At 40.7% G+C, this 72,089-nt stretch overlaps 2 long non-coding RNA genes across 2 annotated transcripts; both read right to left on the bottom strand.

Annotated features, from left to right (window-relative positions):
• Positions 1-31,715: 31,715 nt before the first annotated feature.
• Positions 31,716-32,290, bottom strand: LOC143784559 (uncharacterized). Its single transcript, XR_013217829.1, has 3 exons — positions 32,225-32,290; positions 31,902-32,094; positions 31,716-31,819 (listed from the first exon to the last, which is right to left on the bottom strand). It is a non-coding gene; the product is annotated as an uncharacterized LOC143784559 (long non-coding RNA).
• A 332-nt stretch (positions 32,291-32,622) lies between these two features.
• On the bottom strand, positions 32,623-46,047 carry LOC143784528 (uncharacterized). The gene is made up of 5 exons (XR_013217809.1): positions 45,913-46,047; positions 44,777-44,872; positions 37,234-37,280; positions 33,009-33,216; positions 32,623-32,748 (listed from the first exon to the last, which is right to left on the bottom strand). It is a non-coding gene; the product is annotated as an uncharacterized LOC143784528 (long non-coding RNA).
• Positions 46,048-72,089: the final 26,042 nt, after the last annotated feature.

Below are 72,089 nucleotides of genomic sequence, written 5' to 3'. Positions count from 1 at the left end.
GGCCTCACATTCACATCTTTATATGTCTGTAAAATACAGAAAGACTATAATATATACACATAAAATACCGAAAATCAGGCAAGTGACTATGTGATATCTGTGTGTGGGCAGAGGTATAAACCATCTCCTGCACTGACCTCGGACTCTCCTACTGAAGGTCCTGGTTTGGTCCAGTTGGTGATGAGAAGGAGGGTTCTCCTTATTCTTTTAAATTCCATTTATAAAGATCCATATTAGTATTATATTTGTATTGCAGGGTATCGAGCTCCAGCCTGCCTTGGATAAACATTTCTCTCTAAAAGCAAAGATCCATAGATTATTATATATATGACATTCAGCTCTCTATAATAATTACATTTATAAATATCTCCTACAGAGACTTCATTTTTTTTGCTCCATTTTGACCATACAGCAGAGAAACCCTAAACTCATACTAATAATTCCTTTACAAGAAGGACAGGAACCATTTTCTTTACGCTCTCGTCCTAATTAGGTGAGCATAAGGATATTGGAAATGTAAAAAATGTGTAAATCACAAGATGGATAAATAGATACCTCAAGATTTATGGTGAACAGCGATCAATGGATTCAGAATTGGCCTCCAGATCAGATCTGGTATCTCAGGCCCCCTAAAACTAAAACTAAGAGAACTGGGACAAAAGAAAGAAATATTAATAGTAGGAAGAAAAAAGCAGAACAATTGGAAAGATACTCACACCACCGATGATAACACAAGATAAAATGAGGAAAATGATGTAGCTGCCTGAAAAGATAATAGAGGAGAAATTAATTTAGATCTTTCTATATACAGTGCCTTGCGAAAGTATTCGGCTCCCTGGAACTTTTCAACCTTTTCCCACATATCATGCTTCAAACATGAGGATACCAAATGTAAATTTTTGGTGGAACACAATTGTGAAGTTGAACGAAATTTATTGGTTATTTAAAATTTTTGTGGAAATTCAAAAACTGAATAGTGGGGCGTGCAATATTATTATTCGGTCCCTTTAACTTAATACTTTGTTGCGCCACCTTTTGCTGTGATTACAGCTGCAAGTCGCTTGGGGTATGTCTATATCAGTTTTCTACATCGAGAGACTGAAATTCTTGCCCATTCTTCCTTGGCAAACAGCTCGAGCTCAGTGAGGTTTGATGGAGATCGTTTGTGAACAGCAGTTTTCAGCTCTTTCCACAGATTCTCGATTGGATTGAGGTCTGGACTTTGACTGGGCCATTCTAACACCTGGATACGTTTATTTGTGAACCATTCCATTGTAGATTTTGCTTTATGTTTGGGATCATTGTCTTGTTGGAAGACAAATCTCCGTCCCAGTCTCAGGTCTTTTGCAGGCTCCAATAGGTTTTCTTCAAGAATGGTCCTGTATTTGGCTCCATCCATGTATTTGGGGCCGAATATTTTCGCAAGGCACTATATTACAAAGAAGAAAGTGCTGTGTACACGGCGTCAATATTGCTTAAATTAAAGAGGACCTATCCGCTCTTCTAATAGGTCTGGTTTAGTAATAAATGCGTTCCCTATAACATAACAATGCTGGAGCCTCTTTTCTATATAATAATGCCCCAGCGTCCTCTATCTACACTGATGAGCAAAAGAGTAACAATGTTGTGAACTTTTGACTTTCAGGACCCATATTTCACCATCCACTACTGCTTCGTAAATGAGACCACCATCATTTTATAGACAATCATCTTGGCTATCCCACACATAAATCTGTTTTGCACATATTTAGCATATGATTAGTTATGCAAATTTTTTTCATGTCACTGCATTGTTACTGTTTTGCTCCTAAAAATCTAAATTTGAATTTTTATTTTTTTATTAGTATTGGGTAAATCTAACTTTGTCTTTTAACACTGCCTGAATCCTTCTGGGCATGATCTCAACCAGGTTCAAGCATGTCTCAACCGAAATCTGATCCCAGGTCTCTTCTGCACATTCCCAAAATTGGTGCATACTAGTCGACCCTCTTGGGGATGTATACAGCTTTTCTTCAACTCTAACCACAAGTGTTTAATTGGTTTGACGTCTGGGGACAGTGGAGCCAATCCAGCACCTCTACTTCATTGTCATTGAACCATTTCTTCGCCAATCTCAACGTATGCTTCTGGCTTCTGGACTTTGTACTGCTGGAACACTATGTTGTCCTTTTCATACCCATAGTACTCGAGTGTGAGAAGTGACTCCTCCTGTAGGATTCTCAGATATAGCTCTGCATTGAGATCACCATCAATCCTGGTCAAATATCCAATGCCTTTGGCTGCAAAGTCAAAATCATCAGGCTTCCTCCACAGAACATGATAGTTTCTTCAGTTTCTTGATAAATTAGCCCCTTTTTTCTTTGTTTCTTCCAGATCCATTTGTAGCAATCACAACCTTGTCTATTGACTTTCGTCTCATTGCTCCAAATCACACATTTCCAATATTCTACTGTCCACTTTTTGTACTGTTTTGCAAACTTGAGCCCACATTTTATAGGATGATTATGAAGTAGAAACTTGTTCACCTTTTATGGGCCAATATTCCAGACTTGTGTAAAGTACATTGCACAGTGCTTGCATGGATGTCTGTGATCTCACTATTATAAAGCGTACGATCCACCTCCATTGCCATGTTTGTCGTGCCAGAACAGATAGACTTTGTGATAAACCAAATTGTTGATGCTGATATTTTGCCTGAACGTGCACCTCTTGGCTTTTGAATGGATGGATGAACATAATTTCATGTTCCTTCGACTGTCATGGCACTCAAATGATAGAGTTTGGCAATGTTCTTGGCCCGAGAGACCGCTATCGATGAGCTGAGTGATGCTGTTACTTTATTCTTGTGAAATCTTCTTATTCTTGGCTGCTCCTTGATTTGAACCAGTGATCTTTCATTTTGAAATCAACCAAATAACACACATGGTGTAAAATAATAAACCAGACATAGTCACCTGCTCTGATCCCCATCACTCCAGTGCAGACAGCTCCAGTGCTTTCCATTGGGACCAGAAGTTATGATGTCCTGTTTTTCGATTACTTGAACTTTCAGGCTTGTGATTGGCTGTAGCAGTCATGTGAGTGCAGTGGTGCATCAGCCGTTCACATGTGGTTGTCATCTACTCTTATGAAAAATTCATTCTGGGATTAAGAAAAGTAACAAAATAGTATAAACCTCAATCATCAGAAACATTTTTTTGTTGAAAAGAGACCAGTCCTCAACATTGTATAGAGAACGACTGGCGGGTCCTGTATATAGTAACCGATGATGACATACCTGTATATAAGTGACGTATCGCTTCAGAGAGTCCCCCTGGCAGCAGGCAGCCGATCGTAAGGTTTTCTGGAAGAAATGGATATTAGTATTATATAATAAGCCTCCTTGTACGTCACATCAGTTTCTATAGGAGCATTCAGGATAGGAGATGGGAGAATTATAAAGATTGGTATTTATTATAATACTTACATATATAATGAGGAGTGTCCCGCATGTCAGCTGTCACTGAGGCCTCACATTCACATCTTTATATGTCTGTAAAATACAGAAAGACTATAATATATACACATAAAATACCGAAAATCAGGCAAGTGACTATGTGATATCTGTGTGTGGGCAGAGGTATAAACCATCTCCTGCACTGACCTCGGACTCTCCTACTGAAGGTCCTGGTTTGGTCCAGTTGGTGATGAGAAGGAGGGTTCTCCTTATTCTTTTAAATTCCATTTATAAAGATCCATATTAGTATTATATTTGTATTGCAGGGTATCGAGCTCCAGCCTGCCTTGGATAAACATTTCTCTCTAAAAGCAAAGATCCATAGATTATTATATATATGACATTCAGCTCTCTATAATAATTACATTTATAAATATCTCCTACAGAGACTTCATTTTTTTTTGCTCCATTTTGACCATACAGCAGAGAAACCCTAAACTCATACTAATAATTCCTTTACAAGAAGGACAGGAACCATTTTCTTTACGCTCTCGTCCTAATTAGGTGAGCATAAGGATATTGGAAATGTAAAAAATGTGTAAATCACAAGATGGATAAATAGATACCTCAAGATTTATGGTGAACAGCGATCAATGGATTCAGAATTGGCCTCCAGATCAGATCTGGTATCTCAGGCCCCTAAAACTAAAACTAAGAGAACTGGGACAAAAGAAAGAAATATTAATACTAGGAAGAAAAAAGCAGAACAATTGGAAAGATACTCACACCACCGATGATAACACAAGATAAAATGAGGAAAATGTTGTAGCTGCCTGAAAAGATAATAGAGGAGAAATTAATTCAGATCTTTCTATATACAGTGCCTTGCGAAAGTATTCGGCTCCCTGGAACTTTTCAACCTTTTCCCACATATCATGCTTCAAACATGAGGATACCAAATGTAAATTTTTGGTGGAACACAATTGTGAAGTTGAACGAAATTTATTGGTTATTTAAAATGTTTGTGGAAATTCAAAAACTGAATAGTGGGGCGTGCAATATTATTATTCGGTCCCTTTAACTTAATACTTTGTTGCGCCACCTTTTGCTGTGATTACAGCTGCAAGTCGCTTGGGGTATGTCTATATCAGTTTTCTACATCGAGAGACTGAAATTCTTGCCCATTCTTCCTTGGCAAACAGCTCGAGCTCAGTGAGGTTTGATGGAGATCGTTTGTGAACAGCAGTTTTCAGCTCTTTCCACAGATTCTCGATTGGATTGAGGTCTGGACTTTGACTGGGCCATTCTAACACCTGGATACGTTTATTTGTGAACCATTCCATTGTAGATTTTGCTTTATGTTTGGGATCATTGTCTTGTTGGAAGACAAATCTCCGTCCCAGTCTCAGGTCTTTTGCAGGCTCCAATAGGTTTTCTTCAAGAATGGTCCTGTATTTGGCTCCATCCATGTATTTGGGGCCGAATATTTTCGCAAGGCACTATATTACAAAGAAGAAAGTGCTGTGTACACGGCGTCAATATTGCTTAAATTAAAGAGGACCTATCCGCTCTTCTAATAGGTCTGGTTTAGTAATAAATGCGTTCCCTATAACATAACAATGCTGGAGCCTCTTTTCTATATAATAATGCCCCAGCGTCCTCTATCTACACTGATGAGCAAAAGAGTAACAATGTTGTGAACTTTTGACTTTCAGGACCCATATTTCACCATCCACTACTGCTTCGTAAATGAGACCACCATCATTTTATAGACAATCATCTTGGCTATCCCACACATAAATCTGTTTTGCAAATATTTAGCATATGATTAGTTATGCAAATTTTTTTCATGTCACTGCATTGTTACTGTTTTGCTCCTAAAAATCTAAATTTGAATTTTTATTTTTTTATTAGTATTGGGTAAATCTAACTTTGTCTTTTAACACTGCCTGAATCCTTCTGGGCATGATCTCAACCAGGTTCAAGCATGTCTCAACCGAAATCTGATCCCAGGTCTCTTCTGCACATTCCCAAAATTGGTGCATACTAGTCGACCCTCTTGGGGATGTATACAGCTGTTCTTCAACTCTACCCACAAGTGTTTAATTGGTTTGAGGTCTGGGGACAGTGGAGCCAATCCAGCACCTCTACTTCATTGTCATTGAACCATTTCTTCGCCAATCTCAACGTATGCTTCTGGCTTCTGGACTTTGTACTGCTGGAACACTATGTTGTCCTTTTCATACCCATAGTACTCGAGTGTGAGAAGTGACTCCTCCTGTAGGATTCTCAGATATAGCTCTGCATTGAGATCACCATCAATCCTGGTCAAATATCCAATGCCTTTGGCTGCAAAGTCAAAATCATCAGGCTTCCTCCACAGAACATGATAGTTTCTTCAGTTTCCTGATAAATTAGCCCCTTTTTTCTTTGTTTCTTCCAGATCCATTTGTAGCAATCACAACCTTGTCTATTGACTTTCGTCTCATTGCTCCAAATCACACATTTCCAATATTCTACTGTCCACTTTTTGTACTGTTTTGCAAACTTGAGCCCACATTTTATAGGATGATTATGAAGTAGAAACTTGTTCACCTTTTATGGGCCAATATTCCAGACTTGTGTAAAGTACATTGCACAGTGCTTGCATGGATGTCTGTGATCTCACTATTATAAAGCGTACGATCCACCTCCATTGCCATGTTTGTCGTGCCAGAACAGATAGACTTTGTGATAAACCAAATTGTTGATGCTGATATTTTGCCTGAACGTGCACCTCTTGGCTTTTGAATGGATGGATGAACATAATTTCATGTTCCTTCGACTGTCATGGCACTCAAATGATAGAGTTTGGCAATGTTCTTGGCCCGAGAGACCGCTATCGATGAGCTGAGTGATGCTGTTACTTTATTCTTGTGAAATCTTCTTCTTCTTGGCTGCTCCTTGATTTGAACCAGTGATCTTTCATTTTGAAATCAACCAAATAACACACATGGTGTAAAATAAAAAACCAGACATAGTCACCTGCTCTGATCCCCATCACTCCAGTGCAGACAGCTCCAGTGCTTTCCATTGGGACCAGAAGTTATGATGTCCTGTTTTTCGATTACTTGAACTTTCAGGCTTGTGATTGGCTGTAGCAGTCATGTGAGTGCAGTGGTGCATCAGCCGTTCACATGTGGTTGTCATCTACTCTTATGAAAAATTCATTCTGGGATTAAGAAAAGTAACAAAATAGTATAAACCTCAATCATCAGAAACATTTTTATGTTGAAAAGAGACCAGTCCTCAACATTGTATAGAGAACGACTGGCGGGTCCTGTATATAGTAACCGATGATGACATACCTGTATATAAGTGACGTATCGCTTCAGAGAGTCCCCCTGGCAGCAGGCAGCCGATCGTAAGGTTTTCTGGAAGAAATGGATATTAGTATTATATAATAAGCCTCCTTGTACGTCACATCAGTTTCTATAGGAGCATTCAGGATAGGAGATGGGAGAATTATAAAGATTGGTATTTATTATAATACTTACATATATAATGAGGAGTGTCCCGCATGTCAGCTGTCACTGAGGCCTCACATTCACATCTTTATATGTCTGTAAAATACAGAAAGACTATAATATATACACATAAAATACCGAAAATCAGGCAAGTGACTATGTGATATCTGTGTGTGGGCAGAGGTATAAACCATCTCCTGCACTGACCTCGGACTCTCCTACTGAAGGTCCTGGTTTGGTCCAGTTGGTGATGAGAAGGAGGGTTCTCCTTATTCTTTTAAATTCCATTTATAAAGATCCATATTAGTATTATATTTGTATTGCAGGGTATCGAGCTCCAGCCTGCCTTGCATAAACATTTCTCTCTAAAAGCAAAGATCCATAGATTATTATATATATGACATTCAGCTCTCTATAATAATTACATTTATAAATATCTCCTACAGAGACTTCATTTTTTTTGCTCCATTTTGACCATACAGCAGAGAAACCCTAAACTCATACTAATAATTCCTTTACAAGAAGGACAGGAACCATTTTCTTTACGCTCTCATCCTAATTAGGTGAGCATAAGGATATTGGAAATGTAAAAAATGTGTAAATCACATGATGGATAAATAGATACCTCAAGATTTATGGTGAACAGCGATCAATGGATTCAGAATTGGCCTCCAGATCAGATCTGGTATCTCAGGCCCCTAAAACTAAAACTAAGAGAACTGGGACAAAAGAAAGAAATATTAATAGTAGGAAGAAAAAAGCAGAACAATTGGAAAGATACTCACACCACCGATGATAACACAAGATAAAATGAGGAAAATGATGTAGCTGCCTGAAAAGATAATAGAGGAGAAATTAATTCAGATCTTTCTATATACAGTGCCTTGCGAAAGTATTCGGCTCCCTGGAACTTTTCAACCTTTTCCCACATATCATGCTTCAAACATGAGGATACCAAATGTAAATTTTTGGTGGAACACAATTGTGAAGTTGAACGAAATTTATTGGTTATTTAAAATTTTTGTGGAAATTCAAAAACTGAATAGTGGGGCGTGCAATATTATTATTCGGTCCCTTTAACTTAATACTTTGTTGCGCCACCTTTTGCTGTGATTACAGCTGCAAGTCGCTTGGGGTATGTCTATATCAGTTTTCTACATCGAGAGACTGAAATTCTTGCCCATTCTTCCTTGGCAAACAGCTCGAGCTCAGTGAGGTTTGATGGAGATCGTTTGTGAACAGCAGTTTTCAGCTCTTTCCACAGATTCTCGATTGGATTGAGGTCTGGACTTTGACTGGGCCATTCTAACACCTGGATACGTTTATTTGTGAACCATTCCATTGTAGATTTTGCTTTATGTTTGGGATCATTGTCTTGTTGGAAGACAAATCTCCGTCCCAGTCTCAGGTCTTTTGCAGGCTCCAATAGGTTTTCTTCAAGAATGGTCCTGTATTTGGCTCCATCCATGTATTTGGGGCCGAATATTTTCGCAAGGCACTATATTACAAAGAAGAAAGTGCTGTGTACACGGCGTCAATATTGCTTAAATTAAAGAGGACCTATCCGCTCTTCTAATAGGTCTGGTTTAGTAATAAATGCGTTCCCTATAACATAACAATGCTGGAGCCTCTTTTCTATATAATAATGCCCCAGCGTCCTCTATCTACACTGATGAGCAAAAGAGTAACAATGTTGTGAACTTTTGACTTTCAGGACCCATATTTCACCATCCACTACTGCTTCGTAAATGAGACCACCATCATTTTATAGACAATCATCTTGGCTATCCCACACATAAATCTGTTTTGCAAATATTTAGCATATGATTAGTTATGCAAATTTTTTTCATGTCACTGCATTGTTACTGTTTTGCTCCTAAAAATCTAAATTTGAATTTTTATTTTTTTATTAGTATTGGGTAAATCTAACTTTGTCTTTTAACACTGCCTGAATCCTTCTGGGCATGATCTCAACCAGGTTCAAGCATGTCTCAACCGAAATCTGATCCCAGGTCTCTTCTGCACATTCCCAAAATTGGTGCATACTAGTCGACCCTCTTGGGGATGTATACAGCTTTTCTTCAACTCTAACCACAAGTGTTTAATTGGTTTGACGTCTGGGGACAGTGGAGCCAATCCAGCACCTCTACTTCATTGTCATTGAACCATTTCTTCGCCAATCTCAACGTATGCTTCTGGCTTCTGGACTTTGTACTGCTGGAACACTATGTTGTCCTTTTCATACCCATAGTACTCGAGTGTGAGAAGTGACTCCTCCTGTAGGATTCTCAGATATAGCTCTGCATTGAGATCACCATCAATCCTGGTCAAATATCCAATGCCTTTTGCTGCAAAGTCAAAATCATCAGGCTTCCTCCACAGAACATGATAGTTTCTTCAGTTTCCTGATAAATTAGCCCCTTTTTTCTTTGTTTCTTCCAGATCCATTTGTAGCAATCACAACCTTGTCTATTGACTTTCGTCTCATTGCTCCAAATCACACATTTCCAATATTCTACTGTCCACTTTTTGTACTGTTTTGCAAACTTGAGCCCACATTTTATAGGATGATTATGAAGTAGAAACGTGTTCACCTTTTATGGGCCAATATTCCAGACTTGTGTAAAGTACATTGCACAGTGCTTGCATGGATGTCTGTGATCTCACTATTATAAAGCGTACGATCCACCTCCATTGCCATGTTTGTCGTGCCAGAACAGATAGACTTTGTGATAAACCAAATTGTTGATGCTGATATTTTGCCTGAACGTGCACCTCTTGGCTTTTGAATGGATGGATGAACATAATTTCATGTTCCTTCGACTGTCATGGCACTCAAATGATAGAGTTTGGCAATGTTCTTGGCCCGAGAGACCGCTATCGATGAGCTGAGTGATGCTGTTACTTTATTCTTGTGAAATCTTCTTATTCTTGGCTGCTCCTTGATTTGAACCAGTGATCTTTCATTTTGAAATCAACCAAATAACACACATGGTGTAAAATAATAAACCAGACATAGTCACCTGCTCTGATCCCCATCACTCCAGTGCAGACAGCTCCAGTGCTTTCCATTGGGACCAGAAGTTATGATGTCCTGTTTTTCGATTACTTGAACTTTCAGGCTTGTGATTGGCTGTAGCAGTCATGTGAGTGCAGTGGTGCATCAGCCGTTCACATGTGGTTGTCATCTACTCTTATGAAAAATTCATTCTGGGATTAAGAAAAGTAACAAAATAGTATAAACCTCAATCATCAGAAACATTTTTATGTTGAAAAGAGACCAGTCCTCAACATTGTATAGAGAACGACTGGCGGGTCCTGTATATAGTAACCGATGATGACATACCTGTATATAAGTGACGTATCGCTTCAGAGAGTCCCCCTGGCAGCAGGCAGCCGATCGTAAGGTTTTCTGGAAGAAATGGATATTAGTATTATATAATAAGCCTCCTTGTACGTCACATCAGTTTCTATAGGAGCATTCAGGATAGGAGATGGGAGAATTATAAAGATTGGTATTTATTATAATACTTACATATATAATGAGGAGTGTCCCGCATGTCAGCTGTCACTGAGGCCTCACATTCACATCTTTATATGTCTGTAAAATACAGAAAGACTATAATATATACACATAAAATACCGAAAATCAGGCAAGTGACTATGTGATATCTGTGTGTGGGCAGAGGTATAAACCATCTCCTGCACTGACCTCGGACTCTCCTACTGAAGGTCCTGGTTTGGTCCAGTTGGTGATGAGAAGGAGGGTTCTCCTTATTCTTTTAAATTCCATTTATAAAGATCCATATTAGTATTATATTTGTATTGCAGGGTATCGAGCTCCAGCCTGCCTTGGATAAACATTTCTCTCTAAAAGCAAAGATCCATAGATTATTATATATATGACATTCAGCTCTCTATAATAATTACATTTATAAATATCTCCTACAGAGACTTCATTTTTTTTGCTCCATTTTGACCATACAGCAGAGAAACCCTAAACTCATACTAATAATTCCTTTACAAGAAGGACAGGAACCATTTTCTTTACGCTCTCATCCTAATTAGGTGAGCATAAGGATATTGGAAATGTAAAAAATGTGTAAATCACAAGATGGATAAATAGATACCTCAAGATTTATGGTGAACAGCGATCAATGGATTCAGAATTGGCCTCCAGATCAGATCTGGTATCTCAGGCCCCCTAAAACTAAAACTAAGAGAACTGGGACAAAAGAAAGAAATATTAATAGTAGGAAGAAAAAAGCAGAACAATTGGAAAGATACTCACACCACCGATGATAACACAAGATAAAATGAGGAAAATGATGTAGCTGCCTGAAAAGATAATACAGGAGAAATTAATTTAGATCTTTCTATATACAGTGCCTTGCGAAAGTATTCGGCTCCCTGGAACTTTTCAACCTTTTCCCACATATCATGCTTCAAACATGAGGATACCAAATGTAAATTTTTGGTGGAACACAATTGTGAAGTTGAACGAAATTTATTGGTTATTTAAAATTTTTGTGGAAATTCAAAAACTGAATAGTGGGGCGTGCAATATTATAATTCGGTCCCTTTTACTTAATACTTTGTTGCGCCACCTTTTGCTGTGATTACAGCTGCAAGTCGCTTGGGGTATGTCTATATCAGTTTTCTACATCGAGAGACTGAAATTCTTGCCCATTCTTCCTTGGCAAACAGCTCGAGCTCAGTGAGGTTTGATGGAGATCGTTTGTGAACAGCAGTTTTCAGCTCTTTCCACAGATTCTCGATTGGATTGAGGTCTGGACTTTGACTGGGCCATTCTAACACCTGGATACGTTTATTTGTGAACCATTCCATTGTAGATTTTGCTTTATGTTTGGGATCATTGTCTTGTTGGAAGACAAATCTCCGTCCCAGTCTCAGGTCTTTTGCAGGCTCCAATAGGTTTTCTTCAAGAATGGTCCTGTATTTGGCTCCATCCATGTATTTGGGGCCGAATATTTTCGCAAGGCACTATATTACAAAGAAGAAAGTGCTGTGTACACGGCGTCAATATTGCTTAAATTAAAGAGGACCTATTCGCTCCTCTAATAGGTCTGGTTTAGTAATAAATGCGTTCCCTATAACATAACAATGCTGGAGCCTCTTTTCTATATAATAATGCCCCAGCGTCCTCTATCTACACTGATGAGCAAAAGAGTAACAATGTTGTGAACTTTTGACTTTCAGGACCCATATTTCACCATCCACTACTGCTTCGTAAATGAGACCACCATCATTTTATAGACAATCATCTTGGCTATCCCACACATAAATCTGTTTTGCAAATATTTAGCATATGATTAGTTATGCAAATTTTTTTCATGTCACTGCATTGTTACTGTTTTGCTCCTAAAAATCTAAATTTGAATTTTTATTTTTTTATTAGTATTGGGTAAATCTAACTTTGTGTTTTAACACTGCCTGAATCCTTCTGGGCATGATCTCAACCAGGTTCAAGCATGTCTCAACCGAAATCTGATCCCAGGTCTCTTCTGCACATTCCCAAAATTGGTGCATACTAGTCGACCCTCTTGGGGATGTATACAGCTTTTCTTCAACTCTAACCACAAGTGTTTAATTGGTTTGACGTCTGGGGACAGTGGAGCCAATCCAGCACCTCTACTTCATTGTCATTGAACCATTTCTTCGCCAATCTCAACGTATGCTTCTGGCTTCTGGACTTTGTACTGCTGGAACACTATGTTGTCCTTTTCATACCCATAGTACTCGAGTGTGAGAAGTGACTCCTCCTGTAGGATTCTCAGATATAGCTCTGCATTGAGATCACCATCAATCCTGGTCAAATATCCAATGCCTTTTGCTGCAAAGTCAAAATCATCAGGCTTCCTCCACAGAGCATGATAGTTTCTTCAGTTTCCTGATAAATTAGCCCCTTTTTTCTTTGTTTCTTCCAGATCCATTTGTAGCAATCACAACCTTGTCTATTGACTTTCGTCTCATTGCTCCAAATCACACATTTCCAATATTCTACTGTCCACTTTTTGTACTGTTTTGCAAACTTGAGCCCACATTTTATAGGATGATTATGAAGTAGAAACGTGTTCACCTTTTATGGGCCAATATTCCAGACTTGTGTAAAGTACATTGCACAGTGCTTGCATGGATGTCTGTGATCTCACTATTATAAAGCGTACGATCCACCTCCATTGCCATGTTTGTCGTGCCAGAACAGATAGACTTTGTGATAAACCAAATTGTTGATGCTGATATTTTGCCTGAACGTGCACCTCTTGGCTTTTGAATGGATGGATGAACATAATTTCATGTTCCTTCGACTGTCATGGCACTCAAATGATAGAGTTTGGCAATGTTCTTGGCCCGAGAGACCGCTATCGATGAGCTGAGTGATGCTGTTACTTTATTCTTGTGAAATCTTCTTATTCTTGGCTGCTCCTTGATTTGAACCAGTGATCTTTCATTTTGAAATCAACCAAATAACACACATGGTGTAAAATAATAAACCAGACATAGTCACCTGCTCTGATCCCCATCACTCCAGTGCAGACAGCTCCAGTGCTTTCCATTGGGACCAGAAGTTATGATGTCCTGTTTTTCGATTACTTGAACTTTCAGGCTTGTGATTGGCTGTAGCAGTCATGTGAGTGCAGTGGTGCATCAGCCGTTCACATGTGGTTGTCATCTACTCTTATGAAAAATTCATTCTGGGATTAAGAAAAGTAACAAAATAGTATAAACCTCAATCATCAGAAACATTTTTATGTTGAAAAGAGACCAGTCCTCAACATTGTATAGAGAACGACTGGCGGGTCCTGTATATAGTAACCGATGATGACATACCTGTATATAAGTGACGTATCGCTTCAGAGAGTCCCCCTGGCAGCAGGCAGCCGATCGTAAGGTTTTCTGGAAGAAATGGATATTAGTATTATATAATAAGCCTCCTTGTACGTCACATCAGTTTCTATAGGAGCATTCAGGATAGGAGATGGGAGAATTATAAAGATTGGTATTTATTATAATACTTACATATATAATGAGGAGTGTCCCGCATGTCAGCTGTCACTGAGGCCTCACATTCACATCTTTATATGTCTGTAAAATACAGAAAGACTATAATATATACACATAAAATACCGAAAATCAGGCAAGTGACTATGTGATATCTGTGTGTGGGCAGAGGTATAAACCATCTCCTGCACTGACCTCGGACTCTCCTACTGAAGGTCCTGGTTTGGTCCAGTTGGTGATGAGAAGGAGGGTTCTCCTTATTCTTTTAAATTCCATTTATAAAGATCCATATTAGTATTATATTTGTATTGCAGGGTATCGAGCTCCAGCCTGCCTTGGATAAACATTTCTCTCTAAAAGCAAAGATCCATAGATTATTATATATATGACATTCAGCTCTCTATAATAATTACATTTATAAATATCTCCTACAGAGACTTCATTTTTTTTGCTCCATTTTGACCATACAGCAGAGAAACCCTAAACTCATACTAATAATTCCTTTACAAGAAGGACAGGAACCATTTTCTTTACGCTCTCATCCTAATTAGGTGAGCATAAGGATATTGGAAATGTAAAAAATGTGTAAATCACAAGATGGATAAATAGATACCTCAAGATTTATGGTGAACAGCGATCAATGGATTCAGAATTGGCCTCCAGATCAGATCTGGTATCTCAGGCCCCCTAAAACTAAAACTAAGAGAACTGGGACAAAAGAAAGAAATATTAATAGTAGGAAGAAAAAAGCAGAACAATTGGAAAGATACTCACACCACCGATGATAACACAAGATAAAATGAGGAAAATGATGTAGCTGCCTGAAAAGATAATACAGGAGAAATTAATTTAGATCTTTCTATATACAGTGCCTTGCGAAAGTATTCGGCTCCCTGGAACTTTTCAACCTTTTCCCACATATCATGCTTCAAACATGAGGATACCAAATGTAAATTTTTGGTGGAACACAATTGTGAAGTTGAACGAAATTTATTGGTTATTTAAAATTTTTGTGGAAATTCAAAAACTGAATAGTGGGGCGTGCAATATTATAATTCGGTCCCTTTTACTTAATACTTTGTTGCGCCACCTTTTGCTGTGATTACAGCTGCAAGTCGCTTGGGGTATGTCTATATCAGTTTTCTACATCGAGAGACTGAAATTCTTGCCCATTCTTCCTTGGCAAACAGCTCGAGCTCAGTGAGGTTTGATGGAGATCGTTTGTGAACAGCAGTTTTCAGCTCTTTCCACAGATTCTCGATTGGATTGAGGTCTGGACTTTGACTGGGCCATTCTAACACCTGGATACGTTTATTTGTGAACCATTCCATTGTAGATTTTGCTTTATGTTTGGGATCATTGTCTTGTTGGAAGACAAATCTCCGTCCCAGTCTCAGGTCTTTTGCAGGCTCCAATAGGTTTTCTTCAAGAATGGTCCTGTATTTGGCTCCATCCATGTATTTGGGGCCGAATATTTTCGCAAGGCACTATATTACAAAGAAGAAAGTGCTGTGTACACGGCGTCAATATTGCTTAAATTAAAGAGGACCTATTCGCTCCTCTAATAGGTCTGGTTTAGTAATAAATGCGTTCCCTATAACATAACAATGCTGGAGCCTCTTTTCTATATAATAATGCCCCAGCGTCCTCTATCTACACTGATGAGCAAAAGAGTAACAATGTTGTGAACTTTTGACTTTCAGGACCCATATTTCACCATCCACTACTGCTTCGTAAATGAGACCACCATCATTTTATAGACAATCATCTTGGCTATCCCACACATAAATCTGTTTTGCAAATACTTAGCATATGATTAGTTATGCAAATTTTTTTCATGTCACTGCATTGTTACTGTTTTGCTCCTAAAAATCTAAATTTGAATTTTTATTTTTTTATTAGTATTGGGTAAATCTAACTTTGTCTTTTAACACTGCCTGAATCCTTCTGGGCATGATCTCAACCAGGTTCAAGCATGTCTCAACCGAAATCTGATCCCAGGTCTCTTCTGCACATTCCCAAAATTGGTGCATACTAGTCGACCCTCTTGGGGATGTATACAGCTGTTCTTCAACTCTACCCACAAGTGTTTAATTGGTTTGAGGTCTGGGGACAGTGGAGCCAATCCAGCACCTCTACTTCATTGTCATTGAACCATTTCTTCGCCAATCTCAACGTATGCTTCTGGCTTCTGGACTTTGTACTGCTGGAACACTATGTTGTCCTTTTCATACCCATAGTACTCGAGTGTGAGAAGTGACTCCTCCTGTAGGATTCTCAGATATAGCTCTGCATTGAGATCACCATCAATCCTGGTCAAATATCCAATGCCTTTTGCTGCAAAGTCAAAATCATCAGGCTTCCTCCACAGAACATGATAGTTTCTTCAGTTTCCTGATAAATTAGCCCCTTTTTTCTTTGTTTCTTCCAGATCCATTTGTAGCAATCACAACCTTGTCTATTGACTTTCGTCTCATTGCTCCAAATCACACATTTCCAATATTCTACTGTCCACTTTTTGTACTGTTTTGCAAACTTGAGCCCACATTTTATAGGATGATTATGAAGTAGAAACGTGTTCACCTTTTATGGGCCAATATTCCAGACTTGTGTAAAGTACATTGCACAGTGCTTGCATGGATGTCTGTGATCTCACTATTATAAAGCGTACGATCCACCTCCATTGCCATGTTTGTCGTGCCAGAACAGATAGACTTTGTGATAAACCAAATTGTTGATGCTGATATTTTGCCTGAACGTGCACCTCTTGGCTTTTGAATGGATGGATGAACATAATTTCATGTTCCTTCGACTGTCATGGCACTCAAATGATAGAGTTTGGCAATGTTCTTGGCCCGAGAGACCGCTATCGATGAGCTGAGTGATGCTGTTACTTTATTCTTGTGAAATCTTCTTATTCTTGGCTGCTCCTTGATTTGAACCAGTGATCTTTCATTTTGAAATCAACCAAATAACACACATGGTGTAAAATAATAAACCAGACATAGTCACCTGCTCTGATCCCCATCACTCCAGTGCAGACAGCTCCAGTGCTTTCCATTGGGACCAGAAGTTATGATGTCCTGTTTTTCGATTACTTGAACTTTCAGGCTTGTGATTGGCTGTAGCAGTCATGTGAGTGCAGTGGTGCATCAGCCGTTCACATGTGGTTGTCATCTACTCTTATGAAAAATTCATTCTGGGATTAAGAAAAGTAACAAAATAGTATAAACCTCAATCATCAGAAACATTTTTATGTTGAAAAGAGACCAGTCCTCAACATTGTATAGAGAACGACTGGCGGGTCCTGTATATAGTAACCGATGATGACATACCTGTATATAAGTGACGTATCGCTTCAGAGAGTCCCCCTGGCAGCAGGCAGCCGATCGTAAGGTTTTCTGGAAGAAATGGATATTAGTATTATATAATAAGCCTCCTTGTACGTCACATCAGTTTCTATAGGAGCATTCAGGATAGGAGATGGGAGAATTATAAAGATTGGTATTTATTATAATACTTACATATATAATGAAGAGTGTCCCGCATGTCAGCTGTCACTGAGGCCTCACATTCACATCTTTATATGTCTGTAAAATACAGAAAGACTATAATATATACACATAAAATACCGAAAATCAGGCAAGTGACTATGTGATATCTGTGTGTGGGCAGAGGTATAAACCATCTCCTGCACTGACCTCGGACTCTCCTACTGAAGGTCCTGGTTTGGTCCAGTTGGTGATGAGAAGGAGGGTTCTCCTTATTCTTTTAAATTCCATTTATAAAGATCCATATTAGTATTATATTTGTATTGCAGGGTATCGAGCTCCAGCCTGCCTTGGATAAACATTTCTCTCTAAAAGCAAAGATCCATAGATTATTATATATATGACATTCAGCTCTCTATAATAATTACATTTATAAATATCTCCTACAGAGACTTCATTTTTTTTGCTCCATTTTGACCATACAGCAGAGAAACCCTAAACTCATACTAATAATTCCTTTACAAGAAGGACAGGAACCATTTTCTTTACGCTCTCGTCCTAATTAGGTGAGCATAAGGATATTGGAAATGTAAAAAATGTGTAAATCACAAGATGGATAAATAGATACCTCAAGATTTATGGTGAACAGCGATCAATGGATTCAGAATTGGCCTCCAGATCAGATCTGGTATCTCAGGCCCCCTAAAACTAAAACTAAGAGAACTGGGACAAAAGAAAGAAATATTAATAGTAGGAAGAAAAAAGCAGAACAATTGGAAAGATACTCACACCACCGATGATAACACAAGATAAAATGAGGAAAATGATGTAGCTGCCTGAAAAGATAATACAGGAGAAATTAATTTAGATCTTTCTATATACAGTGCCTTGCGAAAGTATTCGGCTCCCTGGAACTTTTCAACCTTTTCCCACATATCATGCTTCAAACATGAGGATACCAAATGTAAATTTTTGGTGGAACACAATTGTGAAGTTGAACGAAATCTATTGGTTATTTAAAATTTTTGTGGAAATTCAAAAACTGAATAGTGGGGCGTGCAATATTATAATTCGGTCCCTTTTACTTAATACTTTGTTGCGCCACCTTTTGCTGTGATTACAGCTGCAAGTCGCTTGGGGTATGTCTATATCAGTTTTCTACATCGAGAGACTGAAATTCTTGCCCATTCTTCCTTGGCAAACAGCTCGAGCTCAGTGAGGTTTGATGGAGATCGTTTGTGAACAGCAGTTTTCAGCTCTTTCCACAGATTCTCGATTGGATTGAGGTCTGGACTTTGACTGGGCCATTCTAACACCTGGATACGTTTATTTGTGAACCATTCCATTGTAGATTTTGCTTTATGTTTGGGATCATTGTCTTGTTGGAAGACAAATCTCCGTCCCAGTCTCAGGTCTTTTGCAGGCTCCAATAGGTTTTCTTCAAGAATGGTCCTGTATTTGGCTCCATCCATGTATTTGGGGCCGAATATTTTCGCAAGGCACTATATTACAAAGAAGAAAGTGCTGTGTACACGGCGTCAATATTGCTTAAATTAAAGAGGACCTATTCGCTCCTCTAATAGGTCTGGTTTAGTAATAAATGCGTTCCCTATAACATAACAATGCTGGAGCCTCTTTTCTATATAATAATGCCCCAGCGTCCTCTATCTACACTGATGAGCAAAAGAGTAACAATGTTGTGAACTTTTGACTTTCAGGACCCATATTTCACCATCCACTACTGCTTCGTAAATGAGACCACCATCATTTTATAGACAATCATCTTGGCTATCCCACACATAAATCTGTTTTGCAAATACTTAGCATATGATTAGTTATGCAAATTTTTTTCATGTCACTGCATTGTTACTGTTTTGCTCCTAAAAATCTAAATTTGAATTTTTATTTTTTTATTAGTATTGGGTAAATCTAACTTTGTCTTTTAACACTGCCTGAATCCTTCTGGGCATGATCTCAACCAGGTTCAAGCATGTCTCAACCGAAATCTGATCCCAGGTCTCTTCTGCACATTCCCAAAATTGGTGCATACTAGTCGACCCTCTTGGGGATGTATACAGCTGTTCTTCAACTCTACCCACAAGTGTTTAATTGGTTTGAGGTCTGGGGACAGTGGAGCCAATCCAGCACCTCTACTTCATTGTCATTGAACCATTTCTTCGCCAATCTCAACGTATGCTTCTGGCTTCTGGACTTTGTACTGCTGGAACACTATGTTGTCCTTTTCATACCCATAGTACTCGAGTGTGAGAAGTGACTCCTCCTGTAGGATTCTCAGATATAGCTCTGCATTGAGATCACCATCAATCCTGGTCAAATATCCAATGCCTTTGGCTGCAAAGTCAAAATCATCAGGCTTCCTCCACAGAACATGATAGTTTCTTCAGTTTCTTGATAAATTAGCCCCTTTTTTCTTTGTTTCTTCCAGATCCATTTGTAGCAATCACAACCTTGTCTATTGACTTTCGTCTCATTGCTCCAAATCACACATTTCCAATATTCTACTGTCCACTTTTTGTACTGTTTTGCAAACTTGAGCCCACATTTTATAGGATGATTATGAAGTAGAAACGTGTTCACCTTTTATGGGCCAATATTCCAGACTTGTGTAAAGTACATTGCACAGTGCTTGAAAGGATGTCTGTGATCTCACTATTATAAAGCGTACGATCCACCTCCATTGCCATGTTTGTCGTGCCAGAACAGATAGACTTTGTGATAAACCAAATTGTTGATGCTGATATTTTGCCTGAACGTGCACCTCTTGGCTTTTGAATGGATGGATGAACATAATTTCATGTTCCTTCGACTGTCATGGCACTCAAATGATAGAGTTTGGCAATGTTCTTGGCCCGAGAGACCGCTATCGATGAGCTGAGTGATGCTGTTACTTTATTCTTGTGAAATCTTCTTATTCTTGGCTGCTCCTTGATTTGAACCAGTGATCTTTCATTTTGAAATCAACCAAATAACACACATGGTGTAAAATAATAAACCAGACATAGTCACCTGCTCTGATCCCCATCACTCCAGTGCAGACAGCTCCAGTGCTTTCCATTGGGACCAGAAGTTATGATGTCCTGTTTTTCGATTACTTGAACTTTCAGGCTTGTGATTGGCTGTAGCAGTCATGTGAGTGCAGTGGTGCATCAGCCGTTCACATGTGGTTGTCATCTACTCTTATGAAAAATTCATTCTGGGATTAAGAAAAGTAACAAAATAGTATAAACCTCAATCATCAGAAACATTTTTATGTTGAAAAGAGACCAGTCCTCAACATTGTATAGAGAACGACTGGCGGGTCCTGTATATAGTAACCGATGATGACATACCTGTATATAAGTGACGTATCGCTTCAGAGAGTCCCCCTGGCAGCAGGCAGCCGATCGTAAGGTTTTCTGGATGGAAAGGATATTAGTATTATATAATAAGCCTCCTTGTACGTCACATCAGTTTCTATAGGAGCATTCAGGATAGGAGATGGGAGAATTATAAAGATTGGTATTTATTATAATACTTACATATATAATGAGGAGTGTCCCGCATGTCAGCTGTCACTGAGGCCTCACATTCACATCTTTATATGTCTGTAAAATACAGAAAGACTATAATATATACACATAAAATACCGAAAATCAGGCAAGTGACTATGTGATATCTGTGTGTGGGCAGAGGTATAAACCATCTCCTGCACTGACCTCGGACTCTCCTACTGAAGGTCCTGGTTTGGTCCAGTTGGTGATGAGAAGGAGGGTTCTCCTTATTCTTTTAAATTCCATTTATAAAGATCCATATTAGTATTATATTTGTATTGCAGGGTATCGAGCTCCAGCCTGCCTTGTATAAACATTTCTCTCTAAAAGCAAAGATCCATAGATTATTATATATATGACATTCAGCTCTCTATAATAATTACATTTATAAATATCTCCTACAGAGACTTCATTTTTTTTGCTCCATTTTGACCATACAGCAGAGAAACCCTAAACTCATACTAATAATTCCTTTACAAGAAGGACAGGAACCATTTTCTTTACGCTCTCGTCCTAATTAGGTGAGCATAAGGATATTGGAAATGTAAAAAATGTGTAAATCACAAGATGGATAAATAGATACCTCAAGATTTATGGTGAACAGCGATCAATGGATTCAGAATTGGCCTCCAGATCAGATCTGGTATCTCAGGCCCCTAAAACTAAAACTAAGAGAACTGGGACAAAAGAAAGAAATATTAATAGTAGGAAGAAAAAAGCAGAACAATTGGAAAGATACTCACACCACCGATGATAACACAAGATACAATGAGGAAAATGATGTAGCTGCCTGAAAAGATAATAGAGGAGAAATTAATTTAGTTCTTTCTATATACAGTGCCTTGCGAAAGTATTCGGCTCCCTGGAACTTTTCAACCTTTTCCCACATATCATGCTTCAAACATGAGGATACCAAATGTAAATTTTTGGTGGAACACAATTGTGAAGTTGAACGAAATTTATTGGTTATTTAAAATTTTTGTGGAAATTCAAAAACTGAATAGTGGGGCGTGCAATATTATTATTCGGTCCCTTTAACTTAATACTTTGTTGCGTCACCTTTTGCTGTGATTACAGCTGCAAGTCGCTTGGGGTATGTCTATATCAGTTTTCTACATCGAGAGACTGAAATTCTTGCCCATTCTTCCTTGGCAAACAGCTCGAGCTCAGTGAGGTTTGATGGAGATCGTTTGTGAACAGCAGTTTTCAGCTCTTTCCACAGATTCTCGATTGGATTGAGGTCTGGACTTTGACTGGGCCATTCTAACACCTGGATACGTTTATTTGTGAACCATTCCATTGTAGATTTTGCTTTATGTTTGGGATCATTGTCTTGTTGGAAGACAAATCTCCGTCCCAGTCTCAGGTCTTTTGCAGGCTCCAATAGGTTTTCTTCAAGAATGGTCCTGTATTTGGCTCCATCCATGTATTTGGGGCCGAATATTTTCGCAAGGCACTATATTACAAAGAAGAAAGTGCTGTGTACACGGCGTCAATATTGCTTAAATTAAAGAGGACCTATTCGCTCCTCTAATAGGTCTGGTTTAGTAATAAATGCGTTCTCTATAACATAACAATGCTGGAGCCTCTTTTCTATATAATAATGCCCCAGCGTCCTCTATCTACACTGATGAGCAAAAGAGTAACAATGTTGTGAACTTTTGACTTTCAGGACCCATATTTCACCATCCACTACTGCTTCGTAAATGAGACCACCATCATTTTATAGACAATCATCTTGGCTATCCCACACATAAATCTGTTTTGCAAATATTTAGCATATGATTAGTTATGCAAATTTTTTTCATGTCACTGCATTGTTACTGTTTTGCTCCTAAAAATCTAAATTTGAATTTTTATTTTTTTATTAGTATTGGGTAAATCTAACTTTGTCTTTTAACACTGCCTGAATCCTTCTGGGCATGATCTCAACCAGGTTCAAGCATGTCTCAACCGAAATCTGATCCCAGGTCTCTTCTGCACATTCCCAAAATTGGTGCATACTAGTCGACCCTCTTGGGGATGTATACAGCTTTTCTTCAACTCTAACCACAAGTGTTTAATTGGTTTGACGTCTGGGGACAGTGGAGCCAATCCAGCACCTCTACTTCATTGTCATTGAACCATTTCTTCGCCAATCTCAACATATGCTTCTGGCTTCTGGACTTTGTACTGCTGGAACACTATGTTGTCCTTTTCATACCCATAGTACTCGAGTGTGAGAAGTGACTCCTCCTGTAGGATTCTCAGATATAGCTCTGCATTGAGATCACCATCAATCCTGGTCAAATATCCAATGCCTTTGGCTGCAAAGTCAAAATCATCAGGCTTCCTCCACAGAACATGATAGTTTCTTCAGTTTCTTGATAAATTAGCCCCTTTTTTCTTTGTTTCTTCCAGATCCATTTGTAGCAATCACAACCTTGTCTATTGACTTTCGTCTCATTGCTCCAAATCACACATTTCCAATATTCTACTGTCCACTTTTTGTACTGTTTTGCAAACTTGAGCCCACATTTTATAGGATGATTATGAAGTAGAAACTTGTTCACCTTTTATGGGCCAATATTCCAGACTTGTGTAAAGTACATTGCACAGTGCTTGCATGGATGTCTGTGATCTCACTATTATAAAGCGTACGATCCACCTCCATTGCCATGTTTGTCGTGCCAGAACAGATAGACTTTGTGATAAACCAAATTGTTGACACTGATATTTTGCCTGAACGTGCAACTCTTGGCTTTTGAGTGGATGGATGAACATAATTTCATGTTCCTTCGACTGTCATGGCACTCAAATGATAGAGTTTGGCAATGTTCTTGGCCCGAGAGACCGCTATCGATGAGCTGAGTGATGCTGTTACTTTATTCTTGTGAAATCTTCTTATTCTTGGCTGCTCCTTGATTTGAACCAGTGATCTTTCATTTTGAAATCAACCAAATAACACACATGGTGTAAAATAATAAACCAGACATAGTCACCTGCTCTGATCCCCATCACTCCAGTGCAGACAGCTCCAGTGCTTTCCATTGGGACCAGAAGTTATGATGTCCTGTTTTTCGATTACTTGAACTTTCAGGCTTGTGATTGGCTGTAGCAGTCATGTGAGTGCAGTGGTGCATCAGCCGTTCACATGTGGTTGTTATCTACTCTTATGAAAAATTCATTCTGGGATTAAGAAAAGTAACAAAATAGTATAAACCTCAATCATCAGAAACATTTTTATGTTGAAAAGAGACCAGTCCTCAACATTGTATAGAGAACGACTGGCGGGTCCTGTATATAGTAACCGATGATGACATACCTGTATATAAGTGACGTATCGCTTCAGAGAGTCCCCCTGGCAGCAGGCAGCCGATCGTAAGGTTTTCTGGAAGAAATGGATATTAGTATTATATAATAAGCCTCCTTGTACGTCACATCAGTTTCTATAGGAGCATTCAGGATAGGAGATGGGAGAATTATAAAGATTGGTATTTATTATAATACTTACATATATAATGAGGAGTGTCCCGCATGTCAGCTGTCACTGAGGCCTCACATTCACATCTTTATATGTCTGTAAAATACAGAAAGACTATAATATATACACATAAAATACCGAAAATCAGGCAAGTGACTATGTGATATCTGTGTGTGGGCAGAGGTATAAACCATCTCCTGCACTGACCTCGGACTCTCCTACTGAAGGTCCTGGTTTGGTCCAGTTGGTGATGAGAAGGAGGGTTCTCCTTATTCTTTTAAATTCCATTTATAAAGATCCATATTAGTATTATATTTGTATTGCAGGGTATCGAGCTCCAGCCTGCCTTGGATAAACATTTCTCTCTAAAAGCAAAGATCCATAGATTATTATATACACTCACTGGCCACTTTATTAGGTACACCTGTCCAACTTCTTGTTAACACTTAATTTCTAATCAGCCAATCACATGGCGGCAACTCAGTGCATTTAGGCATGTAGACATGGTCAAGACAATCTCCTGCAGTTCAAACCGAGCATCAGTATGGGGAAGAAAGGTGATTTGATTGCCTTTGAACATGGCATGGTTGTTGGTGCCAGAAGGGCTGGTCTGAGTATTTCAGAAACTGCTGATCTACTGGGATTTTCACGCACAACCATCTCTAGGGTTTACAGAGAATGGCCCGAAAAAGAAAAAAAATCCAGTGAGCGGCAGTTCTGTGGGCGGAAATGCCTTGTTGATGCCAGAGGTCAGAGGAGAATGGGCAGACTGGTTCGAGCTGATAGAAAGGCAACAGTGACTCAAATCGCCACCCGTTACAACCAAGGTAGGCCTAAGAGCATCTCTGAACGCACAGTGCGTCGAACTTTGAGGCAGATGGGCTACAGCAGCAGAAGACCACACCGGGTACCACTCCTTTCAGCTAAGAACAGGAAACTGAGGCTACAATTTGCACAAGCTCATCGAAATTGGACAGTAGAAGATTGGAAAAACGTTGCTTGGTCTGATGAGTCTCGATTTCTGCTGCGACATTCAGATGGTAGGGTCAGAATTTGGCGTAAACAACATGAAAGCATGGATCCATCCTGCCTTGTATGGAGCATCTTTGGGATGTGCAGCCGACAAATCTGCGGCAACTGTGTGATGCCATCATGTCAATATGGACCAAAATCTCTGAGGAATGCTTCCAGCACCTTGTTGAATCTATGCCACGAAGAAATGAGGCAGTTCTGAAGGCAAAAGGGGGTCCAACCCGTTACTAGCATGGTGTACCTAATAAAGTGGCCGGTGAGTGTATATGACATTCAGCTCTCTATAATAATTACATTTATAAATATCTCCTACAGAGACTTCATTTTTTTTGCTCCATTTTGACCATACAGCAGAGAAACCCTAAACTCATACTAATAATTCCTTTACAAGAAGGACAGGAACCATTTTCTTTACGCTCTCTTCCTAATTAGGTGAGCATAAGGATATTGGAAATGTAAAAAATGTGTAAATCACAAGATGGATAAATAGATACCTCAAGATTTATGGTGAACAGCGATCAATGGATTCAGAATTGGCCTCCAGATCAGATCTGGTATCTCAGGCCCCCTAAAACTAAAACTAAGAGAACTGGGACAAAAGAAAGAAATATTAATAGTAGGAAGAAAAAAGCAGAACAATTGGAAAGATACTCACACCACCGATGATAACACAAGATAAAATGAGGAAAATGATGTAGCTGCCTGAAAAGATAATAGAGGAGAAATTAATTTAGATCTTTCTATATACAGTGCCTTGCGAAAGTATTCGGCTCCCTGGAACTTTTCAACCTTTTCCCACATATCATGCTTCAAACATGAGGATACCAAATGTAAATTTTTGGTGGAACACAATTGTGAAGTTGAATGAAATTTATTGGTTATTTAAAATTTTTGTGGAAATTCAAAAACTGAATAGTGGGGCGTGCAATATTATTATTCGGTCCCTTTAACTTAATACTTTGTTGCGCCACCTTTTGCTGTGATTACAGCTGCAAGTCGCTTGGGGTATGTCTATATCAGTTTTCTACATCGAGAGACTGAAATTCTTGCCCATTCTTCCTTGGCAAACAGCTCGAGCTCAGTGAGGTTTGATGGAGATTGTTTGTGAACAGCAGTTTTCAGCTCTTTCCACAGATTCTCGATTGGATTGAGGTCTGGACTTTGACTGGGCCATTCTAACACCTGGATACGTTTATTTGTGAACCATTCCATTGTAGATTTTGCTTTATGTTTGGGATCATTGTCTTGTTGGAAGACAAATCTCCGTCCCAGTCTCAGGTCTTTTGCAGGCTCCAATAGGTTTTCTTCAAGAATGGTCCTGTATTTGGCTCCATCCATGTATTTGGGGCCGAATATTTTCACAAGGCACTATATTACAAAGAAGAAAGTGCTGTGTACACGGCGTCAATATTGCTTAAATTAAAGAGGACCTATTTGCTCCTCTAATAGGTCTGGTTTAGTAATAAATGCGTTCCCTATAACATAACAATGCTGGAGCCTCTTTTCTATATAATAATGCCCCAGCGTCCTCTATCTACACTGATGAGCAAAAGAGTAACAATGTTGTGAACTTTTGACTTTCAGGACCCATATTTCACCATCCACTACTGCTTCGTAAATGAGACCACCATCATTTTATAGACAATCATCTTGGCTATCCCACACATAAATCTGTTTTGCAAATATTTAGCATATGATTAGTTATGCAAATTTTTTTCATGTCACTGCATTGTTACTGTTTTGCTCCTAAAAATCTAAATTTGAATTTTAATTTTTTTATTAGTATTGGGTAAATCTAACTTTGTCTTTTAACACTGCCTGAATCCTTCTGGGCATGATCTCAACCAGGTTCAAGCATGTCTCAACCGAAATCTGATCCCAGGTCTCTTCTGCACATTCCCAAAATTGGTGCATACTAGTCGACCCTCTTGGGGATGTATACAGCTGTTCTTCAACTCTACCCACAAGTGTTTAATTGGTTTGAGGTCTGGGGACAGTGGAGCCAATCTAGCACCTCTACTTCATTGTCATTGAACCATTTCTTCGCCAATCTCAACGTATGCTTCTGGCTTCTGGACTTTGTACTGCTGGAACACTATGTTGTCCTTTTCATACCCATAGTACTCGAGTGTGAGAAGTGACTCCTCCTGTAGGATTCTCAGATATAGCTCTGCATTGAGATCACCATCAATCCTGGTCAAATATCCAATGCCTTTTGCTGCAAAGTCAAAATCATCAGGCTTCCTCCACAGAACATGATAGTTTCTTCAGTTTCTTGATAAATTAGCCCCTTTTTTCTTTGTTTCTTCCAGATCCATTTGTAGCAATCACAACCTTGTCTATTGACTTTCGTCTCATTGCTCCAAATCACACATTTCCAATATTCTACTGTCCACTTTTTGTACTGTTTTGCAAACTTGAGCCCACATTTTATAGGATGATTATGAAGTAGAAACTTGTTCACCTTTTATGGGCCAATATTCCAGACTTGTGTAAAGTACATTGCACAGTGCTTGCATGGATGTCTGTGATCTCACTATTATAAAGCGTACGATCCACCTCCATTGCCATGTTTGTCGTGCCAGAACAGATAGACTTTGTGATAAACCAAATTGTTGACACTGATATTTTGCCTGAACGTGCACCTCTTGGCTTTTGAATGGATGGATGAACATAATTTCATGTTCCTTCGACTGTCATGGCACTCAAATGATAGAGTTTGGCAATGTTCTTGGCCCGAGAGACCACTATCGATGAGCTGAGTGATGCTGTTACTTTATTCTTGTGAAATCTTCTTATTCTTGGCTGCTCCTTGATTTGAACCAGTGATCTTTCATTTTGAAATCAACCAAATAACACACATGGTGTAAAATAATAAACCAGACATAGTCACCTGCTCTGATCCCCATCACTCCAGTGCAGACAGCTCCAGTGCTTTCCATTGGGACCAAAAGTTATGATGTCCTGTTTTTCGATTACTTGAACTTTCAGGCTTGTGATTGGCTGTAGCAGTTATGTGAGTGCAGTGGTGCATCAGCCGTTCACATGTGGTTGTCATCTACTCCTATGAAAAATTCATTCTGGGATTAAGAAAAGTAACAAAATAGTATAAACCTCAATCATCAGAAACATTTTTATGTTGAAAAGAGACCAGTCCTCAACATTGTATAGAGAACGACTGGCGGGTCCTGTATATAGTAACCGATGATGACATACCTGTATATAAGTGACGTATCGCTTCAGAGAGTCCCCCTGGCAGCAGGCAGCCGATCGTAAGGTTTTCTGGAAGAAATGGATATTAGTATTATATAATAAGCCTCCTTGTACGTCACATCAGTTTCTATAGGAGCATTCAGGATAGGAGATGGGAGAATTATAAAGATTGGTATTTATTATAATACTTACATATATAATGAGGAGTGTCCCGCATGTCAGCTGTCACTGAGGCCTCACATTCACATCTTTATATGTCTGTAAAATACAGAAAGACTATAATATATACACATAAAATACCGAAAATCAGGCAAGTGACTATGTGATATCTGTGTGTGGGCAGAGGTATAAACCATCTCCTGCACTGACCTCGGACTCTCCTACTGAAGGTCCTGGTTTGGTCCAGTTGGTGATGAGAAGGAGGGTTCTCCTTATTCTTTTAAATTCCATTTATAAAGATCCATATTAGTATTATATTTGTATTGCAGGGTATCGAGCTCCAGCCTGCCTTGGATAAACATTTCTCTCTAAAAGCAAAGATCCATAGATTATTATATATATGACATTCAGCTCTCTATAATAATTACATTTATAAATATCTCCTACAGAGACTTCATTTTTTTTGCTCCATTTTGACCATACAGCAGAGAAACCCTAAACTCATACTAATAATTCCTTTACAAGAAGGACAGGAACCATTTTCTTTACGCTCTTGTCCTAATTAGGTGAGCATAAGGATATTGGAAATGTAAAAAATGTGTAAATCACAAGATGGATAAATAGATACCTCAAGATTTATGGTGAACAGCGATCAATGGATTCAGAATTGGCCTCCAGATCAGATCTGGTATCTCAGGCCCCCTAAAACTAAAACTAAGAGAAATGGGACAAAAGAAAGAAATATTAATAGTAGGAAGAAAAAAGCAGAACAATTGGAAAGATACTCACACCACCGATGATAACACAAGATAAAATGAGGAAAATGATGTAGCTGCCTGAAAAGATAATAGAGGAGAAATTAATTTAGATCTTTCTATATACAGTGCCTTGCGAAAGTATTCGGCTCCCTGGACCTTTTCAACATTTTCCCACATATCATGCTTCAAACATGAGGATACCAAATGTAAATTTTTGGTGGAACACAATTGTGAAGTTGAACGAAATTTATTGGTTATTTAAAATTTTTGTGGAAATTCAAAAACTGAATAGTGGGGCGTGCAATATTATTATTCGGTCCCTTTAACTTAATACTTTGTTGCGCCACCTTTTGCTGTGATTACAGCTGCAAGTCGCTTGGGGTATGTCTATATCAGTTTTCTACATCGAGAGACTGAAATTCTTGCCCATTCTTCCTTGGCAAACAGCTCGAGCTCAGTGAGGTTTGATGGAGATCGTTTGTGAACAGCAGTTTTCAGCTCTTTCCACAGATTCTCGATTGGATTGAGGTCTGGACTTTGACTGGGCCATTCTAACACCTGGATACGTTTATTTGTGAACCATTCCATTGTAGATTTTGCTTTATGTTTGGGATCATTGTCTTGTTGGAAGACAAATCTCCGTCCCAGTCTCAGGTCTTTTGCAGGCTCCAATAGGTTTTCTTCAAGAATGGTCCTGTATTTGGCTCCATCCATGTATTTGGGGCCGAATATTTTCGCAAGGCACTATATTACAAAGAAGAAAGTGCTGTGTACACGGCGTCAATATTGCTTAAATTAAAGAGGACCTATTTGCTCCTCTAATAGGTCTGGTTTAGTAATAAATGCGTTCCCTATAACATAACAATGCTGGAGCCTCTTTTCTATATAATAATGCCCCAGCGTCCTCTATCTACACTGATGAGCAAAAGAGTAACAATGTTGTGAACTTTTGACTTTCAGGACCCATATTTCACCATCCACTACTGCTTCGTAAATGAGACCACCATCATTTTATAGACAATCATCTTGGCTATCCCACACATAAATCTGTTTTGCAAATATTTAGCATATGATTAGTTATGCAAATTTTTTTCATGTCACTGCATTGTTACTGTTTTGCTCCTAAAAATCTAAATTTGAATTTTAATTTTTTTATTAGTATTGGGTAAATCTAACTTTGTCTTTTAACACTGCCTGAATCCTTCTGGGCATGATCTCAACCAGGTTCAAGCATGTCTCAACCGAAATCTGATCCCAGGTCTCTTCTGCACATTCCCAAAATTGGTGCATACTAGTCGACCCTCTTGGGGATGTATACAGCTTTTCTTCAACTCTAACCACAAGTGTTTAATTGGTTTGAGGTCTGGGGACAGTGGAGCCAATCCAGCACCTCTATTTCATTGTCATTGAACCATTTCTTCGCCAATCTCAACGTATGCTTCTGGCTTCTGGACTTTGTACTGCTGGAACACTATGTTGTCCTTTTCATACCCATAGTACTCGAGTGTGAGAAGTGACTCCTCCTGTAGGATTCTCAGATATAGCTCTGCATTGAGATCACCATCAATCCTGGTCAAATATCCAATGCCTTTGGCTGCAAAGTCAAAATCATCAGGCTTCCCCCACAGAACATGATAGTTTCTTCAGTTTCTTGATAAATTAGCCCCTTTTTTCTTTGTTTCTTCCAGATCCATTTGTAGCAATCACAACCTTGTCTATTGACTTTCGTCTCATTGCTCCAAATCATACATTTCCAATATTCTACTGTCCACTTTTTGTACTGTTTTGCAAACTTGAGCCCACATTTTATAGGATGATTATGAAGTAGAAATTTGTTCACCTTTTATGGGCCAATATTCCAGACTTGTGTAAAGTACATTGCACAGTGCTTGCATGGATGTCTGTGATCTCACTATTATAAAGCGTACGATCCACCTCCATTGCCATGTTTGTCGTGCCAGAACAGATAGACTTTGTGATAAACCAAATTGTTGATGCTGATATTTTGCCTGAACGTGCACCTCTTGGCTTTTGAATGGATGGATGAACATAATTTCATGTTCCTTCGACTGTCATGGCACTCAAATAATAGAGTTTGGCAATGTTCTTGGCCCGAGAGACCGCTATCGATGAGCTGAGTGATGCTGTTACTTTATTCTTGTGAAATCTTCTTCTTCTTGGCTGCTCCTTGATTTGAACCAGTGATCTTTCATTTTGAAATCAACCAAATAACACACATGGTGTAAAATAATAAACCAGACATAGTCACCTGCTCTGATCCCCATCACTCCAGTGCAGACAGCTCCAGTGCTTTCCATTGGGACCAGAAGTTATGATGTCCTGTTTTTCGATTACTTGAACTTTCAGGCTTGTGATTGGCTGTAGCAGTTATGTGAGTGCAGTGGTGCATCAGCCGTTCACATGTGGTTGTCATCTACTCTTATGAAAAATTCATTCTGGGACTAAGAAAAGTAACAAAATAGTATAAACCTCAATCATCAGAAACATTTTTATGTAGAAAAGAGACCAGTCCTCAACATTGTATAGAGAACGACTGGCGGGTCCTGTATATAGTAACCGATGATGACATACCTGTATATAAGTGACGTATCACTTCAGAGAGTCCCCCTGGCAGCAGGCAGCCGATCGTAAGGTTTTCTGGAAGGAAAGGATATTAGTATTATATAATAAGCCTCTTTGTACGTCATATCAGTTTCTATAGGAGCATTCAGGATAGGAGATGGGAGAATTATAAAGATTGGTATTTATTATAATACTTACATATATAATGAGGAGTGTCCCGCATGTCAGCTGTCACTGAGGCCTCACATTCACATCTTTATATGTCTGTAAAATACAGAAAGACTATAATATATACACATAAAATACCGAAAATCAGGCAAGTGACTATGTGATATCTGTGTGTGAGCAGAGGTATAAACCATCTCCTGCACTGACCTCGGACTCTCCTACTGAAGGTCCAGGTTTGGTCCAGTTGGTGATGAGAAGGAGGGTTCTCCTTATTCTTTTAAATTCCATTTATAAAGATCCATATTAGTATTATATTTGTATTGCAGGGTATCGAGCTCCAGCCTGCCTTGGATAAACATTTCTCTCTAAAAGCAAAGATCCATAGATTATTATATATATGACATTCAGCTCTCTATAATAATTACATTTATAAATATCTCCTACAGAGACTTCATTTTTTTTGCTCCATTTTGACCATACAGCAGAGAAACCCTAAACTCATACTAATAATTCCTTTACAAGAAGGACAGGAACCATTTTCTTTACGCTCTCGTCCTAATTAGGTGAGCATAAGGATATTGGAAATGTAAAAAATGTGTAAATCACAAGATGGATAAATAGATACCTCAAGATTTATGGTGAACAGCGATCAATGGATTCAGAATTGGCCTCCAGATCAGATCTGGTATCTCAGGCCCCCTAAAACTAAAACTAAGAGAACTGGGACAAAAGAAAGAAATATTAATAGTAGGAAGAAAAAAGCAGAACAATTGGAAAGATACTCACACCACCGATGATAACACAAGATAAAATGAGGAAAATGATGTAGCTGCCTGAAAAGATAATAGAGGAGAAATTAATTCAGATCTTTCTATATACAGTGCCTTGCGAAAGTATTCTGCTCCCTGGAAATTTTCAACCTTTTCCCACATATCATGCTTCAAACATGAGGATACCAAATGTAAATTTTTGGTGGAACACAATTGTGAAGTTGAACGAAATTTATTGGTTATTTAAAATTTTTGTGGAAATTCAAAAACTGAATAGTGGGGCGTGCAATATTATTATTCGGTCCCTTTAACTTAATACTTTGTTGCGCCACCTTTTGCTGTGATTACAGCTGCAAGTCGCTTGGGGTATGTCTATATCAGTTTTCTACATCGAGAGACTGAAATTCTTGCCCATTCTTCCTTGGCAAACAGCTCGAGCTCAGTGAGGTTTGATGGAGATCGTTTGTGAACAGCAGTTTTCAGCTCTTTCCACAGATTCTCGATTGGATTGAGGTCTGGACTTTGACTTGGCCATTCTAACACCTGGATACGTTTATTTAATCACAAGATGGATAAATAGATACCTCAAGATTTATGGTGAACAGCGATCAATAGTGTTGAGCGATACCGTCCGATACTTGAAAGTATCGGTATCGGAAAGTATCGGCCGATACCGGCAAAGTATCGGATCTAATCCGATACCGATACCCGATACCAATACAAGTCAATGGGACTCAAGTATCGGACGGTATCCCTGATGGTTCCCAGGGTCTGAAGGAGAGGAAACTCTCCTTCAGGCCCTGGGATCCATATTAATGTGTAAAATAAAGAATTAAAATAAAAAATATTGCTATACTCACCTCTCCGACGCAGCCCGGACCTCACCGAGGGAACCAGCAGCGTTCTTTGCTTAAAATGCGCGCATTTACTGCCTTCCGTGACGTCATGGCTTGTGATTGGTCGCGTGCCGCCCATGTGGCTGCGACGCGACCAATCACAGCAAGCCGTGACGTAATTTTCAGGTCCTGAATGCCTAATTCTAGGCATTCGGGATTTTAAAATTACGTTACGACTTGTGATTGGTCGCGTCGTGGTCACATGGACGACGTGACCAATCACAAGCCGTGACGTCACGGGAGGCAGGAAACGCGCGCATTTTAAAATTATGTCACGGCTTGTGATTGGTTGCGTGCCGCCCATGTGACCGCGACGCGACCAATCACAGCAAGCCGTGACGTAATTTTCAGGTCCTGAATGCAGAATTAGGCATTCAGGACCTGAAATTACGTCACGGCTTGCTGTGATTGGTCGCGTCGTGGCCACATGAGCGGCACGCGACCAATCACAAGCCGTGACGTCACGGAAGGCAGTAAACGTGCGCATTTTAAGCAAAGAAGGCTGCCGGTTCCCTCGGTAAGGTGCAGGCTGCGTCGGAGAGGTGAGTATATCCCTATTTTTTATTTTAATTCTTTATTTTACACATTAATGTTGTTTCGATACCGATACCCGATACCACAAAAGTATCGGATCTCGGTATCGGAATTCCGATACCCGCAAGTATCGGCCGATACCCGATACTTGCGGTATCGGAATGCTCAACACTAGCGATCAATGGATTGAGAATTGGCCTTCAGATCAGATCTGGTATCTCAGGAACCTAAAAATAAGAGAACAGGGACAAAAGAAAGAAATATTAGGCCGGCGTCACACTTGGTGTAAGACAATACGGTCCGTATTTTACGGCCGTAATGCGGAGAAATGTTCCCAAAATAGTGATCCATAGTCAGGGTGTGTCAGCGTATTTTGCGCATGGCATCCTCCGTATGTAATCCGTATGGCATCCGTACTGCGATATTTTCTCGCAGGCTTGCAAAACCGATATCTAATGGATTTATGTGCTCAAATGTTCGGGAAAACATATATACAGTATATATATATATATATATATATATGTCATTGAGACACATATATATATATATATATATTCTGTATTTATATTTACTTCAGCGCGATATCTGTGAAAAGCCGGTAATTCAATTGCCGGCTTTTCATTTCTCCTGCCTAAACACGACAGGATATGAGACATGGTTTACATACAGTAAACCATCTCATATCCCCATTTTTTTTTGCATATTCCACACTACTAATGTTAGTAGTGTGTATGTGCAAAATTTGGGCACTGTAGCTGCTAAAATAAAGGGTTAAATGGCGGAAAAAATTGGCGTGGGCTCCCGCGCAATTTTCACCGCCAGAGTGGTAAAGCCAGTGACTGAGGGCAGATATTAATAGCCAGGAGAGGGTCCATGGTTATTGGCCCCCCCTGGCTACAAACATCTGCCCCCAGCCACCCCAGAAAAGGCACATCTGGAAGATGCGCCTATTCTGGCACTTGGCCACTCTCTTCCCAGTCCCGTGTAGCGGTGGGATATGGGGTAATGAAGGGTTAATGCCACCTTGCTATTGTAAGGTGACAATAAGCCAGATTAATAATGGAGAGGCGTCAATTATGACACCTATCCATTATGAATCCAACTGTTTGAAAGGGTTAAAAAACACACACACACATGATTTAAAAGTATTTTAATGAAATAAACACAGCGGTTGTTTTAATATTTTATTGCTCTCTCAATCCATTTGCAGACCCTCGCTTGGCAAAACAATAAATGCACAAGATACATACCTTCTGCTGACCCGTCACGTCCCACGAGGTAATCCATCTGAAGGGGTTAAAATAATTTACAAGCAGGAGCCCTGCAAATGCAGCTGTGCTCATGCTTGTAATTCCCCGGTGAATGAAGGAAATGTAGGTCATTGACCTACATTTCCTTCAGTCGCGGTGATGCGCCCCCTGGTGGATGTCCTCATATGACCTGGAGCGTGGGAAAAAGTTCCCAGGCTGCAGTTCATGAGAACATCCAGCAGGGGCGCATCACCGGTCCGTGACTGAATGTAAGTATAGATCACTCTGCTTTCCTTTCAGCACCCGGGGATTACAGGCACGAGCGAGTGGTTTAGCGCAGCTCATGCCTGTAATATTAGTTAACCCCTTCAGATGGATTACCTCGTGGGACATGATAGGACATCAGAAGGTATGTATATTGTGTGTTTCTTATTTTGCCAAGCGAGGGTGTTCCTGATGGATTGAGAGAGCAATAAAATACTAAAACAACCTGTTTGTTTCTTTCATTAAAATACTTTTTAATCATGTGTGTGTGTGTTTTTTAACCCTTTCAGACAATTGGATTAATAATGGATAGGTGTCATAATTGACGCCTCTCCATTATTAATCTGGCTTAATGTCACCTTACAATAGCAAGGTGGCATTAACCCTTCATTACCCCATAGCCCACCCCTACACGGGAGTGGGAAGAGAGTGGCCAAGTGCCAGAATAGGTGCATCTTCCAGATGTGCCTTTTCTGCAGTGGCTGGGGCAGATATTTTTAGCCAGGGGGGGCCAATAACCATGGACCCTCTCCTGGCTATTAATATCTGCCCTCAGTCACTGGCTTTACCATTCTGGCGGAGAAAATTGTGCGGGAGCCCACGCCAATTTTTTCCGCCATTTAACCCTTTATTTTAGCAGCTACAGCGCTGAAATTTTGCACATACACACTACTAACATTAGTAGTGTGGAATATGCAAAAAAAAAGGGGATATGAGATGGTTTACTGTATGTAAACCATGTCTCATATCCTGTCGGGTTTGTGCAGGAGAAATGAAAAGCCGGCAATTGAATTACCGACTTTTCACTAACACCGCTGCGTATTTCTCGCAAGTCACACTGCTGGTCCGTGTGGAATCCGTATTTTTCTCGCCCCCATAGACTTTCATTGGCGATTTTTTTGCGCAATACGCTAACAAACGCAGCATGCTGCGATTTTGTACGGCCGTAGAACGCCGTATATTACGGATCCGTAATATAAGGCTGATAGGACTAGACCCATTGAGAATCATTGTGCCGTATGTTATGCGAGTTTTACGCACGTAGTTTCTGCGCTCTTACGTCCGTAAAACTCGCATGTGTGACGGCGGCCTTAGTAATAGGAAGAAAAGAGCAGAACAATTGGAAATATACTCACATCACTGATGATAATACAGGATAAAATGAGGAAAATCTTGTAGCTGCCTGAAAAGATAAAAAAGGAGAAATTAATTCACATCCTTCTATATATTACATAGAAGAAAGTTCTGTGTACACGGCGTCCATAATGCTAAAATTAAAGAGGACCTGTGCGACCTATAAGACACTAGGAGCCAAAGTCCAGAGAGTTTTTGTTTAGAAAAATATCAAAAAGTTTACTACAGAAAAGGGGGTTACAAAAGCAATAACAAGAGGAAAGTAAAGATAATAAAAATAAAACAGTAAATGGTGATGGCACAGGATGTCACAATGCTGCAAATCCACAATGAAATAAAGGGTAAAGGAAAGTGTTAACACCTATATGTGCATGTACAGGATATATAAAAAACATAGTGTCCACAGTGCAGAGACATCAACATCAAGATAACAAAAGATCTCATAAATGTAACATGTGTTAAGCCCCCGTCTCACTAAGCGAGATCGCTAGCGAGATCGCTGCTGAGTCACAAGTTTTGTGACGCAACAGTGACCTCAGTAGCGATCTCGCTTTGTGTGACACGTAGCAGCGACCAGGCCCCTGCTGTGAGATCGCTGGTCGTGTTGGAATGGCCTGGACCTTTTTTTGATCGTTGAGGTCCCGCTGGGTAGCACACATCGCTGTGTTTGACACCTTACCAACGACCTCGTTGACGACTCAGACACTGAATCGTCATAATAGCTCCCATGTGACATCGTTGTACAGGTCGCTACAGGTCGCTGGTGAGATGTCAAACAGTGAGATCGCAGCAGCGATCGTTGGAAGATCTCACTGTTTGACATCTCACCAGCGACCCATAGCGACGCAGCAACGATCCCTGAAGGTCGTATCGTTGTCGGGATCGCTTTAGCGTCGCTAAGTGTGACGGGGCCTTTAGGCTGTGTGCCCACATTGCGTTTTTTATGCGTTTCTGACATATTATTTGCCGTGGCGGAAACGCTTAAAAAAACGCTTAAAAATGCATTCCCATGCAATCCTATGGGATTCCACAGTTGCTGTGCCCATGCTGCGGATTCTCCCGCTGCGGAATCGCATAGTAAAATTCACAGCATGTTCACTATTTCTGCGGAATAGCGGCAATTCCGCCGCCATAGGATTGCATTGAAACGCTCACTTTACGCATGTGGCTATGCTCACCATGCGAAAAGTGAGCGCTTCGTGTGCGGATGGTACCCAGGGTCTGGAGGAGAGGAGACTCTCCTTCAGGCCCTGGGTACAATATTCCTGTAAAAAAAAGAATTAAAATAAAAAATGGGGATATACAGTACAGAGCAAAGGTTTGGACACACCATCTCATTTAAAGATTTTTCTGTATTTTCATGACTATGAAAATTGTAAATTCACACTGAAGGCATCAAAACTATGAATTAACACATGTGGAATTATAAACTTAACAAAAAAGTGTGAAACAACTGAAAATATGTCTTATATTCTAGGTTCTTTAAAGTAGCCACCTTTTGCTTTGATGACTGCTTTGCACAGTCTTGGCATTCTCTTGATGAGTTTCAACCTGTCAATCACTTTTCCAAGTGATGCTTCAAATTGCTTGTAAAGCGCAAGCATTCTGCAAGCTAAAAACGCTGTCAAAATGCTTGTGTTTTGTGGGAAAACGCATGCGAATTCCGCATGCGTTAAACCCACGGCAGGGAGTTGCGGAAATGCTGCGGACATTTCCTCAGCATTTCTGCATCGTGGGCACATAGCCTAAGTCTCTGATCACTGTGTTAAATAGACTACACGTTCATCATCTAGTCTCCAATGTAAAGTAACTAGCCATTTGCAGGTGGCACAAAACAGTCAATCCTGTGCAAAAATGTGCAAAAGGAGAGCCACATGCGAAAATACGATAAAGGAAAAAATATACATCACAAAAAGGTCATCTTACCCACAGTAAGCCGTGTGAAATTGCACAAAAACTGGCAGCCCCAAAGAGCATTTTGCGTGCGCTTCCTTGGGAAAATGCATGTTGGGGCTACCACACCGATAGTTACATTCTGCAGTAGAGCAGGGAGAATCGATCTCCCTGCTCTGCCACCTGGCAGGTATGAGGCCCCTGAGCAGGCAGAAGGGCCCAGTGCCAGCAGTCTGTCAGTCTGTCATCGCAAGTGCAACTGTATCGGCTGGATGCCAATACCTCTGACCGCATTGATGAGAGAAGGAGCGTTACTCTCCCTCTCCCATCATCCCCCTCTCAGAGTCTAGCATCACCAACGCTGAAACTGGCAGGGGGTCGCGATAATGTCCACTACTTTGTGCCCGCTGTCCAGAGATGTGTGGATGCTCAGAGCAGCAGAGGAACAAGGAGGAGACGTGAGTATTGTATTTTATTCTATAGAGGCTGCCTATGGAGGTGCATTATATTAGGGGCTGCATTACACTAGAAAGTCTGCCTATAGGGGTGAATTATACTATATAGAGTCTGCCAATGGGAAGTGAATTATACTATATATAGTCTGCCTATGGGAAGTGAATTATGCTATATAGAATCTGCTTATGGGAAGTGCATTATACTATATAGAGTCTGTCTATGGGAAGTGCATTATACTATATAGAGTCTGACTATGGGAAGTGCATTATACTGTAGAGGCTGCTATGGGGAGTGCATTATACTAAAGAGGCTGCCTATGGGAGTGCATTATATTAGGGGCTGTATTATACTATAGAGTCTGCCTATGGGGGTGCATTATACTATATAGAGTCTGCCTATATGAAGTGCATTATACTACATAGAGTCTGCTATAGGAATTGCATTATGCTATAGAGTCTGCCTATGGTGAGTGCATTATACTATAGAGTCTGCTTATGGGGTGTGCATTATACTATAGAGGCTGCCTATGGGGGTGCATTATATTAGGGACTGCATTATACTATAGAGTCTGCCTATGGGGGTGCATTATACTATATAGAGACTACCTGTGTGAAGTGCATTATACTACATAGAGTCTGCTATGGGAAGTGCATTATTCTATAGTCTGCCTATGGTGAGTGCATTATTCTATAGACTCTGCCTATGTGGAGCGCATTATACTATAGAGTCTGCCTATGGGGAGTGCATTATACTATAGAGGCTGCTTATGGGGAGTGCATTATACTATAGAGGCCACCTATGTGGGTGCATTATATTAAGGGCTGCATTATACTATAGAGTCTGCCTATGGGAGTGCATTATATTATAGGGGCTGCATTATACTATAGAGACCACCTATCGGGTTGCACTATATTAAGGGTTGCATTATACTATAGAGTCTGCCTATGGGGTGCATTATATTAGGGGATGCATTATACTAGAATCTGACTATGGGGTGCACTATATTAGGGGATGCATTACACTAGAGAGTCTGCCTAAGGGGGCATTATACTATATAGAGTCTGCCTATGGGAAGTGCATTATGCTATAGAGTCTGTCTATGAGGAGTGCATTATAATATAGTCTGCCTATGGGGAGTGCATGATACTATAAAATTTGCCTATGGGAAGTGCATTATACTATATAGTCTGCCTATGGGGAGTGTATTATACTATAGAGTCTGCCCATGGGGAGTGCATTATACTATAGAGTTGCCTATGAGGGGGCATTATACTATAGAGTCTGCTTATGGGGGTGTATTATAGTATAGAGTATGTCCATGGGGGGTACATTATACTATATAGAGTCTGCCTATGGGAAGTACATTATACTATATGGAGGCCTATGGGGAGTGCACTATACCATATAGAGTCTGCCTATGTGGAGTGCATTATACTATAGAATGTGCCTATGGGGAGTGCATTATACTATAGAGGCTGCCTATGGGGAGTGCATTATACTATAGAGGCCACCTATGTGGGTGCATTATATGAAGGGCTGCTTTATACTATAGAGTCTGCCTATGGGAGTGCATTATATTATAGGGGCTGCATTATACTATAGTGGCCACCTATGGGGGTGCATTATATTAAGGGTTGCAGTATACTATAGAGTCTGCCTATGGGGGTGCATTATATTAGGGGATGCATTATACTAGAATCTGACTATGGGGTGTACTATATTAGGGGATGAATTACACTAGAGAGTCTGCCTATGGGGGTGCATTATACCATATAGAGTCTGCCTATGGGAAGTGCATTATACTATAGAGTCTGCCTATGGGGAGTGCATTATACTATAGAGTCTGCCTATGGGAAGTGCATTATACTATATATTCTGCCTATGGAGAGTGTATTATACTATAGAGTCTGCCTATGGGGAGTGCATTATACTATAGAGTCGCCTATGGGGGGTGCATTATACCATAGAGTCTGCCTATGGGGGTGTATTATAGCATGGAGTATGCCCATGGGGGGTACATTATACTATATGGAGGCCTATGGGGAGTGCATTATACCATATAGAGTCTGCCTATGGGGAGTGCATATGCTATATAGAGTCTGCCTATGGGGGTGCATTATAGTATAGAGTATGCCTATGGTGGGGTACATTATACTAAATGGAGGCCTATGGGGAGTGGATTATACTATATTGAGGACTATATTGAGGATTGTCTGGTGCATTATACCATATAGAGGCTATATAGGGGGCCATCATACAGTGTGGAGATTAGTGTTGGAGCTATTAAAAAGTTTGGGGATACTAAGGGGTCAATAGATATACAGTGAGGGGGCATTAGACTGTACTAGAGACCATCATGCTGTGTACATGGGAGCTTTAAAGGGGAGACTCAAAACATTATTAAATGTAAAGTGAGCACTTATTGTTATAGGGGAACTCAGGTTACTGTGATTGTCAAAGGGGCACACAGAGGATATTATTACTTTCTAAGGGACAAAACGTGGGCACTGTTTTTTAGGGCACGTGCACATGACATTACTATATTCTAGAGGTTTGTTTTACTATCTAAAGGTCACACAGGACCACACATCAGGTGCAGTAATAAGGACACATATGACAGTGGCTCAGTATTGGGGTATCAGGTGCAGCAATGGGGACACATAAGGCAGCAGCATTGGGGTATCAGTAGGATGAGCAGTTTGTGCAGGTTGGGAATAGTCCCATTGGGGAAAATGCTGAAAAATATGAGAAGTGAAATGTGTCTTTGTTGTAATCTCTGCAGCAGAATCCTGGCTGGAAGAAGTTCTGGGCCAGATGGAAAAGATGTGAAAAGTGAATGATTCCATCATGAAGAACATCAGCTGTAAGTCACTGTCTGTAACTGTGCTGTGATCTCTTATATGTTCTGTAGGATTGGTAGCTACCACTGACCATATGACGGTAATATCCATGTTGGTCTTCATATAGAGATTATCTTCAGTAACAGTGCGGCCATCTACTGAGGTTCTCCTCCACTATTAGGGTGTGTCACCCAGTTATAATCAAGGTTAGCTGGTTAAGGGCCCACTGAAAAGTTTTGAGCCCCCAAACCAAAACCCTAGCTACACCTCTGACTATCATGCATGCAGTCTAGAGGGCAGCAGAGTAACACTGCTTCTTTACCCAAAATATATCCCCTGAGGAACCCTTCTTCGATATATAAGGGGGGAACGAGTCGGGATGGGGGACTCTTTTTAGGATAAGTTCCTCCTTTATACAACTACCACAGAATATGCGTTCATTTCACTTGTTCCCATTATATATCAGTCCTATTATGGATATCATATACCTTATCTCTGGCTTATGTAACTGATGACGCTCTTGGCAGCCATTTATTGTGCATCTTACTGTGAATATATTGTGATATTTCTAATATCTGGTAGACGGAGACTAGTCATTTGTATGGTCTGATATATCACTGATCACATTGTTCCTAGCAGTGATTTGCACTATTTGCGTGTATGAATCCCATTGTGGATTCACCTCCTGGACACTGGTAGTGTATGATGTATATCACTGATATTATATATATTTGAAATACCCATGTAAACGACCTTACAGTATTTCAGATACATCAGATCTCTTCTACATCCAATCGCAAACCTCAGATTATTGAATATTATATAAGATTTCCTATATGGAGCTTTATATTCAGAGACTCACTGAAGTCACTAAGCCGGACATTATGAACAATTATAACGCACTGAAGTCCATTATTTGGGTGTTGGTGGTGGCTGTTTTAGGGAGGTCCGCTGAGGTTCAGTTAGGGACAGCCAATGCCTAGAGGGGGCACTGTGTCGAATCCCTAGGGTGCCAACCTCTGCTGTCAGAAAGGGTGACTAAGGGTAAGACACTATCAATTCCCTTAGAAATTTCTAATTACTAATGGAAGGTACTACTTTGTTTTATGACTTGAAAAGGCTTTCACGACAAGATGGTGGTGCCAGGAGCTCCCCTCTCTCACCTAGCTCCCTCCAGCTGCAGCACAGAACTGGGGGGTCCGGATTGAAGGGGATATCTACTTAGATGCCACAGTCAATAGTGATCATGGCATCTGGAAGCCTGACAAGGAAGAGACAAGACGCTCTCTGAGGAAGTGCTCATGAAACGTGTGTCGGGGCTGAGGGAGGCACCCACGCACCCTGCTGCAGTCCACTGCATGTTCATTCCACTATATCATCCTTAGGTAAAGTAAAAACCTTTTATATACCATTGTGTCAGTCTCCATATTGCTCACATAACAGCCACTGGGCTTGTACTAGGGGGGAACCTAGATCCATACCGATATGCACTTGCACTTTAAATATATATGCACTTGCACATGAAATACATTCAGTCTTAGACTGGCTAATGCTATGATCCTATAAATATGGACCCTGGTGTGATTGCTTGTTCCTTTTTTCTATTTGGGTCAGATTCTTACAATAAGCAGATCTATTAATTCAGGGGAATTATACCCCTCTATATGGAGGTAATTATGATACGGCTCTTTTACACCCAATACAGTGTTTGGAACCAATGGAAGCCTAATATTGTTACTATGTGCAGAGGTCATTTACTGTGCGACCCCTCACACAAGAGGCGCTAGTTGTTTTATGAAATTATATGTTGTTTTTTCTTTTAAAATCATTTTGTAACTAAAATATATTCGTTTTTATAAATCCCATGAAGTGGTCACTTCTGTTTGCCTGTTCCCCTAAATGTCAGGCACGTATGTGATTTATATTACTGCTTGTGACACTAGATCAGAGGACGCTCCTTATTTATTATTTATTTTATCTTATAGGTACTAACCATGCAGGGTGCCAAAACTCTTCTATCAATCCATGTTCCTCTTTGTAAGTTTTAAAATGTTAAAGATGAATATATATATATATATATATATATATATATATATATATATATATATATATATTTTTTTTTTTTTTTTTGCCTAAATTACAAATTAGATGTGACATCTTTAACTTTAGGCCTTTTAGAGATCATTTCATCTTCAGCTTGGTTAACTATTCACAATAACAGTAATTGTGACCAGGGGTGCCCAAACTTTTACATGTCAGTATATGTGTATGTATAGATATATCTATGTAATGTAATACCGCACAGAATTATTAATACTGTTATCATAGCTGACAGTTGATGAATGCGGCATCTTACCTGTGAGCCAAACAGTCAATTCCAGTCCTGGTCCAGACGTTGTAGTCAGAAATTCTAGAAAAATCCTGCACAGCGAACTATAGGATTCACACCGATCTAACACCAAGAGCAAAGTGAGCAGAACTCAGCTGCAGTAATATAGGCTAGTACCGTCTGTGACATCATCAGTTCTATTCTATTATGACATCATCAGTTCTATTGTCTATGACATCATCACCACCATTACTGCCCACAACGTCAGCAGCGGTAGAAATTATTCATCCTATATATACAGTATATTACTTCTGTTGTAGTGAAAGACACAATATTAACCATTTCCTGTCATCTCTCTGATTTTTCATGTACTAATGGAAGGTACTACTTTGTTTTAGGGCATGAAAAGGCTTTCACGCCAAGATGGTGGTGCTAGGAGCCTTTCCATTATGTCTATGACATCACGTGATTAATAACTGACTGGCTGACTCCTTCTAAGCTCTATGTAGAAACAGGAGGTCAATTTTCCCTGTATGAGTCATCAGTCTCTGCAATAGTCCCGGCAGGGGGGGAGGAGCAGCGGGGTCAGGAGATGAATAGGGGATGATAAATGCACGCACAAGAGACTTCCTGTTTCTACACTGAGCAAAGAGAAGAATTTACTAAGGAGAAAGGCAAAATGAGCAATTGTAAGTACACAGTGCTGTATAATATGATGGCTGCAATATAGAAAGAGGATTAACACTTTGATGGGAGGAGGAGCGCTTCTTTATTAAATTGTATGTGCCTGTAAATGGAGGCCATAAAAAGTGCAGCTTGTCCTGTATAAAACAAGCCCGTATTGAATTTTCAATAGAGCTTTGTATGTCCTGACGGGTTAAACTGGGCCTGTCCTTAAGGTGCTGTGGACGACTTACAGTAACCTGGACCATACTGGTATCTTTACATCCACAGGTTCAGGGGATAATCAGCAGAAACAAATATTGTATAGAAATATATAGTTGTGCTGAGGTGTTGGTGCATTGTGTGCAGAGATTGCTGCACTAATGTCCAGGGTGAATCCGACCGTATGTGAGAATTATATATCAGATATATAATGTAATACCACACAGAATTATTAATACTGTTATCATATCTGACAAATGATGAATGCGGCATCTTACCTGTCAGCCAAACAGTCAGTTCCAGTCCTGGTCCAGATGTTGTAGTCAGAAATTCTAGAAAAATCCTGCACAGCGAACTATAGGATTCACACCGATCTAACACCAAGAGCAAAGTGAGCAGAACTCAGCTGCGCGGGTAGGTGTGTCGGCTAGTTCTGTCTGTGACATCATCAGTTCTATTATGACATCATCAGTTCTGTACTGATCATCAGTTCTATACCTCTACCATCAGTTCCCTTCTAGTTCTTCCCTTGTCTGTATACGCCGGCTGTACAGTCACCAGATATCGGCATGTTACATGGGAAGCTGCTCTATAAGCCTGATACATGTGTGATTTTATAGCAGCGGACATATTGGGGCACCGTTATATCAATAGTGTCATCAGATCATTGTGTACCACTGTCACTACTGTTGTAACTGGGGTTATCTTATCATGGCCACCATGGTCTTGTATTAGCCGGCCCAGTGATTGCACAGGTCTGACTTCTGGGTTATGTGCGGCTTATTACTACTGAGAAGAAGTAGAAGATGCCATCTTGATAAACACATCTCACTACTTGTAACCTTCTGCCCATTACCCTTTATAATGAGAAGAATCCAGAGATCCGGAGAATCTGGAGAGATCCGTAGATGTTTAATTCATTCATTATAAATCTGAAATATTCCTTGTAATGTGTCCATGATGGTAAATGTGTCAGTATAACGGGGAAACATGAGAATCCGGCAGCTCGATGTCCCTGGAGATCTGGAGCTTTATTATAACAATGTGGACACAGTCTGTGGGTTTCTCCCTTATTATTAAAGTCTGTGGATCATAAAGAACATGGCGGTGCTGGATTTTCATTTTGTCTCTGTCACTATCACTGAAGTGTGAATGGAGCAGTAGGGGGCATGGCTGATTGCGGTTCCTTTAAACCTCTACTATCTTCAGTCATGATGGGACCCCTGTGATCAGTGGCATAACTAGAGTCTGATGGGCCCCAGTGCAAGATTTGGACCAAGCCCCTCTATCCTAAATTTGAAGTGTTTGTGTGTGGAGCAGTGAATATTCATCTTCTTTATGATTCCTAGAAATGAGGGGAGGCTACAAATATATAAGGGCAAACTTCACAAAAAATCTGAAAAAAAAAACCTACAGAGAAACGTAGAAGTGCTGAGCCCAAGTAAAATTTACAATGTTTATTAGTAATAAATAAAAAAGTCAAAAGGAAAATATTTTTAAAGAATCAGTGGAGATGAAAAACAGGAACTGGCGCGGGACCACGCAGGTAAGAATGAATCCAAATACACAGCAAAAAAGTAATAATCAGTGCATAATAAGTATAGTGTCCAAACAGATAAATAAATACAATCAAGTGATTAGTATTAGATGGACATAGATGGACATATTCATGATTAATAAAAAAAAGTGCTGTGCAAAAAATGTTAAAAAATGTATATATATATATATGTACACACACACATATGCAAAGTAAAGTGCTATGTGCCATGTGCCAAGTCAAAGAAAAAAGTTCTATGCTGAAAAAGTCTGATGCTAAAAAAAGTCCAGCAATTAATTCTAAATTAAGTAGGCAGACAGACATTAAAACAATATAAGGTGCAAGTGCTGTCATTAGATCCTAAACAAGTAAGTAAGCATAAGATCAATATAAAGTGCAAGTGCTATGGATGGACTGTCTAGTCATTAATTCATATGCAAGTAGATAAACATAATTACAGCATAGGGTGCAAAGTGCACACAGACCAGGATGCATTCCCCTATTGAAGAAGCCATATGTGAAACGTGCGCTGAGGTCTCCAGCCACTGTCTAGTGACCATCCATCCAGGTCTGTGAAAAATTGTTAATTATAGCGCACAATATTGCTCCTGGATATGTACAATATTTGAGCACATTACTTATAGTGACAAGTTTTACCTCTTGTCTATCTGTCTGGACTGAATGGTCTGTTGTTTGATCTATTTTTCTTTTCCTGCACGATACGGTCCATCAAGGGCAATTAGGGAGAGCCTACGTTGAGCGGGGGCGCCACTGCGCAGGATTTAGGGTTCCAACCTCTGCGGCAAGGTATGGTACAGACAGGTAGAAACATAGCAGAGGTAGGAGTACACTGTCGAAGGCGTGGGCCAATTTCATGACACAAGCCCAGCTCCTGCATCAGGTATTATTGAAAAGGAGGGAAGGTTTTTAAAGATGGTCAAGCAAAACCTGACCAACCAAATTAGCGTACTCCCTAATCCTGCTGCCACTTTTAATGATTGGATCTCAAAGCTGAACACTTGGCATGAGCTGTACCTCTATGCCTTGGAGGTGTTTTACTGCCCTGCTGCATATTGTCTGAGTGGGATTTTAGTTCTTCCAGCGGGGTCATAAGAGACAGGCGGTTTTGCCTGTCAGCAAAGAATGCAGATAGGCTTATTCTTATAAAAATGAACAAAGCCTGCAATAGCCCATTCTTTTCCACAGAGCAGCAGATAAAGTGTTTATAATATTCAATATTTCAATGAGACCCGCCAGTTGTTGCCTTTCAAGAGTCTGTGAATGACCCTCCAGAACATTTCCTTCAGTCTTTGCACTTTCTGCAAAGCCTTTATGACTGTATAAGTACATCAACATTTCTTACCCATACCCTCTTTCGTGTTCTTGAGTAACTTTTTGTGATATTTGATAGTCTTAGGCGAACTGAAGACCGCGCACACGGTATGAATTTTTAGGTAGTTTATTAAAGCCAACGCGTTTCAAGAGCTCTCTTGCTCTCTTCTTCAGGGCATATGCCCTGAAGAAGAGAGCAAGAGAGCTCTTGAAACGCGTTGGCTTTAATAAACTACCTAAAAATTCATACCGTGTGCGCGGTCTTCAGTTCGCCTAAGACTATCACCCTCAACATCCTTGTTTGGATTTTTGTGGAGACCTGCTGCTACGGTCAAGCCTACATGGGAGTTGTGACCTAGGTTCACAACTCCAATAGGTGAGTACATTCCCTGCATAGGACCATATGTTTTCCTAAACAGTGTGACACATTGGGGGCGCCTTGTGTTTTTCTCATTTTTGTGATATTTAACACTCCAAGAAATGTTTAAAAATTTTGCTGGGTTACATTTCTCAGCTATTCAGTATTACATGCCCTTGGGTACATTTTGTTGGTATGTAACCCTCAAAAACTTCATCAAAATGTATTGCTATTATATTGTTCCATAGAGTATTATATCTTGTTGGATAAATTTTGTTGCTTTATAAGCGTCCAAAAATTGTTAAAAATGTTATCGGTATTTTATTGCTCATCCATAGACTTTTACATTTTCTTGGGTAGATTTCAGTGTTATATAAGCCTCCAAAAACCTGCTTACAAAATGCATCGGTATTGTAATGCTCACTTATAAACTTTTCTGTGATCTGTAGTACATTTCCTTGGTATAATACCCTCAAAAAACTTGTTCAAAATGTATCAGTATCATATTTCTCACCCTTAGGGTATTACATCTTCTTGGGTACATTTTGTTGCTATAAAGCCTCAAAACACTTCTTCAAAATGTTTTTGTTACTATAATGCACATGTATAAACTATTTCATTGTCTGAAGTACATTTTGTTGAATGCATGACCCTCAAAAAACTTGTTCGAAATGTATTGGTATTAAACTGCTCACCCATAGTGTATCACATATTCTTTGGTACATTTCAATGCTATAAAAGTCTCAAAAATTTTTTTCAAAAGTTTATCTCATAACAAGTGAGTAATTCTAATACAAAGAGGCGATCTGATCATCACATCTATGTAGCAGAGCCGATCGGGTTGTGACAGCTTCTAGTCTCCCATAGAGACTATTGAAGCATGCCGAAAGTAAAAAAAATATGTTTTTAAAAGTATAAAAAAATTTAAAAAATATAAAAGTTCAAATCACCCCCATTCAAAATAAAACAATAAAAAAAAAAAAATCAAACATACACATATTTGGTATGTAAGCCCTCTCGCAACCCGAAATAATGAAAAATGGAGATGCTACAGGTATCGGAAAATGGCACAATTTTTTTTAAACTCCTTTCTGCCATTGGACGGAAAAGTACGTCCGATGGCAGAACCCCAGCTTTGATGCAGGCTCCGGCGGTGAGCCCGCATCAAAGTCGGGACATATCAGTGGTTTTGAACAGCTGACATGTGCCCGCAATAGGCTCAGGCAGAATTGTGATAAACAAGTTAACTCTGACAGCAGCATTTAACAAGTACTTCCTGCCATCTGGCCGGAAATGCGCACATCGGTGACCCCGTTACATGATCGGGGGTCATCGGTGCATTGGCATAACAACCAAAGGTCTCCTGCAGACCTCTATTTTGTTGATGCCAGATTGCTGTGAGCACCACCCTGTCGACGGCACTCATAGCAATGCTGTAATTCGGCAACATATTGGCAATCTGAGCATCGCTCCTATGTAGCAGAGCCGATCAGCTTCTAGTGTCGCATGAAGGCTATTGAAGCATGGCAAAAGTAAAAAAAAAAAAAAAGGGTTTTAAAAATATTAAAAAATATATATATAAAGTTCAAATCACGCCCCCTTTTGCCCCATTCTAAATAAAACAATAAAAAAAATCATACCTACACATATTTGGTATCGCTGCTTTCAGAATCGCCCAATCTATCATTAAAAAAAAGAATTAGCCTGATCGCTAAATGGCGTAGTTGGGTTTTTTAAAGAAAATTTTGGATTTTTTTTTCACCACTTAGATAAAAAAATAGCCTAGACATGTTTGGTGTCTATGAACTCGTAATGACCTGGAGACTCATAATGGCAGTTTTAGCCATTTAGTGAACCTAGCAAAAATGCCAAACAAAAAACAAATGTGGGATTGCATTTTGTTTTGCAATTTCACTGCACTTGGAATTTTTTTTCCGTTTTCTAGCATACGACATGGTAAAACCAATTGAGTCATTCAAAAGTACAACTTTTCCTGCAAAAAAATAAGCCCTCACATGGCCATATTGACAGTAAAATATAAAAGTTATGGCTCCGGGAAGTAGGGGAGCAAACACAGAAACGCAAAACTGAAAAAAGCTCCGTGGGTAGGGGTTAACAAAGTTTGTAATTTTTTTTCACTACTTATATAAAAAAGAACCTAAACATATTTGCGGTCTATGAACTCGTAATGACCTGGACAATCATAATGGCAGGTCAATTTTTGCAAAAAGTGAAAATACAAAAGCAAAAATACCTCTGGTTGTTAAGGGGTTAACATCCAAAAAAAGCTTATAAAACTTTTTATGGATTGAACGATTCATCCATACAGTTTAACATGCTGTGTGTAAAATTATGGTTAATTAAATTTTTAAAAGACTGTTTAGCCTGCAGTTCACAAAATATTTTTGGCCAAAAAATTGTCAATCGTTATATATACTGTAGAACTTGGCTTGTGTGATATTTCACTTTTTCAAAATAAAAACCAACTGTGGTTTTCATCAATGAACCTCCAACCAGGCATGGTCATGTGTGATAACATGGTGACGGCTGTGAGGTTTGGCAAGGTCATACACGTACCATGCTTTGACACGTGCTCAGCTTGGTAGTTCAGCAGTTTCTGAAAACCTACCCAGATTTTCAGGAGCTTCTGGTCATGGTACACCGCTTCAGTGCCCACTTCTGCAAGTCAGTTACAGCTGCCTCTGCTCTGGCAATGCTGCAGCAGTGCATACAAGTGCCAGCTCACCATTGCTCTGCAACTCCGCACTGCACATGCTAGCAAGGCTTTGAGCAGCAGAGGCTAGTCATGGAATAGCAGCTCCAACACGCCCATTGGTATTCTGGGCAGCCTCCGCACATAACAACTTAAGAGTGGGCATAGATGTCTGACATTTGTGCAGTTCTCCAAGACTTTGAGGACTCCACAAAGATGGTGAGCGGTGATGATGCCATCATCAGCGCAATGATCCCGCATCCTTACCTACTTAAACAGTCACAGCTGACAATTAAACATGAAGCTTTGCATGCGGAGCAGGTGGCAAAGGAGGAAGACATGAAACAGGGAGATACTACCCAGCCTCATCTCATCTACTCAGCTCGGATTGGGTAGCAATGAAGATGTGGAGGCTGAGGAGAAAGAACAGGAGTTGGCTGAAGAAGAAAGAAACTTTTTTCCAGTCTCTCCTACGTGGAAAGGCTGAGGTCACAAATGATGAGGATGAGATGAAGGAGGATGAGGAGATGGAGAGTAATCATCATGGTAGAGGCAGGGAAGTGTTGGCTGTATGGACCATTGCACATATGGCAGACTTTATGTACGGCTGCTTTTCCTGTGACCCTCATTTATTTTTATACTGGCTAAAAAAGAGTTCTGGTTGTTCACCCTGCTAGACCCATACTACAAAGAGAAACTTTCATTTCTTCATCCTGTGGTGGAGAGGTCTCCTAAAATGCTACTCTAGCAGAAGGCCATTATGGAAAAATATGTTTAGAAAATTCCTGTCAGACAACACTAGTGGCAGGGAGCAAGGTTCCTTTCCCAACCAAGCAGGAGAGGAGAGGGATACACACATCAGTTACAGCTGAATTATTGGGTACACTGTCAAAGGCCTAGGGCAATTTCATGACACCCTTCCAGCATCCAGGTCCTGATGACCCGATACTTTTGACAAGGATGGAAATATTTAAAAAAATGGTCAAGCAATACCTGGCCGACAAAAGCAGCATACTCCCTAATTCCTCTACAACCTTCAGCTGTTGGTTCTCAAAGCTGGACACCTGGCATGAGCTGTCCTTCTATGCCTTGGAGGTGTTTTGCTTTCCTTCTGCTAGCATCTTGTCTGACTTTTGTGCCATCAGGGGGCCTAAACAGACAGGAGCTTTCACCTGTCAACAGAAAGTGCTGACAGGCTCACTCTCATAAAAATGCACAAAGCTTGGATTAGCCCAAACTTTTCCACACCACCAGATCACAGCAGTACATAAAGTGTCTTTAATCTTCAATATTTGAATGAGGCCTGTCAGTTGTTGCCTTCAAGGGTCTATGAATTACTGTATTACCCTCTTTATTATTTTGTCATAGCTTTGCACTGTGTTACAGTCTGCAGCGAATGGAAACGGAGGCACAGATGTTGCAGTGTACATTCGTTTATTGCAATTTTGAGGAAACATGGGGCCACTGTCTTGGGGGCTCCTAAGAGGTCATGACTGTGTGAGCCCCAGATTTCTGTAGTAAGACCTCTCTAGCAGGGTCGGATTGGAATGCCAGAAAGAATGCCAGAAGGACACAGGTGCTACCTCCAGTTAGACCTTGGACATGTGGAAGCTGACCCAGCAGAACAGGTGTACTGGCTGGTATTGCGAGTAACGAATCACTCGGCAAACAGTAGGCAGAAGAGTCAGGTGGGGGCTGGAGCGGGTAAGAACTGGTGCAGGAAGATCAGGCGACGTCCTAGGAGGCATAAGGAGGCACGGCAGGCACACTGAGGAGACAATTGTAATTAGCAGAATACTGGGGGAATGCAGACACCAAGGTATGGGGAACCTGGGAATAGAAACAGGAAGCACTTGTCCCTAAGGACAGAGGTGCCTGAAATATTGCAAGACACTCATCCATTGACTGAAAGCTATTTTGAAATTCGTGCCCTGTCTGTTTGAGATACTGGGAGTGCACGTGTGTGGGCTCCCTTAGATATGTGCCCGGAGATCTGCGAGGCACGCGCAGAGTCCAAGTAGCAGCAGCAAAGGCAGACAGCATGGAAAATGGGACGAAGCCCCAGGAGACCAGCATCCCCACTGGGTACCGCGCAGAAGCGGTGACCCTGAGGCCACTGGTAAGGACCGGGGAGCAGAACAGGATGGAAGCGCTACAGAGTCTTTATAAGTGTAGAAGTGTGACAGCTACACTTTCCTAATATTTGAATGAGGTACTACAGTTGGTGTCTTGAAGGATGTATGTCTGACCATGCTTGTAATTTTTGGCAGGCTTTGCACCGTGTGCAGAGCTTTTTTGAGTGTAGGAGTACCACAACTACACTTTGCTCACAATATTTTAATGAGGCACTCCAGTTGGTACCTTCAAGGGTGTATGGATGACCCTGCTGGTAATTTTTTGCAGCCTTTGCACTGTGTGCAGAGCTTTCAGAGTTTAGGAGTATCACAACTACACTTTGTTCACAATATTTGAATAACTAGAGTTGGTGCTTTCAAAGGTGTGTTGATAAAATTGCTAATTTTTGTCAGGCTTTGTACTTAGTGCATAGCTTTTATGAGTCTAAGTGTACCACTACATGATAATTTAAACCAAATGTGTATGAGGCCCTTCTTTATGACTAATACAGGAAATATCTGAGTCCCTCTTTCATCTAATTTTTGGCAGTTTTTCTTCCTTTATAAATTACACTGAAATTTCCATATTTAAATAAAAAAATAATAAAAGTGTAATAAAAGTATAAAAAAAAACAATTTTTGGTTTGCTTAAATTATTATTTTTTTTTAAACAAAAACCTTTTGACTCGTTACTAGTGTTGAGCGATACCTTCCGATACTTGAAAGTATCGGTATCGGATAGTATCGGCCGATGCCCGAAAAATATCGGATATCGCCGATACCGATACCCGATACCAATACAAGTCAATGGGACTCAAGTATTGGAAGGTATCCTCGATGGTTCCCAAGGTCTGAAGGAGAGCAAACTCTCCTTCAGGCCCTGGGATCCATATTCATGTAAAAAATAAAGAATTAAAATAAAAAATATGGATATACTCACCCGTCCGGCGGCCCCTGGACCTTACCGCTGTTAACCGGCAGCCTCCGTTCCTAAGAATGAGGAGTTTAGGACCTTAGATGATGTCGCGGCGGACGTCGCGGCTTGTGATTGGTCGCGTGACCGCTCATGTGACCGCTCACGCGACCAATCACAAGCCGCGACGTCATCGAAGGTCCTAAACTCCTCATTCTTAGGAACGGAGGCTGCCGGTTACATCGGTAAGGTCCAGGGGCCGCCGGAGGGGTGAGTATATCCATATTTTTTATTTTAATTCTTTATTTTTTACATGAATATGGATCCCAGGGCCTGAAGGAGAGACTCCTCTCCTCCAGACCCTGGGAACCATACACTGGGAACTTCCGATTCCGATTTCCGATATCACAAAAATATCGGAACTCGGTATCGGAATTCCGATACCGCAAGTATCGGCCGATACCCGATACTTGCGGTATCGGAATGCTCAACACTACTCGTTACTCAAAACGAGCAACCAAGCATTTGAAATTGCTCAGTTCGAGTAAAGAGCATCCGAGCATTTTAGTGCTCTCTCATCCATAATTATGATGTCTTCACAGAAATATACCACCTGGAGCCTATACAATCTGATATCTTCACTAATATATGCCATCAGGGGTGCATGCATTCTGATATATTCACTAATGTATACTGCCAGGAGCCCATATATTCTGATGTCTTCACTGATATATACCTACCAGGAGCCCATACTTTCTGATGTCTTCCCTAATATATACATAGCAACAGCCCATACATTCTGATATTGTCACTAATATATACCACCAGGAGTCCATACATTCTGATGTCTCCATTAATATATAGCACTAGGAGCCCGTACATTATGATGTCCTCACCAATATTTACCACTCTAGATGCATTTGTAAAAACGCTCCATATGAGAAAATCCACAGAGAGGGAAATATATGTTTGGGAGTGTCAAAAAAGGGTCCCCAAATGGAGTGTAAAAGTCAGATAATATTTGACTTAAATGCAAGTAAATGTGCTCTCTGTCAGGACCTGAGGTAAACTGCTTTTCCTCTGCGTTGAGCTGCCTCACCTGTGCGCTTGATTAACTGGCGCTTGATTGACTGCTCCCGCGTTGGCCACTTCCTGCTATACGACATCTCAGATGCTGAGGCATCCCCAGGGAGGTCACCATCACAGCTGCATAACTACGCCACAGTTGCTGGCAATATCCCACCAGGAGCTCACTAATATATACCACTAGGAGCCCATACATTCTGATGTCCTCTCCTCACTAATACAAGTATATACACATCAGCATAGAAAGATAACTTAAAATATAACTTTTAATAAAAAAAACATTAAAATATATCCAGGCAATGTAAAAAACTTTAGCACTGACAACATTACAGAGCTTATGTTTGGCACATTGATTAACCCTAAACCATCAGTGCCAATGGAATATAAGTAGTGATGGGCAAGCACTAAAATGCTCGGGTGCTCGTTGCTCGGGTCAAGCAGATTGGAATACTCGGGTACACGACAAGAGCAATGAGCCAAATGTAAGTCTATGGGAGACCCGAGTATTTTACCGCGATCCCCCGGGAGTCCTTTTAAGGTCTAAAAATGTCTGAAAATGATGGAAACACTGCTCAAATGACACAGGTACCTCATGGGGATTGCCCCTGGAAGCATTCCTGACTCCTAGTTCACAGCTTTAAACAATTTTTTCTGAGATTCATGCCAATTTTCCCGATGCCACAAAATAACACTAAAACAAATCCAAAATGGATTTTGCTGAGAAATATGTCAAGGTACATCCTTTGCAGGTTAATGGCTTGCCTGTAAGGCCAAAAATTCCTCCCCCACTTGGGCTTAGTTCAGACACAGCGTTTTTGAAGCGTTTTTCAACTTTAACATTGCTTTCAACCACTACAATTGCATTCACTGGGAAATGTCATTGTGACATTTAACAACCCTAGCTGGCCATGTAGTGTGTTACACATAAGCAGACCCATCTTGTTTCATTTATGAAGGAGGGACTCTTAAAGTCACAGAGCCTATTTTTACTTGTGCATCAGGCGGCATTAATCTTCTTAAAGTGCCATTATTAAAAAGTGGGTCTCCTAAACTGTTGTAGCCTATGCTGTGAGTGGATGGGCTGCCAAGAATTACGATGCACCACAATACCCCTTTCATAAGATGTTGCATTGAATGCAAGTGCCAGAAGGGAGAAGCACAGGAGAAGAAATAAGCTGGAAGGGAGCTGCCGTTGCGCTCCTTCCAAGCTGAAGAGCAGGAACCGGGCATTGGGAGCCCGAGGCTGTGTTGTACTCTATGTCCCACAGCAGAAGTGGAGGACAGCAGATTGTGTGTCGACTGTCCACACCCCAACCTGAAGGTACAGCAACGCACAGAGCCTGAGTTGTGATAGAGACTCTGTAAAAAGGCTCGAGTCGCTTACCATGCAGGTACTATCCCAGGACAGGAGACAGAGGAACTTTGCAGAGGCCACAGGTAGCAATGGACTCGCTTAAAAGTGTGAGATGGAAGGCTTACGAACCTCACCTGGGAAAGGGATCTGAATTGCTTCCAGGCCGGATGGACCTCACCAACACCTGTTGCTGGTACTCTGGACTGAGGCTGTCTACCATCAGTAAACCAGGTAAAGAGACTGCAACCCTGTGTCCTCCGTTCATTTCCGGAACCACACCATCCTTGCCAAACACATCAGGAGCCTTGGGGACCCAGCTTCACCTGTGGGAAGCCATACCATCCTTGCTGCCATAACACCACCCCAGAGGACCCCTTTAAGCAGCGTCGGTCACCCCTGACCAAGTACCACAGGTGGCGCCACAAACGTTTATTATTTCACAAACCCTTTTAAAAACCATCCCTTTCACTTGGGAGCCCAGGACCACGGACCGGGCCATTGCCGCCGTGACACATCCCTTTAAGTACTGGACCCGGTATCGAGTACCTCACGGCTCTGGCGGGCGTTCCACAGTCAGCTCACACAGATGCAATTGCAAAAATTTTATTTTGCTACAAATGCATGTAGTTGAGTAAAAACATGTCTTTAAAAGTAGACAACCCTTTCAAGTTTAAACTTTCAAAAACTATTATACAGCCATTGTGGCATTTATTTTGAAAGTCAGTACTCCAGTCTCATCTTCTCTACTAAAATTATTTAATAATGAATGGATGTTGTATTGTGACATCTGGTGGCAGATCCATTTTAATGAGCATTAACTTACCAAAACATTTAGTCCTTTAAAAATACTTAAAGGGTTGCTCCTAAAAATAGTTTATGCCGGTAATATTGGAATACAGTACTCCAGATAGAGAATTCGTAACTGCACTCCATTCTACATGGTGGAGCATGGTGCTAGATGTAAGTTCTCATGATCACTGCTGGTCTCAGGGGTTACACTCCTAGCCATTACCCTTTAAAGTTTGAACAGATTATCCTGTAAAACATAAGTGACATATCATACATGTTAAGGGGTCATCTTGCGAATGATTTGTCTGTTTATACCTGATAGAGTCTTTTTAAAATAATGGGAGCTAAAGACACGTTAAAGTATGAGGTTATAACTTCATTGAAATTCTCAGGATCAGTGGAGAGTTCTGCCGTCAAGCTCCACTGATTCACTCAAATGAACTCAACATTCATCACACGTCAATCAAACATTTCTAAAGTATTTTTAACACAACCTCTTAAATGGTTTGAGCTAAAAGATATTTTTGTTATATTTCCAACCAAGTTGACATTTTTCAACACTGAAAAAATAACAGATCCAATGCCAAATCCAAAAGTTCTACATTTAACATAATAGCAAAAATCCAGATTTATCACAGTATTTCTGTATTTGGCTGGTTTGTTACATTAAAAAAATGTGTCATAACAATCATGTAATACGTGTTACATAATTATATGTTAGATTTCGTTTTATGGTTTTTTACTTACATTGCAATATAACAGATCATCAGGTGTCTTATGAATATCATATTGGCACTTAATATGCAAATGAGATGAAAGCCTATCCAGCCCCCTACCGGGACTGACTGATGGGCTGAATGGGTCTGTAAGGCAGGTCTTTGACAAGACACTTCATGCTGATTATGTAATTGTCATCTTTCTATTAAAATTAGCAGAATACTCACTATAAATGAATTAACTTGACATTGTCTATTGATAGAGAGACATTCAGACAAGACTGAACAATTCCCCTATAATATGCTTCATTTTCCTGGCTTAGCCATAAAAAGTGCTTTAGATATTATTGGGCATTCATATCATGTATTCACCTTTTGCTATGGTAACAGCTTTCTCATTCATTTGTCCATGTAAATTAAGGGTAGGTTGTCATAAACTGTTCTGTTGCTAGCATCATAAGACCAGATTGTAACATAATCTTGTCCGAAGTCCTGACCAGTAGAATTAAATTTATAGTATTAGGAGAACTTGACTAGTTAACCATCAAAACACAGGGTCAGGGTAGCTGTCAAAGCTTTACCGTGACAGAGGAGCCAGAAGATCGCAGAGTCTGATTTCTCCTACTCCTACACTGATTAGAAGCACTTCACTTTTCATTAAACAGTGTAAAAACATTTCGGCAGTGCAGGGGTTAATCTGCTAAGTTGAAAACTCCTGGATCATATTGGCTTTCAGCTGAGCACTGTTAGCCACTCCCATCTCCTCTATAAACTTGGTCCTGGCTAACACTCACTGTCAGAGTTAGCTTATGCTGCATGGCTGGAGGTTGTTGTTGGTTATTATAGGAGAAGGCTTTTGGTGGTTTTTTCTGTGACTGTTGCTAGGTTTTGAGTGTGTGATAATTCCCTTTCTACTTCTACTTTGGTTTACCCCATCCTCCCAGTACATTCCTCTGTTATATATGTGAGTATATTTGTATATTTAGTATTTTTTGTTGCCCTTGTTCCTATTACCTTGTTAGTCTGGTTGGTGTATTACAGTATGCTACTACTCCCCTCCTACTACTCCACTCCTTTATGGGTGGGGGAATGGTACAGACTGAGGAACTAAGGCAAGGTACATGGCCCCAGCATCTTCACCATCAGAAGTAATCCGGGGAATATGGTGAGCTAGGGCACCCCTATCGTTACGGACATTGAAGGAGCCCCTGGTCCCACGACACCCAGCAACAGAGTCATGACAGAAGCAGAATTGAGAAGTTTATGTTGTTTTTATTAAACATAGCAAATCTCACCACATTTCGCCTGCTTTCATCAATTGCACATATTACCTCTACTGTACAGTATATGTGAGTCTCATAATTTTCCAGAAAGATTTAATTGGCGGCTATCAAATTTGCAGCAAATCTCAATACTACAAAGCCTAACAAACTAAAAAAAGATAGCCTGCATTTCACAGGGATCACCACACAAAAATATCAGAAAAAATAGTAAGTTTTATTTGGTCATAAAACAAACACTGCAAAAAGATTAAAAACATTTAAAATTGCAAACAACAAACAAATACACAGACCCACAATAGGGTCATACCCTTGTCACACCCCTAACAAAAATCAATATCTATGATACTAGTAATCACTCAAGAGTAGCCACACAGAGAAAAATGAATCATCCTGTCAGTATTGTATAATAAGCACATACATAGAGGAAGCCCATACTCGTGGGCTAGAAAGTGCATAGATAAATGCTCCAAAAAGATAATAAACTAAGACTAATGTTCATAAGGTCCATATAATGTGCTTCCCTGGCTTCTTCAGGGGCGGTGGTTGCAGTGAGTGTATATCCGTCTTAAATACCTTAGTAATTAACTCTAGTCGGGAAACAGCTGTTGTCCAGGAGGACATAAAGAAAAAATCTCATAGCGCCGGCATTAGCCGGAAACCGGAAGTAGTCAGGATGCCGGCGCTTGCGCAAAGCCATGAAAGAAGCCGAAGCTCCTGTTTAAAGATGTTAGAAAGGAGAAACTGTGCGCATGCGTTGATCGGCGCGTGCACAGTACATAGAGGGAGCAAAATTGTAAAACTAAGAAGCTTACTCCGGCCGGAGATAGACAAAGTATACCAGGTCCGTCAGGCGCGTGCGCAGTGCCAATCAAGATGCATCTTCCTTGCAGAGATTGGATGAGGAACATCCAAACATCTAAGCATGTAAATGTTACTGCAGCACAAACGTGGTGGGCACAAAAACTGGGAGGGGTTAAGGAAGGAAAAAGGTCTCTGGATATTTAAAGAGACAATAGAAAGGACCCGATGCTACAAACCTGGTATATTTAGAAGAAGGAATTTATATGAAAGTAGATGCACAACAAAGAAAAAGATGTAAATAATTTGCATAACCACATCAAAAATAACAAAAAATATATATAGAAATAACAAAAAATAAATAATAACAGACTTATGATAAAAAAAAATAATAATAATAATAAAAAAGAAATGAGGAGACAAGATATATCAAAAAAGGAAAAAACACAAAACCTAACAGGAATGTAGGGGACGGGGATCTGGCGAGCCGTACAGACGGGTGGAACCATTGTTGCCGGAAGTCGGGGTTCCGGGGGACGGATTTGAAGGGCGTAGGAGAAGCCAGGCTGAGGTGACAGGGGACAGAGTGACACAGGGAGAGGGAGGGATAAAAAGAAAAGCGCGCGAAAGCAGGGGCAGAGAAGCGCGGGAGAACTCTGAGGAGAGGGAACTGCAGCGCAGTTGTCGTGTGTGTGCAGGCCGCAGTGAGACTTGTTGGAAGCAGGGAGAGAACGTGCAGCAGACGTTGCGGGCAATTACGAGAGCCCCCAGGGAGTATCTTGCCAGAAAGTGCTCCGGTCCCTCCTGGGTTTGTCTCAGCTGTCACTGATACGGATTACTCCGCTAATTCTCCTCGAAAAGACTCCTCTTTGGACTTGGAAACTGTTACCCCGGATCAACGTCCGCCTGCAGGGGGTGACGCAGCACCGCAACAGACATTCTGGTCTCGAATTTACACCTGGGCCCGTCGACGGAGGACACCTCCTTCCCCCCCGCCATCAGGACTACGTCGCTGACGGAGCTTCACCATCAGGACTGCATCGCTGAAACAGCGCTGATAAGTGAACTTTGTTGACTTTTTCTTGTTAGGGGGTCACTAGTGAGGTGCTGTCGCGTTCCGCGGGTATAGTTCAGGGTGCCTATATAGTAGATAGGATTTACTGTGAAATTGTGATCTTGTACTTAAGTTCCCTGCGTGGAAAACTGTTGTTATCTTTGTTGGGTTGTAAGTTAAAGGAAAGTTAAAAACGTTATTTGCTTTCTGGCTCCTTTTTGTCCCTGCATCCTTCTTTACCTGCGGTCTCTTCAGGGACATACCTACATATAAAGGTGGAAAAACATGGTTTTCAATGGATAGAAACTAGTTAATCCGTAAGAACATGTATACCGATTTAGAAGGTATAACAGATGAAAACACAAGCAGGGCATATCATATAATAACAATATAAATTGATGCAAAAAAAAATGTCCTCTTTAATAAATAATCACCCATTTGTCCCATGGCATACCTCCAAAATACTCCATATAAATGGACCTAAGGAGGGGAAGAAGAGGGGGGGGGGGGTTGTTGGGTAGGAGATTGTGTGATAAATACTGAAGAATTTTTAATTTCTTTATAAACAAATCCTGCTACAGCTGTTTATAAAAACCCGTAAAAAAGCAATTCCTCGTTCAGTCCATGAGGGGTGAGGCTGTTCAGATTGTAAATCCATTTGGACTCACATCTGAGGAGTTTCCTCATAACATCACCCCCTCTGATGTTCGACGGGACCTCCTCCAGCCCCATTACCTTCAATCCTCTGGTACGTTCATTATGGAAATCCAAGAAATGTGTGTTAGGGGTCGAGTTCCCGCCTCTGCACAGGGGGAATCTTGGGCCATCTCCACTGCAGTCTCCCATTCTTCTCCTGCTGCAGTGGAGTCTGCTCAGCAGAGATGACAGTCCCAGCATCTTGCTCAGTCTGACTCTGTACAGAGAGTTGCTGCTGCTTTTCCTGCTTCTGCCATTGAAGTCAGTGCTGGGCAGCAGCGAGCAGATGCTTCTGGGACTAAGTCCTGCTTTTCTCGTTCTGAGCATGCCCAGAGTAAGTGGAGATCGAGGGTCACATGATCAGACACTGCAGCTAAGGTCCTGTAGGTGCTCATGCTCTGTGGAAGTCTCTCATTGGTCCTTCTTGGAAGGTCCTGTACGTGCTGCAACTATTTAAGGCTCGCATGGCCACACGGCCATGCGCTAGTATTGCTTTCATTTATGTACTTTGCGCCAGTGTGGTCTTATATGAGTGTGTTCAGGGACCCGGCTGAAAAAAGCCCCTAGAATGCTGGCACCTCCGGCGAGGAGTTTCGTGTGCATGCAAGACCACTGACTGTTCTTGTTTAGACAGTTAGCCTGTGCCTCTGTGGTGTCTAACAGGGTGCAGTGCTTTGAGTTCACGGCTGCTCTGTGAAGTAACAGAGTTAGCTAACACCGCCATTTAGTTCCGCTATTTGCTAGCAGCAGGTTCTCCTGCACGGTGGACCCCGGGATGCGAACGCATCTATCCTAATAAAATATATACATTCATTAGGTGCGTTCCGCTAGCCTTAACAATGTGTGGCCAAAGAAGAGATGCTTTTGCCCTTCTCACGGTCCTTCTGGGCCATGGAGATGTTTGACAGGTGTTGCTGTGTTCTTCTTCGTAGTTCTTGAGTGGTTTGTCCCACGTAGACCTTTGGGCAATCGCAGATTAAAGCGTACACCAGTGAACGGGTCTTGCAGTTAAAGAAGGTCTTTTTCGGCCTGATCTGGAAAGGAGAAACAGTGAGCAAGAGGCCATCTTGGGCAATTGTGTGCTGACAAATATTACAATTGCCACAAGGATAAGTACCAAAGACCCTAGTTCTTCTGTTTAGCTTGCTTGTTGGGTGTACATAGTCGCTATTGCATAACAAATCTTTTAAATTTTTTGCCTGTCTAGCTATCAATTTGTAGTAAATATAGAAAAACTGACTGAACAGCCATCTAGTCTAACTGGTGCATAACCAAAAAGTCGTACATAGCAAATAGATAATGGCTGCACTCAAGTTTATTGTGCTAAAGCAAGGAAATGTGCAATACATGAAATGTGAACAGCATAATGGCTTGTGAAATTTATGAAAAAACACATGAGATTTTTAGCACAAAATTTGGCCAAATGTTGTGAGCCCATTCACCAAACGTCAAGGTAATCTCAGATCGAATGGGTAACTAACCTGTCTGCCTAGTGTGAACACTTACCTATGGCTAATAAAATGGTAAAGCCTGTATTTATAGAGGAGGTTAGAACCAACTGTGTTTGGATGTAATTAAAATCACAGCATGGTGAAGGGCAGGGCGTTCAAGTCAGAAAAAGCAATACATAGTAAATATAGAAAAACTGACTGAACAGCCATCTAGTCTGAACTGGTGCATAACCAAAAAGTCCTACATAGCAAATAGATAATGGCTGCACTCAAGTTTATTGTGCTAAAGCAAGGAAATGTGCAATACATGAAATGTGAACAGCATAATGGCTTGTGAAATTTATGAAAAAACACATGAGATTTTTAGCACAAAATTTGGCCAAATGTTGTGAGCCCATTCACCAAACGTCAAGGTAATCTCAGATCGAATGGGTAACTAACCTGTCTGCCTAGTGTGAACACTTACCTATGGCTAATAAAATGGTAAAGCCTGTATTTATAGAGGAGGTTAGAACCAACTGTGTTTGGATGTAATTAAAATCACAGCATGGTGAAGGGCGGGGCGTTCAAGTCAGAAAAAGCTATACATAGTAAATATAGAAAAACTGACTGAACAGCCATCTAGTCTGGTTCTAACCTCCTCTATAAATACAGGCTTTACCATTTTATTAGCCATAGGTAAGTGTTCACACTAGGCAGACAGGTTAGTTACCCATTCGATCTGAGATTACCTTGACGTTTGGTGAATGGGCTCACAACATTTGGCCAAATTTTGTGCTAAAAATCTCATGTGTTTTTTCATAAATTTCACAAGCCATTATGCTGTTCACATTTCATGTATTGCACATTTCCTTGCTTTAGCACAATAAACTTGAGTGCAGCCATTATCTATTTGCTATGTAGGACTTTTTGGTTATGCACCAGTTCAGACTAGATGGCTGTTCAGTCAGTTTTTCTATATTTACTATGTATTGCTTTTTCTGACTTGAACGCCCTGCCCTTCACCATGCTGTGATTTTAATTACATCCAAACACAGTTGGTTCTAACCTCCTCTATAAATACAGGCTTTACCATTTTATTAGCCATAGGTAAGTGTTCACACTAGGCAGACAGGTTAGTTACCCATTCGATCTGAGATTACCTTGACGTTTGGTGAATGGGCTCACAACATTTGGCCAAATTTTGTGCTAAAAATCTCATGTGTTTTTTCATAAATTTCACAAGCCATTATGCTGTTCACATTTCATGTATTGCACATTTCCTTGCTTTAGCACAATAAACTTGAGTGCAGCCATTATCTATTTGCTATGTAGGACTTTTTGGTTATGCACCAGTTCAGACTAGATGGCTGTTCAGTCAGTTTTTCTATATTTACTATGTATTGCTTTTTCTGACTGGAACGCCTCGCCCTTCACCATGCTGTGATTTTAATTACATCCAAACACAGTTGGTTCTAACCTCCTCTATAAATACAGGCTTTACCATTTTATTAGCCATAGGTAAGTGTTTACACTAGGCAGACAGGTTAGTTACCCATTCGATCTGAGATTACCTTGACGTTTGGTGAATGGGCTCACAACATTTGGCCAAATTTTGTGCTAAAAATCTCATGTGTTTTTTCATAAATTTCACAAGCCATTATGCTGTTCACATTTCATGTATTGCACATTTCCTTGCTTTAGCACAATAAACTTGAGTCTAGCTATCAATTTGGGCGTAGCCGAGATATGAGGTGCCAGTTAGGGTTCGCTCAGTAAGATTCCCCAACTCCGATCCAAGATCCTATAACGTCCCGTCTATAATCCTATAAAGTCCCACTGGTTGTTAAAAGTAGTAACGATGCCCAAAGGTCTAGTTAACTCACGTGTCTGTCTATGAAGTAATTCCAAGCGTGCACTGGTCTAGGCCCTCTGGTACGCGGAGGAGATAATTCCCTTTGGTTATCCACGATGTCCGAAGCGGTCCGTCAACTTTTTTGCTTCAGATTGGAAATCTGACGTCAGACTGCAATTCCGTTGGAGCCGCAAAAATACCATTTTTCAAATGCCTAGGGTGAAAGCTCGAATAATGTAATAGGCTATTAGTGGCTGTCGGTTTCCGATATAGGGTGGTGACAATATACAAACCTTCCAGACTCAACTTGAGATCCAAGAATTCCACTGAAGTCTGTGACATATTTAAAGTGAGTCTAATATTGAAAGGATTGGTGTTCAGATCCACAATAAATTGATTGCAATCCTCCTCGGTGCCTGTCCAAAACATCACAATGTCATCAATGTAGTGAAGCCATTTCTGGCACCGCTCCCCAAAAGCCTTGTGCTTATAGACCACCAACTCCTCCCACCACCCTAAAAACAGATTTGCGTAGGAGGGTGCGCACCATGCCCCATGGCATTACCTTTCGTCTGTCTGTAAAAATTCCTATCAAGAACAAAAAACAGAAGATCCAGAAGGAATTGATCATGCTCTCTATCCCCTGTGGTGTTAAATTCTAAGAAAAAAGAGACTGCTTCCAAACCAATGTCATGGTTGATACTTGTATAAAGGGACTCGACATCTAATGTAATCAAAATTGTACCTGGTGGTAAGTGGAAATCATTGAGAAGTTGGATCAGGTGTGTCGAGTCCCTTATATAGGACTTAAGTGCCATGGCCATTGGCTGTAGGAAGAAGTCGAGATAAGTGCAAAGCCTCTAATTACCCATAAAATAAAAGTTTAGCACTCTGAGGTCTCTTGGGTCCAAACTGAACCCCATTTGAGCTCTTGATTGAAACAACCACTGTATTAAAGTCCAAGTGGCCTCCACCTGCTTGGGTAAGGAAAACCGATGGTAGACAACAGTCTATTTAACAACACACTGCAGTATCAAACTTGCGATAGCATATTTTCACCAGCCATTAAAAAATGACCCCTCTATTTATGGATCAGAAACAGTTAAATTGTATTGAAATTGAAAAAGCAACTGCTTTTCAACTAAGAGTGAAACAATTATCCCTATTTTGGAATCCGCAACAGGTTTTCTATTCTCAAAATTAGAAACAAGCCTTGATTTCCATATTTTTCTTCAGTAACAAAATTGGTAAAGAGAGGTATTAAACTGCCCTCATAGACTGTAGTTTGTGAAAAAATAAAAATGTGAAACTGTGTTATTTATGAGCTGTACTACAGTTTATCATTGGCCAATCAATTCACAAGCCCACATCTTTTCCTGCACATGTCAGCTGATTTCATTAGCTGACATGTGCCTCTAACAACCGCTGGTGGAATCACGATCCCCATTTGCACCTTTCAAAATAAAACAATAATAAATAAACACATATATTTGGTATCCCTGCAATCAGAATTGCCCAATCTGTCAATATATAAAAAGAATTAATCTGATCGGTAAACGGCATAGTACTAGTGAGACAAAAACTCAAAATGCCAGAATTATGTTTTGTTTGGTCGCCACAACATTGCATTAAAATGCAATAACAGGTGATAAAGACAATGTATCTACACCAAAATGGTATCAATAAAAGCATCAGCTCAGCACGAAGAAACTAAGCCCTGGCCCAGCCCCAGAGCATAAATAATTAAGACGCTAAAGGTCTCGGAAAATGGCGACCTTTTCTTTGACAAATTTTGGATTTTTTTTTTTCAACACTTAAATAAAAAAGAACCTAGACATGTTTGGTATCTGCAAACCTGTAATGACCTGGAGAATCATAATGGCAGGTCAATTTTAGCATTTAGTGAACATAGTAAAAAAACAAAACAATTGTGGACATTTTTGTTTTGCAGTTCCACTGCCTTTGAATTTTTCTCCTTGTTTCCAATACATTATATGGTAAAATCAATGGTGTTGTTAAACAGTACAACTTGTCCCGCAAAAAAACAAGCCATCTTGTGGCCATATTGACAGAAAAATAAAAAAAGTTATGGCTCTGAGAAGAATGGGAGCAAAAAACGAAAACTCAAAAATGGAAATGGGTTAAATGGGTTTTGCTTTTTTAATAAAGTCATTTCACAGTACACTATTAGGTAATTCTGAGTTGATAAAGAGGGGTCGACAACCAAGGCTGTTGTGAAATTGGATTCTGGGCTCCCCCGGTGGCCACTTGTGGAATTGTACTTGTGTGCATCATCCCCTCTGTTCACCTGCTCCTATCAGGATGTGGGAGTCGCTATATAACCTTGCTCCTCTGTCAGTTTCATGCCGGTCAACAATGTAATCAGAAGCCTTCTGTGCATGTTCCTGCTACTAGACAACTCCTAGCTAAGTTGGACTTTTGTCCTTGTGTGTTTTTGCATTTTGTTCCTGTTCACAGCTTCTGTTTCGTTACTGTGTCTGGAAAGCTCTTGTGAGCGGAAATTGCCACTCTGGTGTTATGAGTTAATGCTAGAGTCTTAAAGTAATTTCTGGATGGTGTTTTGATAGGGTTTTCTGCTGACCATGAAAGTGCCCTTTCTGTCTTCATGCTATCTAGTAAGCGGACCTCGATTTTGCTAAAACTATTTTCATACTACGTTTGTCATTTCATCTAAAATCACCGCCAATATATGTGGGGGCCTCTGTCTGCCTTTTGGGAAAATTTCTCTAGAGGTGAGCCAGGACTGTCTTTTCCTCTGCTAGGATTAGGTAGTTCTCCGGCTGGCGCTGGGCATCTAGGGATAAAAAACGTAGGCATGCTAACCGGCCACTTCTAGTTGTGCGGCAGGTTTAGTTCATGGTCAGTATAGTTTCCATCTTCCAAGAGCTAGTTCTCATATATGCTGGGCTATGTTCTCTCGCCATTGAGAATCATGACAGTTTGACCGGCCCAAAAAAGGGTTAAATTACTGGCTGAGAAAGGAGAGAAAAAAGAAGTCTGCTACAATTTTTTTTTTTTTTTTTCCCTCTAGTTCTGAGTGTGCTCTTAATTGAATCACTTGCTAGTCTGCCTATACTGCAGCCTTCCTCTCTTTCTCTCCTTCTAATCCTTGAATGGCTCTGTGTTCACCTGTTTCAAATGGATCTTCAGAGTGTAGCTACAGGTTTGAATAATCTCGCCACAAAGGTACAAAATTTGCAAGATTTTGTTGTTCATGCACCTATGTCTGAGCCTAGAATTCCTTTGCCTGAATTCTTCTCGGGGAATAGATCTCACTTTCAAAATTTTAAAAATAATTGCAAATTGTTTTTGTCCCTGAAGTCTCGCTCTGCCGGAGACCCTGCACAGCAGGTCAGGATTGTAATTTCCTTGCTCCGGGGCGACCCTCAGGACTGGGCTTTTGCATTGGCACCAGGGGATCCTGCGTTGCTCAATGTGGATGCGTTTTTTCTGGCCTTGGGGTTGCTTTATGAGGAACCTCATTTAGAGCTTCAGGCGGAAAAGGCCTTGATGTCCTTGTCTCAGGGGCAAGATGAAGCTGAAATATACTGCCAAAAATTCCGCAAATGGTCTGTGCTTACTCAGTGGAATGAGTGCGCCCTGGCGGCGATTTTCAGAGAAGGTCTCTCTGATGCCATTAAGGATGTTATGGTGGGGTTCCCTGTGCCTGCGAGTCTGAATGAGTCCATGACGATGGCTATTCAGATCGATAGGCGTCTGTGGGAGCGCAAACCTGTGCACCATTTGGCGGTGTCTACTGAGAAAACGCCAGAAAATATGCAATGTGATAGAATTCTGTCCAGAAGCGAGCGGCAGAATTTTAGACGAAAAAATGGGTTGTGCTTCTATTGTGGTGATTCAACTCATGTTATATCAGCATGCTTTAAGCGTACTAAGAAGCCTGACAAGTCTGTTTCAATTAGCACTTTACAGTCTAAGTTTATTCTATCTGTGACCCTGATTTGTTCTTTGTCATCTATTACCGCGGACGCCTATGTCGACTCTGGCGCTGCTTTGAGTCTTATGGATTGGTCCTTTGCCAAACGCTGTGGGTATGATTTGGAGCCATTGGAGGCTCCGATACCTCTGAAAGGGATTGACTCCACCCCATTGGCTAGTAATAAACCACAATACTGGACACAAGTGACTATGCGTGTTAATCCGGATCACCAGGAGGTTATTCGCTTTCTGGTGCTGTATAATCTACATGATGTTTTGGTGCTGGGATTGCCATGGCTGCAATCTCATAACCCAGTCCTCGACTGGAGAGCTATGTCTGTGTTAAGCTGGGGATGTAAAGGAACTCATGGGGACGTACCTTTGGTTTCCATTTCATCATCTATTCCCTCTGAGATTCCTGAATTCTTGTCTGACTTTCGTGACGTTTTTGAAGAACCCAAGGTTGGTTCACTACCTCCGCACCGGGAGTGCGATTGTGCCATAGACTTGATCCCGGGTAGTAAATTCCCTAAGGGTCGTTTATTTAATCTGTCTGTGCCTGAACACGCGGCTATGCGAGAATATATAAAGGAGTCCTTGGAAAAGGGACATATTCGTCCTTCGTCATCTCCCTTAGGAGCCGGTTTTTTCTTTGTGTCTAAGAAAGACGGCTCTTTGAGGCCGTGTATTGATTATCGACTTTTGAATAAAATCACGGTTAAATATCAATATCCGTTACCACTGCTTACTGATTTGTTTGCTCGTATAAAGGGGGCCAAGTGGTTCTCTAAGATTGATCTCCGTGGGGCGTATAATTTGGTGCGAATCAAGCAGGGGGATGAGTGGAAAACCGCATTTAATACGCCCGAGGGCCATTTTGAGTATTTGGTGATGCCTTTTGGTCTTTCAAATGCCCCTTCAGTCTTCCAGTCCTTTATGCATGACATTTTCCGCGATTATTTGGATAAATTTATGATTGTGTATCTGGATGATATTCTGATTTTTTCGGATGACTGGGACTCTCATGTCCAGCAGGTCAGGAGGGTTTTTCAGGTTTTGCGGTCTAATTCCTTGTGTGTGAAGGGTTCTAAGTGTGTTTTTGGGGTTCAAAAGATTTCCTTCTTGGGATACATTTTTTCCCCCTCTTCCATCGAGATGGATCCTGTCAAGGTTCAGGCTATTGGTGATTGGACGCAACCCTCTTCTCTTAAGAGTCTTCAGAAATTTTTGGGCTTTGCTAACTTTTATCGTTGATTTATTGCTGGTTTTTCTGATGTTGTAAAACCATTGACTGATTTGACTAAGAAGGGTGCTGATGTTGCTGATTGGTCCCCTGATGCTGTGGAGGCCTTTCGGGAGCTCAAGCGCCGCTTTTCTTCCGCCCCAGTGTTGCGTCAGCCTGATGTTGCTCTTCCTTTTCAGGTTGAGGTCGACGCTTCTGAAATCGGAGCTGGGGCGGTGTTGTCGCAGAGAAGTTCCGACTGCTCCGTGATGAGACCTTGTGCCTTTTTTTCCCGTAAATTTTCGCCCGCCGAGCGGAATTATGATATTGGGAATCGGGAGCTTTTGGCCATGAAGTGGGCTTTTGAGGAGTGGCGTCACTGGCTTGAGGGGGCCAGACATCAGGTGGTGGTATTGACTGACCACAAAAATTTAATTTACCTTGAGTCTGCCAGGCGCCTGAATCCTAGACAGGCGCGCTGGTCGTTGTTTTTCTCTCGGTTTAATTTTGTGGTGTCTTACCTACCGGGTTCTAAGAATGTTAAGGCGGATGCCCTTTCTAGGAGTTTTGAGCCTGACTCCCCTGGTAATTCTGAGCCCACAGGTATCCTTAAAGATGGAATGATATTGTCTGCCGTTTCTCCAGACCTGCGGCGGGCCTTGCAGGAGTTTCAGGCGGATAGACCTGATCGTTGCCCACCTGGTAGACTGTTTGTTCCTGATGATTGGACCAGTAGAGTCATCTCTGAGGTTCATTCTTCTGCGTTGGCAGGTCATCCTGGAATCTTTGGTACCAGGGATTTGGTGGCAAGGTCCTTCTGGTGGCCTTCCCTGTCACGAGATGTGCGAGGCTCAGTGGCGTAGGAAGGGGGGTGCGGGGGGGGCGGGCCGCCCCGGGCGGCACAATGCGGGGGGCGGCTCCGACCCAGAGAGGAGGAAGAAAAAAAAAAAAAATTTGAGACGCGGGCCCTTTAAATCTTCGGGCGGCGCTGACGCCGCCGCCAGGACCAGGGCCGCCATACCGGCGTTGGCAGTAGCTTAGCTACTGGGGGGGCAGAGGGGGCCTTCTCCCCGGGCCCTGCCACATGAAGGGGCCGACTGGGAGCCGGCACTGCCACTTCCGTGATGAGGCACAATACAGGAGGAGCGCAGCAAAATGCCTGCTTCCCTGTCAGACGGCGATTCTGCACGCTCGTCCCTCCTGAACTGTATGATTGTGCTGACCGACCTCAGGAGCTTCTCCAGG

This window comes from Ranitomeya variabilis, chromosome 1 (assembly GCF_051348905.1).
Source record: "Ranitomeya variabilis isolate aRanVar5 chromosome 1, aRanVar5.hap1, whole genome shotgun sequence".
NCBI lineage: Eukaryota > Metazoa > Chordata > Amphibia > Anura > Dendrobatidae > Ranitomeya > Ranitomeya variabilis.
Note: the sequence above shows the minus strand (reverse complement) of the source record. Positions and strands in the feature narration are given on the sequence as shown.